The 52627-nt window shown below is 40.1% G+C and overlaps 2 protein-coding genes across 4 annotated transcripts; both read right to left on the reverse strand.

The window, feature by feature from the left end:
• Positions 1-6078: 6078 nt before the first annotated feature.
• On the reverse strand, positions 6079-9606 carry LOC137607395 (endothelin-2-like). The gene is made up of 5 exons (XM_068333122.1): positions 9429-9606; positions 8430-8577; positions 8158-8274; positions 7492-7566; positions 6079-7384 (listed from the first exon to the last, which is right to left on the reverse strand). The coding sequence occupies exons 1-5, from the start codon at positions 9499-9501 to the stop codon at positions 7285-7287; spliced, it is 513 nt and encodes a 170-aa protein (XP_068189223.1). The 5' UTR covers positions 9502-9606; the 3' UTR covers positions 6079-7284.
• A 6905-nt stretch (positions 9607-16511) lies between these two features.
• On the reverse strand, positions 16512-51475 carry hivep3a (HIVEP zinc finger 3a). 3 transcript variants are annotated; one of them, XM_068333415.1, is made up of 8 exons: positions 51418-51475; positions 28036-31200; positions 26972-27915; positions 26012-26187; positions 21772-21941; positions 21618-21683; positions 19713-20275; positions 16512-17817 (listed from the first exon to the last, which is right to left on the reverse strand). In XM_068333415.1, the coding sequence occupies exons 2-8, from the start codon at positions 30830-30832 to the stop codon at positions 17332-17334; spliced, it is 5202 nt and encodes a 1733-aa protein (XP_068189516.1). In that variant the 5' UTR covers positions 30833-31200; positions 51418-51475; the 3' UTR covers positions 16512-17331. The 3 variants fall into 3 exon arrangements, with proteins under 3 accessions (XP_068189516.1, XP_068189514.1, XP_068189515.1); XM_068333413.1 differs by having other exon boundaries at positions 26972-31200; XM_068333414.1 differs by lacking the exon at positions 51418-51475 and adding an exon at positions 36014-36122 and having other exon boundaries at positions 26972-31200.
• Between the last annotated feature and the right edge of the window lie 1152 nt (positions 51476-52627).

Below are 52627 nucleotides of genomic sequence, written 5' to 3' on the forward strand. Positions count from 1 at the left end.
CAGCTGTCACAGCTCAGTGAAAGCTAGCACTTGGTTGAGTCTTAGGAGACTCTACAGAGAAGGTGTGAATACAAAGCAGTTTGCTGACTCGATCCATCAATGATTTCAAAAATTTGGCAATAATTTCAGAGTTGGAAACTGTGATGACAAATATGACATTTTTCTGGGAAATGAAAGTTCATCTCTTCCCGGCTGCAGACAAACACCTCTGTGTTAGATGAGGTGTGACGGGAAACGTGTGAAAGTTTTAGGTTTTCAGATTTCCAGAAATTAAACAAGATCTGTACGACTGTCTCCCAGTTTGGTGGGGTTAATGGACAGATGCATCATTCCATTACATTGATAAGTGTCATGCACGCCCACGTCATATCTCTCTTGGGTATGACGTGGGTTGGTGGCAAGTTGTAGATGACTTTTGGCACTCATAATGACTGAGAATGGTGAGGATGCCTTCAGTAAACAACTCAGTAGGTATTCCATTTGGAGAGGAATGGAAGAAGGAATCCTTATCACATGACTTCCTGCACGTGCAGGAAAGCCCGCAAAAGAGATTATCTGTGTAGATGACATCAACAATGGCATTTCCAGTGTGTGAGTCATTTAATGTCACATTGTTTTTAATTAAAGCAAAGATAACTTTGCTGTTGCAGGGCTTAAAAAGTGAAGAGTTTCTACGCCTGCATTCGCATAGGAGTTTGGTTACTATCAAGCAGGAAGACAATACACCTTGTCAAACCCAATTCACCTTTGGTCTATCTCAAAGTGTGTAAAATGAGCTGTGTAAACAGTCATAGACTTACATAACTACGGAGATTGTTCCTGAAGACATTTTTTCTTTCTCTTTGCAATTTCCTCCGGGATTAATAAAGTATCTATCTATCTATCTATCTATCTATCTATCTATCTATCTATCTATCTATCTATCTATCTATCTATCTATCTATCTATCTATCTATCTATCTATCTATCTATCTATCTATCTATCTATCTATCTATCTATCTATCTATCTATCTATCTATCTATCTATCTATCTATCTATCTATCTATCTATCTATCTATCTATCATTTGCTTTCACAAAACTCACAAACTGCTAGTCACTGGAATTCACCACAGCTTAAAAGTTATATTCTGTTTCCTATGACTGAAACGTGAAAGTTAAAAACTTTGCTTGTTTCCATTGTACAATATATTGTAATATGTTTTTTTCATCAATCAAAACCTCAATAAAAATGTTTGCAATTTCAACATGTGCGTTGGCATTGAACAAATATTTTCTCAATGCCAGTTTATGAAAATATAAAGGTTTGCATCCTCTAATTGTATATATCATCAACTGTTACAATGGTTTTAAGAGCACAAATGTAAACTTTTGACAGCCAAGTTGTATCGTAGGTAATGTATGCATCTGGGTTTGAAAGACAACATCTCTGATTGTGCTGTATCATTTTATGCCCTATTGTAAAGTGTCCATGGTGACTGTGGTCATGATATAGAAGTAAACACATGGAGATGTGGAATAGTCTTTTAATGGTATAAAGTCACACTAGCAAAGTCACACTAGCAGTGAGCAGTATCCCAATAAAAGGACACTAAAAATGTCTGAATGCATTCTTTTCTTTATGAAAGACCTACAAGAAAAAATATGATATGCTACCCTTTTTTTGCACCTGAAAAACTGAAACAGAAAATGTTAGCTGAGTCTAATATGACAATCTAACACTGTCTTAATTTTTTTTGTTTTATGTTGTGCTCCCTCTTGACAATACAAAACTGAATTATAGTGTCATTAACCATTCTTCTTCCCAAAACACACTTATCTATGTACTGGCGTAAGATTCCCGGTAACAAATGAATACAGAAGACTATATATTTTATGACATAATTATACATTATAGAGATAATTATACACAGTGCAACTCTAATATATAATGACAGAAAGAATTTTCTTTTAATATACAGTACACAGAATGTAGCTAGGTTGAAACTGAATCCACATGTGCTTCAGTTGTGGTAAATGCTTAAAAACACTACATCTGTCTGGTCTGAGTGGACGTGCATGCACACCATCTCCCCACCTTCAGTTTGAGTTCATCACATCTTCACCAACTACTGCTTACTTAGACCTGCATGACAGCAGATGATCAACATCAGGTGTCTGAATGGCAAATTTAGATGTCAATCAGTGGCGTCGCACAGACGACAGTAGATGTTTACAGGGATTGTTTACACTGTTGCAATGTAAAATGCACTGTGAGTGGCTATCGCTATATCTGGTGTGTGGGTGCCAGACTGAGAAGATGATAAATCCAGACTATAATGTGAAGAATGCTGTCCAGTACAGGCATGTATGAATAACTCAAGATGACCCTTTAAAGTATGACAAAGGAATGCCTGCTTGTCTGGGACCAGTACTGCATGAAAAATATGGACATATTATTCCCAACGTAAACAGTGACCACATGTACGATTAAATAAACATACTTTTAAACACTTTGGGTGATTAGACGCCTCCTGCTGCTGCTGCTGCTTAATGAGACCAACCTTTGGACCTGGTGAAGAAGCATCTAGGAATGCTTGCTATTCAAAACAGCTCTGTTACTGTTTATTCCCTGTACTTTGGGTGATGTCTTTGAAGACATTTGTCTGAAGTGATTGGAAACTTACCCATTTATACAAGGAACTTCTTTTTCCCCCAGAGTCTGCTTCCTTCCTGCTGGTCCGGGCTGTTTGGTTATGGCTAGACTGCATATCAGCAAGCACTTGTTGAACAGCAGCGCTGCTTGGCCACCCTGTCCCCTGTCTGTAACTGAGCCCTTCTGGTCCCAGAAAACAAAACCAGGAAGAGGAGGAATGTACCAGCATCAGCTTTTACTGTAATCCCAGTCTGTTTGGACAAAACACAAAAACATTTGATGTGTTACAAAGTTTAATAGTGCACAAATAGTGTTATAACAGATCACAATATATTTCTAATCCAAACGATGACTCAAATGTTTTGTATTGTGTTATACTCCAGTGGGTATACATGAGTAGGAGGGGCAGAAGACAGTTCTGTGAAGGCAGAGATGCTTTCACTTTTTAAAACATTGCATTAATTTTATCAGCATAAACTTGCAGGATCGAGTGCAAAAAGGAATAAAATGGTATCAAATCGTGGTCCTAATGCATACTGGGCTGTATAACCTTTGACTCATGCAGCAGACACAATGTCCTCTTTCATTGCATTGGCCTATACAGTGCGCCCTCGTTCTTTGTGGTTAAAGCATTCAAGGAACCACGTGCGATTAATGAATTCTGCGATAGTGCGAGAAACTATTTATCTTATTATTTATGGTAATTTAAATGTTTATGAGCCTCCCCATACTGATATTAAACCACCTTCTATCTGTATTACCTTTTCCCACACTCTTATTGACTGTTAAACGCATTTTTGTGTCTTACCTAAGTCCGAGACTCATGGAACCGAGCGCGCTTCCGGTTCCATGAGTCAGCCAATAGAATGTGCGTACAGTATCACATGACTGCATACCAAAAATCATCCCAAAGATCGTGAAGTCGCGATCTTTGAAGTCGTGATCTTTGTTGTGCAAATGCACGAGGGCGCACTGTATTATGATTCAAGATATTTGAATGTTTGGAGGAGTTGCCATTTTATGACTTAAGGTAAGAGTCCAAATAGAAATAAATAAAATATAAGAGCAGATGAAATTATGATACTACATTCCTTTTTTAATCATAGATTATAAAGTTTACAATATGAAGTGCTCTCTCAAAATGCTGAACAAGGAAGACGTAAAGTCAGGTAAGCCAATGCTGTCAAAATTGATATACTACGTAAATCTGACATAGTACTGTGTTCACAAATTAAAACCAAAAATTGCAAATGAAGAGACATGAATTTTCAGCAAATCTGTGGTTTACAAAAACTTTATACATTACCTTTACACGTTATATATTATGATATCCTAACTCTGAATGAGTTTATATTGAAACAATACATAGGAGCTCAGGGAGATAAACATGTTGTCATGTTTCAATATCAGTCAGCATGATAGGGTGACAATAAATGAGGGAAATGACATCAAATCAGGAAGAAAGCAAAGCAACACAATGCACATATTGTTATGGCAATGGCATAACTGAGGTTGCAATCTCAATCTCCATCCAGTCCATATCAGTTCCCTTAACAAACAACAGACGTGTCCCTGTTTATCCTGTGACTCTATTCCTCCCCTGCTTCTGTCCTGTACTGGAGGAATTTGGAAGGAATGCAGTAAAAGCATCCTGTTTTCATTCTGCAGTCTTAGTCAGCTATTCACACTCTGTGGCGCAGGTCGGGGGGTCTGATAGTCCCCCCCTTACATCATGGTTAAAATCTAGGAAGCCACAGGTGCATGTCATCACTGCATGGTCTAGTTTGCGGTTACTTCCTGCAACACGTTAACATACTTGTACAGAAACTCAAGCCAAGTTCACTACTCATAAAATATAGTATATAAACCTGTGATTGACTTTGACCGATCCAAATGTCTTATTATCTGTCATTCCCTATACACTTGATCTGTAACCATGACATCCTGTAAATAATTGGTGGCCAAAAGGCGCCAACATCCTCTCTAAGAAACACTTTCCAAGCTCACGTCCCTCTTGTGGAACGGCCTATCTAAAGTAAACATCAGCGCATGGAGCAGCAGAGTCAGACACCCACAAAGAGATAGCAGCGCATTACATTACAAACAAAAGAAATTCTGTTTGCAGTAACCAAATACTTCTTCTTAAGTTCTCTGTGTACCTGATCTGTCGTTAGATGTTGAGCGCAACTTTAACTTTGCTCTATTTTTTTTCAATCACAAAGGAGTGAAATTGGCAAAACGGTTTTTACTCGACAGAAAAATGCAGCAATGTATTTCCTGCAGTTGCCTGTATATTTCAAAGTTTCTCTTTTAACTCATTTGTATATTGTGCTGTATTGCAAAAACGTTAGTGAAATTAAAGTCAATTGGTAAAAAACTGCCGCATTATGAACTGTGATTAACATATTTTTGGGCAGATATGAGATGAGTCTGACGTGAAGTTGGTTGTGAAAATTTTAGGAACATTTGCAAAGAGAGAAAGGCTTTGCACTTTGACATCATATACAGCAGTACACTGCAATGCAAGAAGGAGAAAAACATATGGCTGCACCCATAAGTGCTGTTGACATACTGAAAGCAATCAAAGGGCGCATGCACACCTGTATTTGGTTCCTTTGGTCCAGTTCCTTTTCACACTAGTTTATGAACAAAAAGGATGAGTTTGAAGTCACAGCACAATAGTAACTAAAACACATTCAACCTTATCCCATTCCAGCGACAGACACCACGTCATTAGTGATTTTCAAAGCTCTAGCAGTTCAGCAGAAGTGAATATTTGACCACTTAAATATACTGTATGTGTTTATTTGACCAAAACTACTGATGTATCTGATGTAAACTATTTGTAATCTAGCCAGAAATCAATGTGTCCATGTTTAGTTCAGCCATGGACTGTTTAATAAGAAAGTTCAGATCGGCCTGGGTATATTTTACCCAAGATATGTATATGCTCAAACCCACCAACATTTTACAGTGACCAGTTTACCTAACTTACATGTTTTTGGAGGTGGAGGGAAGTAGGAGAACCTGGAAAGAACCCACACAGACACGGGGAGAAAATACAAACTCTGAACAGAAAGGAATTGAACCCAAGACCTTCTTGTTGTGAGGAAACAGTCTCATCATACATCAATTCAAATAAGGAATGTGATTTGGTAATTTGTTGATAAACTTGTGGCTCGATGTTAAAATCCTTTATTAGCTACTGTTTCACAAGTAGCTGAATGTTGTGTGCATTTTCAGTATGTATGCTCTCGGACAAGGTTTAGTAATGTTTCCATAGTTAGTATTGAAAGTGATCATGGAGCAACTTTAAGTAGAATCGTCACAAAAAATTTTTTATGTTAATGTAAAGTATTTTTTATGATTTAGAATTTTTATCCTGAAGATCAGGTGAGTGATGCCACAATTCTACATTAGTAAAGTAACCACCAATCTCAAAATATGTTCTTGCATCGTTTATTTTCTCATATAAACACAGTGTACAATAATACAAATATAAATAAAAATCTGAATAAGTTAGAGAATAAATTAGTTTTTCTGTTTGCCACAATTGCAGCCATCCGTAACTTCTAAGATGCTAAACAGTCCAACATGTTTGAGATATTTGAGGAAGTTACAATGAATGTTTATATTTCCATATATTCACGTGTCCAAAGCAATGAAACAGGGCTGTGAAGAAGAGCAGGCCCATAGTAAGGAACTTTGGAGTGCTTAAAAGAAATTTCAGTAAAACTTTCCCAATTGCTAATAACAGAGAACAAATGAACATTTCTCAGGGGAGGAAATTTTTTGTTGAATGGTTGGCAGGCTGTGCATCATTGAGACCTTCTGGCTTATCTTTGATCACAACATTAAGTAGGAGCTATGCAACAAACACAATAGTCCTTCTGAGTTAATGCTTGCAGAACGTACAATGTTTATGTGTGTAGAAGCTGACAAAGCTAATACTAATCCCAAAGAAATGACCTTCATTTCATGTCTATCTCTATTCAATAAGGCAATATGTGCCAAGAGTGAACAAGCTGCCATTTTCAAGTACAGGCTAATGATTAAAATTTTGTTTTCTAAGATGTCCTAAATATTAGACGGGACAAGAATCCAGCTCTGATACAGAGGAAGTTAAAATCAACAGAAACAGGTTTGTTTCAATGAAATATGAATAAACATCAATCAACACTTCCTATCTAAATACATATCTCTGCATTAAAAGAAATTTCTACCGTCTTTCTCAGTGTGCATGTGCTATGGTTTTGAAATTGTCCATTTAGATGAGTCACATCATTGTTCACAAGCAGGAAAGAACAGAGCAGTGACTGAATTCTCTTTCCTGACTTGATCAAGGCCAGGCATCAGTTTCTTTGTCCGCAGCTTTAACTAATCCTTCCTTGTCATGATTGTTGATTCAAAAATGTTCAGGAAACATTTCTAAACATCTCAACCCCGTATTATTCTTGCTGTTAAGCATCAGCTGCCAGTCCTTTGAACCTCTACGCTTTGCTGATCAAATGTTTGATCCTCTGCCTCTATAGACGTCTTCCTTTCAAACTCAAACATTTGTACTGACACCGAAATAAGCTGGAGGAGTCTCTGGTCCATAGAGGTACAATCGATGGACGATGAATATCTTCCAGACTTCATTCAGTCCACTACCTTCTCTTTCTACTCCTTGGCTTGTTGACTTCACCTTGGTTTGTTTCTGATGGAAGAATCCAATTTGCAATGTCCAAGTTGGATTTGACCACAGATCTGTAGGAAATAATAACATGTGAGATACTTCTCAAGTCTCAGAAATAACCCTTAAACACAGTCCAACATTAACGGAAAGGTTGACCCTGAAATTAGCCATAATTTACCTGAAATATGCCAGCAGTTTGTTGCTGCTTGTGCTCACGGATCCCTCCACAACATCGGTCCTTGAATTTTCTGAGCTGTGTGTAGATAAAATAGAATTAAAAAAAGCACACAACCCTGCCGCTGCCTCAGGGAATTAAAATGCAAACTGAGACTTTCACCTTGTTTTAGTTTTCTACTTGACGCAAGAGCAGATCAAGGTTGATAATGTAACTTCATTAGAACTTGGACTAACAATAATAGGCAGGAATGAAGGACATGCTTTACAAAACACTACCAATGATAACATCCACCAATGATGACTAATATAAGCTGGTGGTTTCCTGTGCAATAACCCAAAGACACAACAAAAGCAGAAATCTAAACTTTCCAGAAATAGCAGCGGTTCTAATAAATGTTTTGGATTTTATTCAAGGTTACCAAAGAAATGCAAAGCATCCTCCTCGCTGTGATAACTACCCCTATGTTGGACTTCTCATTTCAGACTGAAGCCTTTTCCCTTATCCTTTGCATCAACAAGTTGTTCAAGCTTGACTAACATGACACACTGGAGGGACAGACAAAATCTGCTCTGATACTATCCAAAGGAACGTATATGATGTAAGCTCTTGTTTGTTTCCCACTCTAGGGGAATGGGAAAAAATAAAAAAAAGTAGGGTGGTGCTCACCTTTTATGGCAAAAACCAGTACAGCTTTTATCAGCTGGATTGAAGCATTGGCACCGGACAGGTGAACGGCGGCGGCGTCGAGATAGGGGACTTCCAAGGCCATAGGGAAGAAGTTTACTGTAAAAGAAAGAAAATCATATTAAGACATATTGGGGGAAACATGTCAATCTGTGTTTAATTTGGAAATCGTTTATCGTTTAATCGTGATTTGAAGTCCAGGCTACACAATCTAATAAGAAAGCTGCTTTCTAAGTGTATCTCTGAAGCCTCACCTTGGTGTGTTGACCCAGATAATATCCAGGTGGCAGAAGTAGATGCATTCTTTATCTTCCCAGCTGTTACACGAGCAGCGTTTGGTCCTGACATGATGTGGATTGTGAGTTGGCAACGCTTCGTGGTCCGATAAGGGGAGTCCGTAACCTAGGAAAACACAAAGCATCCCGAGATTAAAAAGTGCCAACTAATGATTTCTACTGTGACTGTGCTGTTAGATGTTATCAAATGTAAATAGTAAGATATCCACTAGGAGGGATAACACCCATTACTGCGGTTAAACATTTGTGTTTGAGATCAATACTGGATCATATAAAACAAATCATACATCGAGGAGCCAAGTATATACTTATCAGACGATACAGTGGAGGGTGCACACGCTCATGTTTTCCCTGATGTGAGTGTAAAGGTCATAAACATTGTACTATGCATTATAACTAACTCTTATATTGCTAAAATAATTTGCCCATTGTTGCTATTTTATTTTGCAAAAAGTCAGTCTTCATCCTAAACATTAGCAAACATTAACATCCATTTATTGTCTTAAATGTGCTATTCTCTTGCAGCTGAAGCTGATTCTAGCAACACACCCTAGTTATCACAGGACTGACACCTGCAGACTGACAACTCAACTCAGTCCATTTGGAAATGCCAAGTAAAATAAGTTGCACGTGTCGGAAGTGTGGTAGCACCCCGAGGAATCCCTCAGAGCTCCTGGAGTGCGCACAGGGGCAGGAAGCTCATGCAGACCCCTCACAGAAAAAAATCTGTTCAGCTCAGTCAGCGGGTTCAAACCCACAACCTTCTGTGAAGTGACAGTGTTGACCCCTACTCCATTGCACCCTAACATTTTTAGGGTAAAAGACTTACCCAAACCACTCTTGGAAGAATATATTTTTAATGTTATTTCAATATTTTACCTAATTTGCACCTATGACCCTTAGAATACTCGTCACATATATTTTGGAAATTCCAAGAACCTAAAATAAGCTGCTCACCTTCTTTTAGAGTCGCGCAGATGATGAAGAAAGCCAGAGTTTTGCCTATGAACGAAGCCATCATCAACAACATGTGTCTAATATCCAGATGTGATGAAGTAGCAGCAGTCAGTTGACGCTCCAGAAGACTTGTAGAGGAGTCTTTACACTTGTGTGTGCGAGGCTGGTGAGCACTAACAGGTGCCTTGTGCTCACTGTCTTCCAGTTTAATGACTTATATACTCCCTGTGGGTGTTATCACGGTAACTCCTCCTACCTCTGTGTACTCCCCTGTCTATGCAGAACAACATTGTTACACAAGATACACATACTCCACCTGCACTCCTCGCATTCCAGAAAATGACCTCAACATGCAGCACAATCAGCTCCTCCAACAGGCTGTGAATGGTAGGGCAAGTAAGTGAGGCATCTCACAGTTTCTGTTTGGTATCAATGAGTTAGAAGTCAATCTTTGCTGCTGTTTCTCAATTTGTCTTAGTTGCATCAGAGTTTTGTTTTCCAATACAAAAGGTTTTATTGGGTGTATCGACACAGAACAAAGATAAAGAGCAAAGATAAAAAATTCAATAAAACTGGCTACTAACAACACTTGTTCTGTCTCTGTTCATATACTGTATACAATACAGTATATGAACAGGGATTTGTTCAAACAGTGATTTGTTTGAATTCCAAATATTTTTCCCTTTACAAATAATGTAAATGCTTTTATTCCGTTCCAAGACACTACAAAACTACCTATTTTTGTTCGACTACGAAATTTTGTTCAACTTCTAAGACAAAAAAAAAATTGGTCGAATTTCGATTTGTTCGATCTCTAAAGCGTTTGAAAACCAAGGTTCTGCTGTATACAGTGTACATATCTCCCAACCCATAAATTTGAATAAGCTCACTACCTAGAAGTTGGGGCCGCTAGCCGAGTTAGCTTCGGTACTTACGGAGCCGTTTTGGCTTCGTCAAACATAGCGGTTTATATTTTTTGTTTGTGACGGACCTCACATTGTCGTGTGCGGAACCCGAATGCTTTATTCACCAGGACCAAACTCTAGAAGCCGGCGTCTACCCGGATGGCTAGACCAAGATGCCGAAGCGGCCTTCGTCTTCGCTTTCATCAGTCCCACAAACACGGAGCTGTTACGGCTTCGTCGGACACAGCGGTTTGTTTTCTTGTGACGGCGAAGAACCGCTTGCTGTGGAATTACATGCTTGTGTACTTACTATCAAATTATTATTTATATAAAGGTCATTGATTCCATGGGAAATCAAAAAACCACACCACTTGTAAACCACTTGAGTCATAAAAATGGATGAAGACGGCACAAAGACAATTATGTAACAATAAGAATACAGTCCCAGAAGGTGATTGTAACAAAGAGACAATTATGTGAGCCATGGCATGCCTTATGTTTTTCTTTCCTTTCTCCAGAGGCGTTGGGCTGATCAGTGCAGAGAAAGGACGGGGACTTGCAAGTGCCACATGGCTGATATGAGGATGATGAAGTCAAGGAGAACTGTTGACATCCCTTGCAGGAAGGTGAGATCATGGCACGGTCGTCCCACACACTAACCTGCTGGCACACAAACAGTATTTCAGTGTGTCACATGCCTTTGGAGATGCGCAGCATCCTGACACATCAGCACACACACACACAAACACACACACACACACACACACACACACACACACACACACAGACGCGCTATCTCTCTCTAGTGACGATAGTAGGCATCACGGATTTGACCACAACCCAGCTGCCCACACAGTCTCGAAACAGTTACAGTACATCATGCAAACACAGTCATTCCTTCTGTCAGCTATAGAATGTGTTATATAATTCATATCCACAGGTATGCACAACTGAAAGAAGCCAAGAAAGCATGCACATATGATAAAGTTTGCAGGAAAAAGGGACAGACTGCAATGAACTTTGAACCATAAAAAGAACAAATCAAACAACTCCATAATATTTAACACATAATTTAGGATACACATAATGTTTCATAAAAAACATGCAGTTCAGCATGAACATATGTTTTACATGTTTCCTTTCCTGATTCCCTTTAATTGGTCTATATAGTCTATTTTCGTTTACTCTTTACATTATTAATCAGTGAAAATCTTATTTACAAATCTTTATTCCCAATCTGTTTTCTTTGTCCTTTTAAATATTTCATGCAACAGCTTCCAAGCAGAAACATACTTCTCTCATCTTTACAACATTGTGTTGCATTTAAAAATTAGTTGTTAAAAATGTATTGCCATATATAATTATGCACAGTTCACATCTTCATGTCATTCATTTCGTTCATTCATTCATTCATTCATTCATTCATTCATTCATTCATTCATTCATTCAGTAAAACACTCCCAGAAATCAAAACCTTTTGACTTGGTAAGTTTGTCTAAAGTTTGTCTATTACTGATTTTCCTCTGTAGATGTCACATGAATACAACAAGTTTGAAAACCACAGAACATTTTTTACCATGAAAACTAAATCTTTCAATCCGATTTCTTTGAAAGTCAAGGAGTTTAAGTTGATGTTATTAAGGATTACTGTATTTTTCTTCTGTACTACAGTAGGTGTCACACTCTTTGCCATAAATGGCTCTAAGCCCAACCAAACCAGTAGTAACAACCTTTATGGAAACCTATCCACGCGTGAGGAATTTTTCATTAGAACTTCAGTGGAAATGTACAGAGACACCTACAAAGGGAGACTGACCTGAAACATGCATGCCATTTGTGTGTGTAGTCGGTGTTTATAGGGGTTGTGGGGTAAGGGAAATGCCAGAAAAATGTCACCATTCAGGAAAACTGGCCTTAACCCAACTATTGGTTATAGTGAAGAAAAAGCTACTCATCTAGGGTAAATATTTGTTCAGGAATGGGTTCCATCTGAAGGTAGGTCCCCCCCCTCTATTTCCCCTTCCCATTGTCCATTTCCCCTACTGCTTTCTCCAGACAAGGCGGCAGAGAAACACAGTGACTCTGCAGTTACCTTGTATAAAATGTGACCTTATCTAATCCCCACTTCCGCCTGCTACTGAGGGCGACAGGAATGTGAGGCGGCATGATGACAAACAAATAACATAGCCATGATTACAGAATCACCTGAAATTCCTTAGGGATGAGGTTAAATTTATGGGCTGTGACACAACCTCACAAACAAGCCCTCAAGTTCATAGAAATTAAAAATTCAGAAATGATATCAAACATTTTTTATCTGCATCTCCAGTGAATTAGGAAAAGTAATTTTTATTATTTCTGAGACTAATATGTCATAGCTAGTTTTCTAAATATGATAAAATTGTCCCGCAAACAGCTAATGCCCATCGTCAGGCAAACTTGGCAGTTGGCATGTATTTTGTAAAATATGCTAACTAGCTTCACCAAACATTATGTACATTTCAATAACAGTAGGAAGCTGATCCTTATGCTATTATGTTCTATTTTTCGAGTTCCCCCAGTTGTTTTCATGTAAATCTGATTTTTGAGGTGACAGTATGTTTTTCTTTTGTCCTTGTGGTGGTATATGCCCTCTTGAGATGACTCTAGAGGCTAGACTACGTCAGATTAGGAAGCATGCCCCTTACTTAATCACACAAGAATGTGACACCACATCAGAAAACAATTCCATCATGTCATTCTGATTGGTGGAAATGCGTGTAGAAAACAGGAGACAAATGAAGTTTGAGGTAAGAGAGAGAATGTGATTCATATCAGCGACCTTCATGTATGTGAGATGGAGACTATATGTGACAAACCTCTATGTATGGATGGAATCTTTGATAAAAACATGATTTAAGATTCCACTCCAGCAGCAAATATTAAATGGCAGCATGAAACAGCTCATGCAAACATCTTTAAACACTGTTCATGTGGATACAATTTTTTTATTTACTTTGGGAATCTCAGTATTAAGTAGAATGAAGTAACAGATAATTTGTTTCTCAAGCTTGTGGTCATTTCCCATGGTCTTGTTTAGTTGAAGGGGTTAGTTTACTTATCAGATTATGATTGTCCACGTATGACTACCACAAATTTAGTTGTTTGTGACATATTAATCATTATTATTATTAAAAGTACATTCTTTAACTGAAGGAAAACAAAACTCTGTTGGTTGGAGTAATCCATCCCTGCTTAGTCGTATGGTAAGAACTTCAGATAACATGTTAAAATGGCAAATGGAGACTTAATGTCATTATTGCAAATGAAACTGGAGAGAGTAAGTAGTGAAACGGAACTTTTCATTCTCAAAATGGAATGTGATTAAGATCTGTCTTTGAAATATAATGATCTTGTTGTTGCAGAAATCCTCTCTCAACAATCCAGGCAGGAGAAAGGAAAGATGTATTGTATATTTTATAATAGTTTTTTGTGATTTTTTAAATGTATTATTTGTAATAAAATGTCATCTCTTTATTGATTGAAATTGCTTTTACAGTATTAGCTATTTGAATATATTCTCAAATTTTGAGCAATGCTTTCAGTTTTGAATGAAAGTATTGATCCAACTATTTTGTTCAGCTTCCTCATAATAAAATAATAGACAATTTATTACTTTCTCGTATAAATACACTACGTGGATCTCCTCTTCCACCTTATTAGACCACTTCTCGTTTGGACTCATAATATCCTGTTAATAATTACCTGTGAATATAATATGTGTCAGTGACACAATAACGGGAATTTTATATCTTTTATTATGGTGGTTGCTCTAGAGTCGCTAACATCAATTGGATTTGATTGTCACCAACTTCCTCATGGACAATTGTGTGTAGACTGTGGTTGAAAACAGGAACGAACACATATGTCATATATCAAAATGTAAAACATAAACACATCTATTCTTGATCATGTTTTCTATCATACTCTGTCCCAGGATCAATCACTAAGGATTTCAAAAAGGATTAACCCCACTGTGTGTGTGTGTGAGTGTGTATGCCTGCCTGTACATGTGTCATTTAAGTGATGTATCACAGAACAGTGTTTCTGTATATAGGCCAGTGTCTTCAGCGCATGATGTCATCCCTCTCAGTGCAGAGCTAAGAGAAGGTCCCTACAGCTGCTTTCTACTGCTACCTAGTGGTTAAATGTGACACAGTCAGTGAAGGAAAACAAAGGAACTGCAATAAGCAGCAGCACAGGACAAATGGAAGTCACATGAGAAAATTAAAAGAACAGAAATACACAATCTTCTTTATCAACAAGGCATATTAAAAAGAAAAGGTGGAAAATGTTTGCACTGAAGACTTATTTTATCAAAATCACATGGTGACAACATAGCTATTAGGTGTTATTTTCCTTTATCTACCTTGGATTTGATTCAATTAAAATAAATAAAAAAAACATGAGAAAAATATGGTACAGACATATGATATGTAACTTTAATGTGAGATATATACTGTGCATATTTTATTTTAATATAAAAAACAACAACATTAATCTATTTAGTTTCAGCTCTTTAAAGACTCATTTCAACCAATTCTCAACAAATTGATACTTGCAGCAGCAATCATTTTAATTATCTATTTATTATCCAAAAATCAGTAACTCTATAGATATGGTGGTTATCTTGACAGGCCACCTGTCAAGAAAACAGGTGGCCTGTTTTTTTGACAGGCCACCTGTTACCTTGACCAACTCTTGCTTGTGAAATTGATCTTTAATCTCTTCCATGATTTCCTGGTCAAACAACAATAAAATACAGAGCAAAAAAAAGAAAGAAATCATGACTTTTACCATAGCATAATGTAGTGACTGTATGATATGTGATGCTGTACCAGGCTCCATTTGAGGAGTTTACACAAGCTGAGTGGTCATGCTTTTGGATAACTAGCCTAACAAAGCCAATTAGCTTTATGAACAATAGTTTTATTTATCAATGAATGAGATTGCGCTTCTGAAAGAGACATTTGACTTCATGTGGGCGGTGTTTTCTGAGATACAACAAAAGTCTAAATTTCTGCTGGAAAATTAATTCATTGTGGCAGTAAAATGGAAAAACTCAGCAAAGTTACAAACACAAAACACTATGACATTAATATTAGTAAAAATAGAGACAGAATAAAGAGCACATCAAAACATTGATTCCGCAGTAGCAAGTGACCATGCAGAACAAGATTTGTGATGGTGTTTGAGGACATCCTCTTGCTCTCTTTTAATTTAAGAAAATTGAAGTATAACATGTTTGTGATTTACAATTAACAACTTCACTGGATCAAATATGAACCGTCAGTTGCATTTAGACAAGGAAATAAATGTTTTTGAGAAATGTTGGATTATGAAGCTTGCTTCACATAGCAACCTCTATAAAGTGCTAAAACAGTCCTAACACCTTCAGAATGGTGGTGTCTTGTCTGTTGACAGCTGTATTCATCTTTCAGTCCAATTCTCATAGACACACTGACTGTAGAGCAGATTTCATCAAGTATAAATCAAGAGTGAACGGATTGTGAGAAAAGTTATTGTGAACTCACATGAAGTTTTTTGATAGTGAATTCCTAATTTTGACAAAGGTCCCCACAGTTTCTATTAGGATAAAATGAGGTCAGACATCACTTTCACCCTCAGATTCTGTTGTGACAATTATACAAAACCATAACTCAGGAACAGAAGAGGACGAGGTCAAACTTTACATTTGGTTGAATATTGAATTGGTGAAGCGGAATTGAACAGACTGTCTTTCCAGATTGAAGACATCTGACAAACATCTTTGACTTGACCTGCGTTCTGAAGATGATTTTTTTTTTCTGAAAAAAAGTTTTTTTCTTAGAATTTCCAAGTTTATAATGCTGTTAGAACAACATACTATAGAACCCTTAACCAACATGGTTTATTTTCGGAGACTTTAGTCTTCAAGACATTCATGAATGAAAAAAAGGACTTGAATGGCTGGTAAACATTATGGAAAAGTTTAAATAAATATATATATTTTCATTTTGGTGACTTACTCTGACTACAAGTCCCAGCATGCAACACTTTTGTTTGTTTTGTTTGTTAAACCAAATATGGCTTTCATCCATTAAAGAAAAAAAAAATCAGTGTGGAAAAGAAGACCAAAAAAAAACAAAACCCACACAGACACACGTAACACAGCTTTAATATAAATCTGTAAAAACGAGAAGTTTAATGGTAAACATGAAAATGACAGAATGATTGTATCATTTATAAAAGCAACAACATAAAAATACATGTATCTGTTTATGAAAAAAACTGCACCGTAGCTACGTGAAACAGGTTTCCTCTGGATATCAAATTATTTGTCAGTGCATTGAATTGTCTTGATCCGAAACTTCTTTTCCTAAAGACATTATAAAAGGAGGTGATCGTAACCCTGCTTCTTCGAACACAAACAGAGACAACATCAACAACAACAACCAAACGAAACAAATAATAATCACAGCCTTAAAGAGTGACATCTCAAACCACAATCTTGACAAAAAAAATTGCACTTCAAAATACTGTTCAGGGTGAATAAATATTTGTAGAACCTTTCTATATCATTTTGGTAATACAGTACATGAACACAGCAATATAATATTAGAGCTGTCAAAGGGGTTAATAGGGAAACTGATTAAAACTTTGTCTATTTTCATTCCAGCTGCTTTTGCATATAGTACAGATTTTGCATAATAGCACATAAATAAATAAACACCAATTACATCAAACAAGAGGGTAAAAAAAGATTTACAAAACATACTTCATATCTAACATAGTGTCTATATATATTATTCATATGATTACATCATACCATCAGTAAGAAGCAGTGCTGAAGTGCTCTTGCCTTTTGTCGAAGGTTGTCGACGGACTCTGGTTTTTAGACTTTCAGTCTTTTGCACTGTCCCTTCAGATTTTTCCTCTCCTAACTGCTTTATCTGGGAGGAATGGGTCTTTTTTTGGCCTTAGGTGGTCTCAGGGTTAACACACCTGTCTGTGATGTGTGTATCTGTCGTTACCTCTGGACGCCTCGTCTCCGTCTTCGACGGTTGTTGGAGGCTAAAGCTTCCCTGATTCTTTCTGTGGAACAAAACCTCTGATGTGGTGCTCCCAAACGCCCCAGGGTTCGTTGGACTGGATGGGCTGCTGGCCAACATCTCTTTGAGAGTACTCTGGTGCAGCAGTAAAGAAGACCCCCCCTTTGGAGTGTCACTTAGCCTCCAGGATGCCCCTGCGGCATTCGCCATGGCTGCTGTGGAACTGCTCACCAGGTTGTACAGAGGGAGGAGCGACCTGGGCTGAATCATGTGAATCCCACCAATGGGAATCAGGAGGCTCGGAGCTCTGCTCGGCTGCTGAGAGTGCAGAGGGAGGTGACTCAGGGGGTTGTTGGCTCCACGAGGACGCATGGGCTGGGGGTTGACTGGACTCAGACCAACCTCATCCGCAGACTACAACAAAACAAAGTTAGAAAAAAATTGAAGAGCTGTTTGAGGAACTGAGCCAGTCTGGGGTAAAGCAAAGAATAAAGTAAAGCATGTAAATGAGGCAGATTTAAATGGCTAATCAGTGAGTGATTTCTAAAGTGCTGTGTCAACGGTACCTTTAACTGTTGATGTGGTAAATCAATAGCAAAGACTCAGTGATTGATTGGCCTTGGTGCTAAGAAAACAACTTTTAAATGCATCAAAAGTGGAAAGACATTGAATCTCTGGATGGTAAAAAGCCTTAGAAAAGAAAGCATCATCTTAAAATGATCACGCTAATATGTTTACCTCGGAGTTGTCATACTTGTTGATGCCACAGTTCAGCTAGCCCATGGCTACCTTCATTGTGACTGTTTTTGAATAGCCAAAACTGCACTTATTTCCTGTTATACATGACAAACATTGGCCCCTTAGACCACAGATATATAGCATATAAGAGAAAATGTTAAATTTAATCTTAATTTAATCTCCAATTGATTACCACAAAACAAGTTTCAGGGCTCTGAACTTTCACCTTCCTGCAGTGATGCACGGTATGCACTCAAATACCTTCTGATTTTACTGCTGGGTGTCACTTACAGTGACAACAAAGCAGACAGATGATATTGTTGTGATGACAACATTTTTAAATGTTGATCTCTTAAATCTTGATATGAAGTAGTACTGAATTAGCTTTGTAGTATTAGCTGCTAGAAACCATCATCGTCGACCAAGACTATAAAGCAGTAAATCTGCTGAATGTAGTTCCCATTAATATTGAAAATAATGTGTCCTGTTTCAGCAATATTGTCTTGTCTCTTAATAATCTATGATTCTATGTAGCTATCTATGCAGAGATAGCAAAAGCAGGAAGCGGCATCCTTTTAATATTTTATGACATACATTTTTAAGTTAATGCTCTGATACTGGTTTTTATTAAAACGGACACTGATACAAATACAATAATGAGTATAGCATCTCAATATAATTCAAAACAGCGTCAAACATTTTTGATACATTTGGCTTATTAGAGAAAAGTGATAAAGGTTTGGGAAAAGATTTTACATTGGAAATGAATTTATAAGGGCTAGGGAACAAAATATCTGATAGAATATTCCTCTTTTAGAGACTTATTGATTTTAAAAATAATAGTGAATCATAGTGCTAAGAAAGGCTGATTTGGTACAGATGAAATTATAAATTCAGGTCTACAGAAGCTCATAAATAAACACTGTACATCAAATATTTGGTATATAAAAATGGCAGCTCTTACTAAATAAGGTACAGATGTGACAAACAACCCTGCAAAGAATGTGAATCACATGAGACCTATAATAGTGTGAGGAGGAAGTCATGAAGGTAAACCATTCCATAACCACATGTTTGGAGAAGTCAGGTTTTTTAAAATTTTGTCCTGGTGAACTGAGATATTCATCCAAAGTGTGAACGTTGCCAGAATGTGGTTCAAACTGGTATTTAATGATCGCCTGCCTCTCGTTTTATCAGCGGTTACCCCAAAAAACAAGCTATGCTACATTATTTTAAGGTTCGAAGCTGCAAGAACAGGTTGAGATATATTAAACAAGAGGTTTGGCCTTTCGATCTTTTTCCAATAAATGTGCGACTTTAAAATAACTCCCTATATAACTGTCTATCTATATTTGCTCTGGGTGTTGACTTACTGGGATTTAGCTAAGCCACACAAGTGCCAAAATGTATTTAAAAACTGCAGGGTAAAGTCACAGGTGTATGAGGTTTGAACAAATGCCACTTTCTGACCAGTATTAATTATACACACATGACAAAAAACAGATATCATGACAGAATTTAAAAAACCCCAAAAAACTTAATTATAGAAATTAATGCCACAAAGTACTTACTAGTCTTGCTGTAGATGGTTGGTTTCTCAGGTGAAGACAGGTGTGTTGCTGAGCAGAGGGCTCAGAGGATTCAGATCCATGGGACGGGACTATTATAGGAGAAACACCTTGACTAGGAGAGACTGGTCTCAGAGCGGAGGTGGTGACATCAGAGCTGGATTTGGCAACCGGAGGCTGGCGTGGTCTAGGTGATGAGCAATGAGGTGGAGACTGCCCCGTTGGTGGAATAAAGGATGGAGGACTTGGCCCTGCACCTGAAGACACTGAAGCGTCCAGGCGTCTGCGAGCAAACAGGGCCCTCCTGAGGCTGGCTGAGCTCTTCTGGCCAAGATCCTTAGGGGGAGGTTGGGTGGAGTGGGTGAGCTCAGGCTCCACCAGCTGCTCTCCGGGCAGAGACTTGCTATCATGGGTGGTACTGTTAGCGCTTTCAGGCGCCTTGGATCTGCTGTCTAAGTCACTACCCTCCTTGACCTTTGCATCCCCATCACGCCCACTTTTCCCTTGATCAGAGCACTGATGATCTTTCTCTTTATCTGATTGGATTGAAGGTTCTTTGCAAACTCCTAGGACAGGGAAAAAAACCAACATTTGCTTATTGCTTTCTGTTTATCTAAGAATCCTTTGTTTAGCTGAGACAATTCAGTTGTACAAGGCCAGACAGACAAACAAAGGCTCCATATTTTTCAACACATGGTGGTTTCCCTTAAAAGATTTTGCGTATTATACATTTCCAGCATTGTGGTGATTTTTTCTGCACTGCACTGCTTTTCTGTATCAACATATAATTTTTTTTCCCCACGGGAACGAAACACCACAATTTAAGTTTGACTAGAGGGATGACAGACATACTTCATCCAAGACGGAAGTAATGCAAAATTTGAAAGGATATGCCACATCATCTGGAGTCAGTTTGATACTGAACAGGTCCTTCCTAACAACCTACCCAACCCTAAAAAAGTTTCATGATAATTGTCAAGAAGTTTAAGGGTAATCCTGGTAATTCTTTTTAATCTCACTCCAAATTCCAACAAGATATGCAAGTAAGGATTCTGTTGACCAAACAAAAAGTTCACCTTTCTTTCTTCATCCTTTCTTTATCACTTTATCACAATTTGAGAATTTCTGCTCTGGCACATGCCCCAATCTTCCACCAAGTTTCAAGTCTTTTTTTTTTTTTTAATTTACTGTAAATGTGATGTACAAAAATGTTCCAAAAAGCCTTATCTTGCAATGTTAGGTAGTTTAGCTGGACACAAAGATAGAAAATTCTAGGAGTTCTTTGATCCCATCCTTCCATCAAGTTTTCCACAAAACTGTTCAGTTTTTTTGAGTGAGACTGGGAAATCATATACTGTATGAAGCAACAATGACTTATTATGAACTAATGAAATTATTATGAATTTTTCTAGCCTGTCAAGCGATGTAACTGAGCATTTTAGCATCAGAATAAGGAGCCGTTTCGGCATTAAGGGGCTGTGATGTGGCCAGCTGCTCCCAGCCAGTGCATTTCATCCCTGGGTGTAACGTGGGAGCCTCTCCCTTGTTTCCCCTGGCAAAACTTCTACCGCATATCTTCCATCTTGCACGCCAAAGATCTTGATATACTGAACTGTGAACCTCTGTTTGCATTTCCATTTGAACAAATATGAAACGTCAAACTTTAATCAACAAGATAACGTTTTAATGAGTAGGATAAGTTCATAGTCTAGTGTTTGAACTTATTAATTTAAGGTGTTAAAGGAGGAAAATTCCTGTGGTTCAACTTTCAGCTGTAAGGTTAGAACTTAACCATGGTGACAATGTTTTCACCGTCACTTGCTACAAGCAGCAGCTAGCGTAGTCAATGGCTTTAGGGAAGTATGCATATTTTAAACATTGTTGGTCTGGTAGCTGACTGGAACGTACCATGATCTGTTCCGTGTGGGTAACAGGTTTCTGTTCTTTGTGATCCCAGGTCCTCGGTGAGACTTTCTGTAAAATATAAAAGAAAGAATGAGGGTACTCTGAATGTCTAGAAATCAACAAAACTCCATGCGTATTTTTCATTGTCAGTATTTACCTTTGGCCATGAAAGAAACCGCAAAGCCTTTGCAGTTATGTTCTGGTAATTCTGTAAATCCTTGGATGCATTTTTGCTGTACACTAGTATTCTTGAATTGGAATCCACAATCCTTGCATTGGCTCTTCCCTACACCTTCATTGCTCCTGATCGCAAACTTCTCATTTGATCTGTAGTTGGGAAAAGAGCAAGAGACTTTAGTTTCATCCTAGGAGTGTTTCCCTGTCAGTTGTCTATTGATGCTACTCCTCTAGAGATAATAGTAACATCAATAAAAGTGAAACCGGACCTGCCTGACAGGCTGCAGGCCTTCAGCACCTGTAAGCAGCTCTTTAGTGCCTGTATTTACCCAATGTGAGTGTGCTATCTGTTTGGCCTCTCCTACACAGTGAGCTCATACTGTGGCAGCTGGGCCTGGGTTCCACCCCTCCGTGTATGCTGAAGGTCCCTCAGCGAGGCACCCACTTCACTTGCAACAGAGCAGCTTTCATAAGCCAAAACCAGACCCTCCTCCTCCCCCCATTGACTTATAACCCATTCACAGCTCACGCCACCTCTGATTACAAACATGGGGTAGCCTACAATGTGGTCCTAGGTCTGGGGTTTGCTACAGCCAGTAGAAACAGGCCTGGGAGGGAAGGAAACCCTGGTTCAGCTTTTGCTGCAAATACACATGAAACTTTCCTGATTGGCTGTTTTTCTCCAGCAGGTTTCTTGACTTGATGAATTCTGCAGGTATAACAAATGATAAAGTAAATCTTGAAAAAATGTCCATGTTAATGAACGCTGCCAGGACACTACACCTTTACATCATGCCAGCAGAAAAAAAACAACAGTATTCAGCTGCGCTGATACCTTAGTTTTGCCATTTTGTCCCTCAGACAGACTGAGCAGACAGAGAAGCGAGCAGGCGTGAGGCATGATGACTCACTCTTTTAGGAAAGCTGTGATGAGCGTCAAATTGAGTCACCACAGGGATTTGTTAACAGACACACTCCCAAACCAGAAACAGACACACAGATGGGACCTCTCTGCACTGTCCTGCACCACAGCAGTATTTATTTATTTCTGATGGGTATGAGAAGTACTTAGCTTGTATGACTTAACCTCACTCTAGAAAAACACAAGAAGACATCAGTGCCTCAATGGCTTGCATACTGTAGTTTTTTGTTACATTTATTAAATGGCTGCTTTCTGATAGACAACAGTTTCATCACTTACAATCTGTTGATATAGAAAATAAGAAATAATTAATGTCCTGCAAAATAATTTTTTGGTTAGTGGTGTGCCTTATGCTGCAATCCCAACCTGCACCTGGGGTTAGAGATAAAAGATTTTTAAAAAGTACAATCAGGATATCATTAGAATTCTTAGGTGATCCTAAAGCATGCTAAGCCTGTCATGAGGGTGTAATTCTGTGTAGGAGGGCCCTAGTCATCTATTTTCATTTTATGCAACTAAGATAAAATTCTGTGCTTGTTTTACTTGACATGATAGTGCTACTTGACATTAAGTTTATTTAGTCAGGGTTGTTAAAAATTAAGGCAAATATACATATTTAATTGCAGGTGACCTGCCACCTGTAATGTAATTAACCTATTTCACACATTTTCTTTTCAAGCTGCCCTCCCAGAATTTGGCAGCTTCATAGTATATTGATTTTAACCTGGCTTCTTGCCTCCACAAATTTGTCTAATATTTCACTTGACTTTCAATATACCATCTATTAAATGTGTTTCTAACATTTTTAATCCCTTCCTGGTTCTCCAAATCTAAAGACAAAATATCATACAGTATAAATATCATCAATAGCATCTTGTTACTTTAAAAGTCCTGTTTGAGTTTCCACTGACATATCTATATGTTTGTTTCAGCTAGATAACAATAAGAAGGAAGGGATTTTTAATTTCCACAACTAATTTCATTTGATTTGTCTAATATTTCTATTTCATGAGATTTGGATTATTCTGGAATAGATCTTGTTCAATCCCACTCAGTATGCCAGGATCCCTCTACTGACAATATACAGTATATACATGTACATGTGTATTTTGTAATCATTTGAAGCCCTTATTAGCCAGGCCCCAACATATTGAGGAGCTTATTGTGCCATATTGATGCACTGGAAATCTGCAGTTCCAAAGTGCAGGTTTGCTTATGGTTCCAAAAAAATCTGAGGGGCAGAGCTTTCAGCTATCAAACTCTTTTTACTGTGGAATCAGCTCCATGATTCAGTTCGAGGCAGACACCATGTCCATATTCAAAGGTAAACTGAAGATTTTTTGATAAAGCATATACTGTAGGAAGTCCATCCAATAGCTGTGTTATCATAGATCTATAATGCTGGGGCAACCTCCAATGACGACTGAACTCCTCCCTCTCCATCCTCCTCTCTATATTCACATTCTACAAATACAGTACATGTCCCTAACTACTTCTATTCTCTGTAGTTTTTTGTTCTCTCCTTCTGTTCTCTTTCCATCTGTCTCAGTCTCCAGTTCCTTATGTCCATTGAGTTACAGAACCCGGACCTGTGACCGTCACTTCCTGCTAAACATAATCATCTCAACTGTTATCATCACAGCTAGCATTAGCTTCTGTAGTTTCAGTATTTCCTGTATGGCAGGTCTAATCAGCAGCTTCATCAGTAGCTTCCTCCACATATCACGGACCACTGGATATATTGTAAATGCATAATGTTCTTTCTGCTCTTGTTCTCTCTGACTTTTTTTCTCTCCCTACTCTCCCTCATTTCTCTGTCACTCTCTCACCCTCCCTGTTTTGTCTCTCTGTCTTTTTTCTTGACTGTCTCTCCCTTTGTCATTGTCTCTCAGTCATTCTAATTCTTTTTTTAAGTATACAGTGTGTATTTCATTTTATTTTTTCATTTCTCTCTCTCTCTCTCTCTCTCTCTCTCTCTCTCTCTCTCTCTCTCTCTCTCTCTCTCTCTCTCTCTCTCTCTCTCTCTCTCTCTCTCTCTCTCTCTCTCTCTCTCTGTGTGTCTCGCCAATAAATGGTCAGGATTTGCTCAAGGTTTCTGCCTGTTAAAAGGAAGTCATTTTTTTGTCCTCCATCATCAGAGAGTGTCTTCATGTGGGACAAGCTCAGTTCAGGTCATTCTCTCCTCTACCTGGAAAGTGTCTTGAGATAACTTTTCACAACCAATTCGAATTCCATTGGTGGCAGTGGCAGACAATGACACATGATGTGCTCCATGTGTAAGGCTGAGCTGTTTGGTATAAATTAATCTCTGCTTTCGTAAAATAAGCTAGGTGGTTCCCCAGCTTCAGTGTGTCAACAGATGGGCTTTACTGGTGCACACAGCCAACCCTTGGCCTTTCCAGCATGGCGGACAGACAATATTTTCTACAACATACCACAATATGTGATGCAAGCCCGCAAGTTGGATGTACAGGATTGGTGATATTCCTGCCGGGCATTTCTGCCTGACGCGCCTCCTCCGGCGCCTTTGGGATGCTTGTGCACCCTGAACACCTTGGACCTAACTGGGTCATCAGCTGGGGACCACCGGTCATTGATGTTTCGCTCCTTTAACCCCAGGACATCTCCCGGTGGCGGAGTGATGGCTGGGAATTCTCCCTGCCAACCCCACTGATGCCCTAGGTGTTACTCGGTCCCCAACTCCTATCCTTCCTCCGCAGCCACAGCCAGAAGCTGCCCTTCTTTGCCTCCTCCGCCAGCTCCCTTAACGCTCTCCGGTGACCAGCTCCTGTGCACCCCAGATCTCTGAGCAGGCGAGAGTTGAGGAGCCCACAAAGCCCCTGCACCCCACCTCAACTGGGCAGATTGTGGCATTCCAGCCTGCCTCCCTGCACTCAGCAGCCAGGTCTGAATACTTTGCCCTTTTCCTCTCGTGTGCAGCTTCTAGACCCTCCTCCCATGGGACAGTGAGTTCCACCAAGAGGACTGTTCGCTTCCCGTCTGCATGACTCGGCAACCTCTGCCAGCTTCTTCAGGACAGCGTCGTGCCGCCATCTATAGCGGCCTTGGGACAGCGCCGTCTTGCAGCCTGAGAGGATATGCCACACGCTAGCATTGATGGTGTTACAGAGGGGGCAGATCTCTTCAGTGCCGAACCACAGGTGGAGATTTTGGGGGCAAGGTACCCCATTACTTACAATACTGTAAATAATGGGGTACATCACATTTAATGATGTAAATATAGACGTCAGCAATACATATTCCTATGCATCTTTCACAGTATTGTGATCAAACTCACCTTCTGTCAGAGATCCAAACTTCTGGACAATGCTTATTTATGGAACCCAACTGTTCTTCCTCCGTCATTTTGTCTTCCTCCCTCTCTTTTTCCTGGTTTAATTTGTTGCTGACAGCTGGATGTTGTGCCTTCTTGCTTCCTTCATGGTCTTTGCAGTAAGACGGACTGTTGGAAACCTACACTCAAAAAAGAGATGGGCAAATTCACCAACCCTGCTCCAGCATGCCCAGGGAGACAAAATTGGGAATTCTCATTGAACGATGTGTGTGATAGCATTTCTTTTATGTATAAATATATGTTAAATTAGTTAAATTTAGTACCTTTCCTGCATTTTTCAGGGACTGAAACAATTAAAAGAATTGAGAGATATCTAAATAATTGGAGGGTTGCTTCCAAAAAATGAAGAGCATGTCATTCCCTGGATCAATAATGCCATTTTCATTGCGTGCCTTCACTGCATGGTTCAATTTAACTTGAGTCCGGTCCATTTTGTTTTATTTTCCATTATTGAGAGTATTTGGCAGCTGACACTTTAGTAAAATATACAGTATATGTACATATATAGAGTGCATTTTGTCAGTGGCTAAGAGGTGCAATTTGTGTATTTATTTCCAGACATGTGGCAAAGTGAAGGTTTTGATGCAATGCCTTGATAATTAGATGTTCCCTCTTAAATTGTGAAGGCACTATTTGCTTTAAAAACAAAGTAATGTACTTGGTCTGAAAGTGAGACACATGAAGTCACATTAAGTGGTGCCATGCAGCTGAAAATCTTCTATATCCATTTAAAATATTACTCACACCCTTTATTGTGTGTAATATACCCTATGTCAGACTACTAGATTTTGGTTGGTCTACTAAAGGACATGCCTGGAAATTTCTGTGTGATGATCAATTAAAATACAGTGGAATTCTATAAATTTACAGACACATGTGATCAGTGGTTTGTGTTGCGTTTACCTCAGCAAGGCATGATCTTCTTCTGTCCTCTGGCGCCACTGATTCAGGTATTCTCTCTGTCATGGGGGATATAGTGTAGATGGCGGGACCAAGCCTCTGTTTACATTGCAGCAGAGATAAAGCTGTTTTGCTGGAGAGGCCAGGTGGGTTGGGGTCATAGCCACTCGTAGACCATGCTGAATACACTGAGGGCTTCTGTTCATCTAGAGCAGAAGGGCTTGGTTTAATGTAATTCAAATAGCACCAACTATTAGAGGTGCTGGACAGAAGGCTGGGGAAGGATGATCCAGCGTGCTTGTTGGGAGAGCAATTGCTAGGTAGACATGACTCCCCTTTTACTTCCTGACAGCATGTGACCACAGATGCCTTATCAACACAAGCCCCTTCTCTCTCCTCTCCTTCTTTTACTCTTTTCTGTTGCTGTTGTGACTCAGGGTGAATCTCTATACTGTTTGAAGGAGAAAGCACACGCTTGTTGCCCCCTGAACTAGATATCCTCAAGCCATCACCAGACCATAATTGAAAGTTTGGACTCAAGTCCCCATCGTGTCTGTATTCAGGTATTGGGGCACTTATGCTTTCTGAAACAGAATCAATCTTCTCCTCGGGTGTGGGGGAGGTGACTTGAGATAATGTAGTGTATATCGCGCATCCTAAGGTGAGTGTGTCAGTTTGTAGACGAACTGCTACTGCAGGAGATGTGACGGGCGTTAGTAATTCCTGACTGGAACTGATTTGAGGGACAGAATGGAGGGAGCGATTTACTCTAACTGTTGGATAATCATCATGTATTAAAGGAATCTCTAGTTTCAGTCCTGTAGACACGGGAAGGTATCGTGCTCTGGCTGCCCCTGATGGTCCATGTATAGGATAGGGCTGTGATACCTGAGGAGTGGACTGCCCGGTAGGGATGTGTGAGGTCTCTTCTGTCACGGTTTCTGCAGCTGTGCAGTGAGAAAGAGACAGTTCGGTGCTGCTTGTCAACAGAATATTTTGACTGAGATTCCACTGAGCAAGGATCTCTTTAGATTGTAATTTGACTGGATTGGACAAGAGCGTCTCACCTGACAAAGGAGAAGTAGAGGACTGACTGCAGTACACAGAAGTTGGGCTTCCCCGAGAAGATGTGCTAGGTTTGACATGTTCGGGGCTACGACTTGGTAAGTTACCCTGTTTTTCTTCTTCTTCATCTGGATCTCTGACAGCTGTGTGTCTCATAAGGAGACATTTTCGTCTTTCCTTCCAGCCAGCTGCAGTGCGCTCAGGGGACATGCAACTGTAGTCAAAAGACTTGCTGCGAGTCTCAGTCACTAGGACACTTGGTAGTGGATCATGAGGTGCCTGTTCAGATGCAGATCGTCTCATCTCTCTATGTTGGTGCATGCCAGGCACTGTCAACATGTCAGAGGCTCTTGATTTTCTCAACGGTGTTAATGTTGCTATCTCCATGTCTGGTCTATTTGACTCCTCAAAGGATGTGGAGCGGCTAGATGCGTAAGATGCATTGCTATCCTGACTCGGGCTGTGGGGCAATGACATTGAGTCGAAACTGGATTCCCCTGAAGACTGGGCAGCCTCAGCTAGACGTAAACGCTTCTTTTTTGGAGGAAGCTTTTCAATAGGAAGCTGGGATAAAGAGGGACTTCTCTGTGGCCATTGAAATTCATCAGATTTTTCTGAAAGTTTTGCTTTGGGGTTAGCCTCTATTGAGATCCCTGTGCTGGTGTTTGAGTCCTCTGTGACCAGTATTTCTGGAACCTGCACATTATGCTGGCGGACCAGTTTTCGGTTAGCTAATTTTGTTGACTCTTTGTGTTGTTTCGGAGGCAGGAGTTGATATTCTTCAGGAGAAGCAGAGTTTTTTGTTGCTTCAGGACTTTTATTCTCATTGCACAAGGATTCTTGTTTTTCAAATGAACTAGTATGTTGAATAACCGAACAGGTTTGTGGTGTAGGTCTTCTGGGACTTTCATACACAGCATTGCTGTCATCTTTACAGTGTCCTGAAACAAGGCCAGGAGAGGGTAAGGAAGAAGAAGTGGTGTCATCAAATTCAAAGCTATCCTCTTTCCTTCTCTTGCGCATTGCTGAAACTCTGGCTCTGGCTGATTGGATAATTAACTGTGAGCAGTCCATTTGACTAATTACCATCTCATTTCTGGGTTGATGTATGAAGCACAGACTTTCCTTGTGTCTCTTATAACCTTCCCAATCTTTGCATCCAATCCCACAAGCCTCACATTCATATTGCTTTTGTGGATTTTGCTTGTGGTCAGGCATGGTGGTCAAGATGTCAGGACAAAATGAATGAGAACCCTCATGTTCCTCTTTTCCAATTTCAGAACAAATTGGGATTTCAATAGCTGGCTGCCGTCTTAACATCCCATAACGACGAGATGCTTGTCTTTCGGAAGGCTTTCGTTCATCAAAAGATTGACTGGGGCGGAATTTACTGGTGTCACAACTTGAGATGTCAGATGAACTTACTTGTGCAGTTGGCATCGAGTGACTTCTCACCAGGGTGGCTGATGGTTGGTCAGGTGGCTGCTCCATACTTAAAGATGGATGATGAAACTTTTCACATGGAACTCCCATGGTAATAGAGCCACTGGTTTTATATCCCAGATCTCCAGCTTTAGGGCTTTGAACTAGTTGTTCTTTCGTAGATGAACTCTTCTGAGACTCTGAACTATTCTTTCTGGATAATGAAAATCGTCTTGGTTTTACACTGTCAATCTTACTGGTGTCCACCACTGCCTCGTTGATAGTGATGAGTTTGGTGATATGGTCAATGACCTGCTTCTTGGGGACTGTGAATGGTATGCTTTTGTCCTCCTCACCAGAGGGCTGCTGGTTGTGGTGCCGAGGCATCCGTCGTAGGTGTCCGAGACGGCCATACTTCCCTAGGATGATCTCTGCGTAGCTTTTGGCACTTGTGTTGTTAGGACTGTCCTGTGACTGTTCAGTACTTTCAGAGCGAGAGAAATAACCAGATTCTGTGCTGCCTTTACTCCCTAAAATTAAAGATGAGGCCTTTTCATCTGATGAGTCTTGAGAACCATGTTTTCCTCTGCTAAGACGTAGGGCCAGTCTCTTTTTCACTGCATAGGAGTCACTGTTTCCTCCAGTACAATCTTTGGCCCTGTCTGTTTCACAACTCTTGATTGAAACCACGCTACGTTGTCTTTGTGAATTGGACGATGCTGATGATAAGTGTTTGGTCTCATCTTCTGACTCAGTGACTTGCTCTTCTACAGATCGTGGTTCCCCAAGTGCCAGACCTGCCTTCACCCTGTGTGTATGAGATTTGCGGTGTTTATATAGGTTACTCTTGGTCTTAAAAGAAAAGCCACAGGGGGCACATGGATATGGCCTTTCTCCTGTGTGAGAGCGAATATGTTTTTGTAGGACACTAGGTTTTGCACAAGCACGACCACAATAAGTGCAGACATATTTGCCTGGTCTCTGGGGCTTACGCTCACGTTTCTGTTTTGGAGTGCCCTCGTGTGTTTCTGGTTTGGTCTCAGTAGGGCCACCTGCTGATGAACATGGGACTCCTGGGGACAAACTAGAAGCTGTGGTTTCTTTTCTTGCAGTAGTTGCCTCATGTTTGGTTTCCACAGCAGTATCTGAGTCAATGTTCTGTCGCTGCTGCCTGAGCCGTTTACGTTCAGGATGTTGTCTTTTGGACTGTTTGGCCTGCTGCAAAGTGCCATGGGGCTTCAGGGAACCGGCTTGCTGTTGTTGATGGGGCTGTGAGGGAGACTCAGGCGGTAGGCCTTGGCAATGAGACTCTGGTTGGAAAAGCTCTTGACCTCCAGACTGCTCCCCAGTCGTCAGGCAACTGTGCAAGGCCTCCATAAAATGGAAGAAGACCCTCAGGTAGATGGGAGGGCTTTGTCTGCCTGTGCCAGGCTACAGAGTTCAAGCCAAATCATTAACTGGATAATGGCTTTAATGTGAGGGAAGTCTACCAAGTTACGTCCACTTAAGATGACTGTCAGACCACATAGTTTTTACTTGTCTTCCTTAAACTGTATGACTTAACAAGAGGATGGTGCCATAAAATGTAGAACATGGCAGGTGTGGTATGCCATGCACTGTGGAAGAATTCCCTTTCCATGATGACCTTAAGTATCCCATTGTGAAGCAAAGCTTGCTGCAACACAGATTGATTCTCAGTTGACTTGGTTGAATACAAGATACTGCTTTCTTCTCACCATGGAGATCTGTGAAGACAAACAATTTATGAAGAATGGTGCACACAATTCAGCTCGGAGATGCAGATAATAGCCTGGCCCCCTGCCTGCCAAATGTGGATATTTATGTTTAAACTGTTACATAATCACTGTATGTGTCATACCATACAGCAGATTCTCGTTGCTGTTGAATACTTTCTAAATGAAAGGGTTTATGTAATATCTCTGTATAAAAATATATGCTATAGATATATATATAGATATATAGATATATATATCTATATCTATATCTATATCTATATCTATATATATATATATATATATATATATATATATATATATACACACACATAAATAATTTAAAAAACTGTTAAAATGTTGAATAAATTTAGTTCCACTTCCCAATTGCATCTCACATGTTGTCAACAAGTTTTTGGGGGGCCAATACTTTCGCAAGGCACTGTAATTATATTGCGTTACATTACATATTCCTCTTATGCAGATAAAATTAGTCAAACTTTCTGCTGCAGGACAAATCAAAAGAAATATTGGTGAACATTTTAGTTTTAATTATATTTATTAACCGTTTTACTTGCATACTAAATAATTCTGAAATTAATCGTGAGGCTGTTGCACATGAACTGGGGTGGATGTTTCAACTTGCTTGAAGTAATTGTTTTTTTCATGCAGTATTAAAACATGCTTACTTCAAAACCATGATTATCAGACCGCGCCACAATAAAAACTACTGACACATAAGTGCACATGTAGATGACTACACCTGTTTCATTGCTACATAGCACAGGAAACAGGTAATTCTATCTGACTAGCTTTGATTTTAGATAAAGGATCAAAAGGCCAACCCGAATTAATGTAGTTCATGCATTGACAGGGTGACTCAGTAGAGATACTGTAACAAATTTCACTGTTTTTTGTGCCAGCAAACTGAAACAGTAAACAAGGCTTCCCACGCATTGACCAGCTGGTTTCTACACCCACATTCTGGCGGAAGACGCTAAAGCTGCTGGATTATATCCAAATGAACGATAACAGGTTGATAGCCATCTTTAGTTGAACTTGTGGGAGGAGAATACTTCTCAGTATTTGATGAATATTAAGCCAACATTTCTTGTCTTTACTGAAATAAATAATACCATATCCAGTATGGTCATTATATCGATACGATTCTGAATATTGTTCAGATGTCCTAAATCTCCTGCAGTCAGACTAGTAAGTGGTAAGTGTAGGCCAGACAGGTAGAGTAAATGGAGTCATAGCTTTTGGAAGAGAGTCAGAGACTTGGTCTTACTGAAAATAAGGTCTCAGAGCTCAGACTCATACTCCACACATTGGTGAAAATGACTGGAATGAAATATATTTCCGATGGAGCACTTGGAGTGTTAAAACTGAGAGACAATTTAAAAATCATCAAATGCATCTGCTCATATTCACTTGCATGTGACAAACTTATTTCTGCCTGAACAAAAGACTATTCAATTGTAGCTCTCGTGGTGCAAATGAATCTCACTGGCAGTTTCTTTTTCTTCTACCCTTCTCTCCTCGCAAATCATGTTTCCAACCTGGTCTTGGCTCTAAGCCTTGGTGATTCTCTCTAGGAGAACTGGTCCTAGACTTTGATGTAAAACACACGTCTTTCTTCTGTCTGTTAAAATTAGACAGCTGTTCCTACGCCAAAATACAAACTATTTAGTAAATACAGTATTGGATATTGATGTCTTTGTGGAGAAATTATCCATTACAAATGGATAAACAAACTCCCCTGATTTGAACGACCAAATAACCGCTGCCCTGGAGTAATACCACTCCAACACTCCTGTTAAAGAATTTGAATCAGGCCTGTTGTGGGATCAGGAGGAGGTGCACAAAATCATATTAATAACCTGAGTCAGCACAGGTTGGAAACATTGGGATAATGAATCCTGACTCACGATGTAGAGCAGAGAAGCTAGCTTCCTTTCTGCTTCAGAAGAGTGGTGTGATGCTACATTGTATTGACAGTAACATAGGCTTTGGCAAGATAGAATTAGCTGATTAACATAACAACAGTTCAAATTTTGAACATCTTATGTGAAAATATTATATATATTATATTTTGCATATCTTAAGTGGTAAACACTTTTAACTGCTACTTCAAAATATGTGTTTACCTGAAGAACTTTTAACCATTCTTTTTGTGTCCCAGCAAATTAATCCAGTGGGTCAGGCTGCATAATACATACATTGTTAACAGTAAAAAGAAAAGAAGCCCTTTAGTGCAACATATGAGGTGTCTGACTTCAAGAGGGGAAAACAGAGTTTAGTCCTGCATTTAGTCATTGTGCTGAACTTGTGCTGATGTTTTTGCTTCCTTATCGTGATTCACAACTGATTTTTAAAAAAATGTATGGGGCAGTGGTATGAACTGTTTTCAACTTCTGATGGGCAGCCAAAAGCAAGCAGGGATATCCGCAATGTAAGTATATAATATTCTATATGTAATGCACATCAGCAACAGATTACATAGCATACAATGATACAAATCTTAAGTAATTGCATGACTGTTACAGACTGGTTACAGTGTGCATACTTGTACTCTGGGTGCTCAAAATCTGCAGGTATTGGAAAGTATTTCCATGAGTAAAAAAAAAAACCTCTTATACAAATTTGTGAAATGCTGCATCCATTCACATTACACACAGAAAGAGAATATTGTATAAATGGCTTTTTAAAAATCTTGTCAATTTCCTCTTCTCACACTAATGGGCACCCAGCGGTGGTTCCTATGGTAACGGCCCTAAACCATGTGGTAGCAGATGGAAGGAGAGCTGGAGGGCTAAATTTATCTTCCAGCATCCTCACTGACTACAGAGGGAGGGAGAGAGAGGGAGGCAGGCAAAGGTGCCTCCCTCCTAGAAGCTACGGTTTTTTGAGAGATCGGTACACATCTCAAAAGAAAATCAATGATTTGGGAGTCTTGACTCCATACTACTATGATACTCCTCCATTCTTTCAGGAGGAAATGAGATAAAGAATGCCTACTCTGCTGTGTGTGGTAATAATACGGAAGCCTGGGCCCGTCTCTATCAAAAAATACACCACATTATGATAGTGATTTAACCATATTGACAATTTTAAAAGTGTAACAACTCTCACGTGATCTTGGCCTAAAAGGTTATTTTTGGTGCATACAAAATTAAAAACTACTCATTCATGTAAAATGTTACTACTGCCACAGCAATAGCATTCATTCGAGTGCATGCCTCCTTTAATTCAGTCAAGCTTCATGCATATCAAACTTATAGTCCCGTTTTCATTATTACCACTGCCAAGGAAGTGACGTGCCAGGTTGTTTGTCCATTTGTCAGCAGGATTGCACAAAATCTACTGAAATGATTTTCCATTAGACTTAGTGGACAGATGGATCTTATGCCAAGATAAATCTCAATAAAGTTTGGTGCAGGTCTGGAGAAAGGGCTGGATCAAGGATTATTTTAGATTTTTACTGTCTTTAATATGCAGTGTGTTTTCTTTCATCTCATAGGGACTAATGTATGGATCTTCCCATGTAAAAACTTTCGAAGAGGTATTTATGAGCATTTGCATTGTAGTGCATGTATAGATAATGAAGATATGGATCAAACAGATATAAAAATGTTGGGGCAGGGTTCGGGGGTGAAAGACAGCCTAGTTTCCACAGAGTCCCTGTAAATTGTAATTGATACAGTAGAATTCAATTTCGGATAAGGCTTAATTGAATTAAAAGGGACTGTTTGGGCTTTGGCGGGAGTGCCATTTCTTCCCCTGAGAAATTCAAGAAAATGTTGAAACATGCCCAACACTGCAATGTTGAACTAAGTAAAACAGAAATCCTGGAATTACACAAAATTGAGTGGCTATCCATCTGATCCAAGACATATCCTCCCACTGAGTTTGACGGAAACCAATTCAGTAATTCCTCCTGACAAACCCACAGAAAGAAAGCGTAACCATCTTGGTTACATTTTTCCGTCAACATCCAGATGTTGTGGGGAAAAAAGCATCACCATCATCATCTTGCAGACTCATCTGAACTGAAAGCCAAAAATGCCCTCATGTGTTGTTTTTCCACAACAATGTCAGCATTTGCTCTGCTGTCAAGTCACAGCGAACAATTTCATCAGCAACCTAATAGAGGCGCTCTCCAGGGATAGAGAAGAGACCTCTGGGAGTCAGATCATACTGTATGTAACCATTCTTGTGTGTGTGTGTGTGTGTGTGTGTGTGTGTGTGTGTGTGTGTGTGTGTGTGTGTGTGTGTGTGTGTGTCTGTGTGTGTGTGTGTGTGTGTGTGTGTGTGTGTGTGTGTGTGTGTGTGTGTGTGTGTGTGTGTGTGTGTGTGCGTGCGTGCACACACCTCAGGAGTGCTTCCCAGTCCACAGGAGCACATACCAAGCATAGGAGGTTGGAAGCACAACACAGGGAGCTCATTCACTCCAAGTCTTCTCAGTGAGCTTTAATACATTCACTACCCACTCACTCACCATTCACTATGTGCACCCCTCATTCAAACACATGCACCAGCACAAACATCCTCATTGCAAAACCTGCGCTAAATGCATCCGCTTACAAAACACACCAGCAAAAATCCTGAGCTCATTTCAAATATCCACAAATGCTTCTTGTTTTCCCCACCTCTCACTGGCTCATTGATATAGCAGCCTTTTGCAACAACAAAGACCTGAATGGAGGTCCAGTTCTCACATCGCGTAACATAAATCACCTCGCACACATCAGAATCACTGCAGATGACAAAAACAACATGATATGATCAATGGCTTCTTCTTTTTTGTTTTGTTTTTTTTTACCTGGTAGCAGGTAGTGCTGTCCTCCGATTGTGAATGACTGGAGATGGGAAAAGCAGGGAGAGCTAGAGAGAGGTGACGGAAAGGAGAGAGAGAGAGAGGGAGAGAGAAAGGATGAATGAGAGTGACGGTGAAGAGAGAGGGGTAATCGACTCTGTGCTCTACGTGCACTGGGCTAACAAACAGGTAGCTGAGTATATTACGTCTATGAATGAGGAGGTGGGGACACTCTCTCCCCATCTGTCTCCACCTTTTTCATACACCCCCCTTACTGTCTGTCTTTCAGGTAAAAAGTGAAGCAGTAGCTCCTTATTTGGAAGTTGATGTAAGCTTGTGCTTCTTTTGGCAGTGGTCTCAGGCTGCACAGCTGGAAAAACGGGGAGAAGCATAAAGCCAGGGTGAGTGGTCTGTGTTTTAATTTGACTGCGAGAGGGTGTGGAAAGGGTTACTTCATATTTTTACAAGTTTCCACATTCAGGTCTCATTTTCCAGCAGAGAAAACCCTGGAAAATTTTTGAAAACATGTAAAGACCTGCATGGGAAAAAAAAAAGCAACACAGGGTTCCAATTTTTAAGAACTGCTCTGGAGAATGTCCACACACCGGGGCTGGCTGAAACGAGTCCAGGCAGCTCTGACATCACTCCCTGCTCTTTTATACCACGGGTGTCCCACCCCTCTGCCAAAATATTTTTTTCAACAGAGCTTGACATGTGGAGCACTGAGGGAATACCAGCCGCTGGGATGAAGGCAGGCAGTCAGCTGCTCATCTGGCTGGGTGTAAAAAATGGGGAGCTAAGTGGGGAATAGTAAAAAGCCAAGGGTGTCCATCAAGCAGAAACAGGGGGTCTTTATGATTCAGAAGTAAATTTGAAAATGGTACATTATGTTCAGCTGATGCTGAAATGTATGCTTAAAAATATTTAGACCATAACCTTTAAAAAGGTTCTTTGGAGACTCATTTTACAGGTATCAGCAGTACCTAGGTAACTGGTGAGACAACCGGCATCACCACTGATCAATACTTCTTGATTGCAGATGTTTGTGTTTTTGCATACTGGAAATCTCAAAAACGGGTGAAGAGACAGGCCAATCATTTTAGAAGAGTTGATTACATACTGAAGCAGATCAAGACCTGGAACTGAGAATACTTTTTATTCTGGTAATCTTGATATATTTGTCAATTTTCAAATAATTACAAAGAAATTACAAAAATAATAAATCTTTTTTTTTTAAAAATTTAAGCTATTTTTCCTGCTACTTAAACAGCATATTTACATGTAAAACGTATTAGCATAAACATGTATTACACAGACACACATACCGTGTATATATTTATAATAAAAAAATGAATGCAGCATGGTGACGCAGTGGGTGGCACTGTCACCTCATAGCAAGAAGGTTCTGGGTTTGATTCCTTTCTGTGTAGTTTGCATGTTCTCCCCGTGTCTGCGTGGGTTCTCTCTGGGTTTTCCAGCTTCCTCCCACCTCCAAAAACATGCATCTTAAGTGAATTGGTCACTCCAAAATTGTCCTTTAAACACATGTTCTTTCTTGATCTATTATTTTAGCACCACATGAAAACTAACACTGGCTGAGTAGTTTGGTCTTCCTCCACACGTGACCTTCTGGAACTGACAGAGTTGCCACTGCTGAGCTCATCCACAAGGGAGGCTCGCTTTCATGTAGCTGTGGCTCATCTGATGAAAAACTACTAAACACATGTCCTCAACAGAAGGGCTTTGTGTTGAATAAAGCCAATTAGATTTTTAAGAAAAGCTTGCAGATGTTTGCCTCTCATCAAAGAGTCAACCGTCAAGCTCTTCCTAAAAGTCCAGCTGACGTTATTCAACGCAGAGATACCGTGACCTGAATAACAGAATCTTCACAGACACCCTCACAGAAATATTGCTGCTTGTTGGGAATATAGGCTATAGTAGAGGGATGCAAACAAAAGCATAACTGCCCTCCGTTCACAAAACCCAACAATCATAACTTGCTTTGTACCTCAAGCTATACAATACATTAACATTTAATGGTGGCTGAGTACAACAGAGACAAGTTATTTTTAAAAGTGCAGATGGGGAGGCCTGAATTTGGTTTGCCTCCATTTTCTTTGCAGAATGGTGTTTGTCCATCTTCTTGGACTGCTATACACCTATTCTTTACACGTGCAATAACTCTTCACAACTCTTCATTATTTTCAAATTTCTGTATGATAATGGTAATGTAATGGTCTTTTTATCTGCCAGGGTCACTAACCTTTGTGTGAAAAAGTGTGAAATTGCCACATAACAGAAGTATTTACGGTTGTAAAAATCACCTTTTATGGATGCTTGCACTAAGAACAGGTCGAGCACCATATTTTCCTCTGAACTGATTCACAATAAAGCCTTGAGTTTCCATTTTGGTTTTTTTGTCATCTCACCTACATTTCAACAGACAAAGGACGAGACCAGACCAGACCAGACCAGACCAGACCAGACAACCTTCAGCAGAAAATCTCCAGTCCAGAAGATTACTTATGCCTCTGAATAGATGAAGAAGCACTAAACACATGCAAGCTTATCATTTGTTCTACTAATCATACATGGCCACTATGATAAAGAAGGGAAATCCCTGAATTATGCGCACAAAAAAACAACAACAAAAAATAACGTTACCATGGCACAAAATATTCAACTGAGCTAAAAAAATGTCTGAACAAACAATAAAGAAGAAAAGTTGCCCTTCTGGTCTTCCCACCAACAAACCATGTTGACAGATGTGTAGGGCTTAGTTGTGGTGGGTGGAGTTGGTTCAGCCCCTACTCCCAAATGTTCCAATAACAAACTAATTCCGTGTGTATACAAATGTACATTTATGGACCAAAGAAACCACTGTATATACTTCAAGAGGCTCCTGGTCTTCTATTCACCTGTTCTGGTGAGGCTAGTGCATTCCACTTTAGAAACATAAAGCAACTATCAAATGAAAATGGGTGTGACGTGAGAGGTTGACACATTTTATTGAACTTTTTTCTCCACCAAAAAATTACAGATACTGGATCACAAAAGAAGTCTTAATTACACAATTTGATTTATTTATTATTATTTTATGGCATCATCAATTATGCACAGATGTTTTGCCGCCACATGTTAAAAATCAAATACTAAATAATTGGTATATCTTAACTCTTGATTGTTGTTTAAAAAGACATCAGAGTTATTTTAGACATCTTTGAACTTTGCATCTATTAGATCATTCTAGTGTTAATGACCAACAAGGGTACTAATCTTTTCCTCATAGTTTCATCCAACTCTCATTAAAAAACTGTGTTTTACCGAAGATGAAGAATTCTCTCCTTTGATTATACACATTTAACTGTCAACCAAGTGACTCATGATGTATTAGAATTATGAATAAATACAAGGCATTATCCTTGTCAAAATGTACAGGAAGCAGATGTGCATTGGCAGATGTGTAACGCGGACCACCAAAGCAACCTCTGAGTGGTTTCAATCAATAATGCTCCACATACTGATCTGTCTGGGTGGTCCAGCACCAAAGCCTATTTTGAGGCAGGAAAAACCCTGCTTACAGGCCGCCTGAGGCTTTGTCAGAGACCGGCTGTTGTTTCTGCAGCTCTTGGTCAGCATTTGCTGATAAAAGTCGACATGTCATTGCTTTAAATGATAAAACCAAAACAATACAAAAACAGCAGAAGAAATGAGACTGGTCTTTAAAATAGATGTGGTTTAAAATTATCACGGTGACATAGCCATTATTACACAGTTCTTGTCTTTAAATGCCACTCATCCCTAGAGCTAAACCTGGGGTTATCAATTAATGAATGAAGAAAGAGCTGAATTTACATTATAGACAGAGGCTCACTGACAACTTATTCACTTAGACAAATCAACACAGTTTATACTCAAAACACCAGTAAAGTAAATCAGCGAGAATGAAGGGGATAGCATGAACCATAGAATGAAAGACATTGTGCAAGCAAAGAAGAAACATGTTGAAAATAGAGTAAATTCTTAATATAGAAAAATGACCAGCTACTTGCTATATTTATCAACTTATCCGAGTCTGTGAATGTTTGCTGTTTCAGGGTGTGAGTGTGGAGTTTGAAAAGGCTGCTAGCTGAAACTGTGACACTGCTTGCATAAAGTCATCACCAAGACAAAAGTGTACTGCTAACTGCTGCACCTGAAACCAGCATCACCTTGAGAGTGTGTGAATAAAGATTTTGAGGTTTGAACAAGCATTTCTTTGAGACAGAGCGCTAAGCAAGAAAGAGCATAAGACTGCCTGGTGACTTGAACCTACTTGAACAAATTTTCTCAACTAAACTAATTCATTGTTGAAGTTTTCACTCCGACTTGAGATTCATTCAAAAGCAATGACGTCAGTTCTGGAGCAGGAAATACCAAACCGATGCTCTCTTTAAGTATCTCTTACACTCAGTAGCTCCAGACTTTATAGCAATGACAGTCAAGCTTTTTTTTAAGCTTCTTCGCTTTCTGAATCTTTTCTTATCATCCAAACAATGAACAGTCACTCGCTCCATCAGAATTCACCAACAACTTCTACTATGAATGCATTTTCAAGTAAAAAGTAAAAAAGTTTTCAAATGTGATGTTTGTATTTACAGTATATGTATAGTTAACTTATTCATTCATTAATTTTCCATCACCGCGTCATCTGCTGACACAGGTCATGGGGAGCTGGAGCCTATCCCAGCTGGCTACGGGCGTAAGAAGGGGGAAACTCCGGGCCCAACGCCAGTGCACCGCTGAGCCACACAGAGAGACAGACAAACACACACACACACACGCATGCCTACGGTCAATTTGGAATCGACCAATTAACCTGAAGCGTACGCTTTTGAAGATGGGAGGAAGCCGGGGAACATGGAGAGCACCAAAGCAGACACGGGGAGAACATACAAACTCCGCACAGAGCGGGACGTGAACCCGGAACCGCCTTGTTGTGTGGCAACAGCGCTACCCACTGCGCCACCATGCCGCCCTGTGTAGTAAACTGAATACATACTTTAATGTTTTACCCTTCCGGCTGTCTTCGGAGTGTGAGCTGACAGTGTGAATAATTCTTGGGTTCAGATTTCTTTTCCATTCCCTTCTGTAGAAAGCATAAAAATGTATTGCTAGAAAAATATTTTTTTTATTTGACAATTGTATAAAATTGTGTGACTGTCAGTTGTGTTTTACATACTGATACAGCCACAAATTGGTATAAGGATTCTAAGTTTGATTTCTGTAAAATTACAGATCCTTCTAAACTTAATCTAAATAGCAAGCTTCCATATAAAATGATAAATCAGTTGTTGAACTAAAATAAACCTGTTACAACAATAGATTGGTCCATATAAGGAGAGAAACTCATGTGGCTGAGGTAAGGATGTTTCAAACCAAATCACTACAAACATCAGAGCGATGAGAATGTACAGGGCATCGATGCCAGAGACAGGGAGGAAATCCAGATCATGATGCTAATGGAAACCAGTGAATTGCTGATAACAACCACATGCTAAGTCTTCCCAGGAGCCTGAATGCGAGCAGCGGGCGGTCACGCTGCATGAAGTGATATAACTCAGATGGATCAATACTAACACTGTTGAGGCTAATGCATCTGGCTGTGCTGTGCAGTGGGTTAAGAACAGTACACGGTGCTTTTATTTCAAGCCGAAAAAGTAGTCACTGACCTTTTGTTTTTATACTTGCACTTCATTAAGACACATTTCACATGGCAGTGTGCCAAATTTAAGAGGGAAATGAAACTCTGATTAAAGCGATTCAAATACGATGAGCTTTTCTTTCTTGAGCTGGGCTGTAAATGCTAAAACAACTTGCATAGATCTCTAGGTGATGTAATGCAGGCTGAGAACAGCCCATATGTTCTCTTATTTCAACAACTGTTGATCAACAGACAGGGATGGGCGGCTTGCCAAATCATCGGCTTGTCCAAGAACTTACTGTATATTTTCCACACAGGCAGACAGGGAGTAGCTAATGTTACTGTAGCAGTGGTAAATATTGTGACATTTTACTCACGATGGGATGATGTAATGATTGGGACGTACTGACGGTGATTCTGAGGTCTACCTGTACGTGCCAACTGACTCAGCAGTTGCTTGGTCTGAGACCAGTCTACAACCTGCACTGCAATCCATCACAGGAACCTCAGAGACAATAGTCCTATAGATAAAATCAGGAAACCTATTTAACTGCCATTACATAACACAAAAACCCAAAGTGGAGTACCAGATAGTCCTACCAGCTAAAACACAACAGTGATCAATAACAACATGCAACTGAAAAAAAGAGGACACTCTGACTCTAACATTTTAACCAGTCTTACATCTGGGAGCAAAACATCTGTACAATCAAGGGGATCCCAGGTATGTGCAGGATCTGGTAAAAATGTGAAATATCAGTTTTGCACATTTAGATTTTTCTAATGAACAACAATGGAAATAGGCTCAGTGGTTTTAAATAAATGAGGAAAATATTAAGATGGGTAGAAAAAAATCCTGGATCCATCCCATTATTGGGATGTTCACCAAAACTGAATGGGCTCTGTTCCATAACCCATCTGTCCAGCAACTTTTGTCCAGCAACAAACCACCGAATGAACAACATGCACTCATGAGAGACAGTCAAGACCCAACAGGCCCCTTTGAGTTATAAAAAACACTGAAATCCATCAGAGTCCTCATTAACTCAGCTACACATTTATTACAATTGCATGATTCTGGCCCAGTTGGTACCACAAAGCCACTGGGAAAAGACGACCCCATATGAAAGCATACTTAAATCTGGTGTATTTAGCATTTCATCTAGATTCACACATACATAGTTACCAATTTCCTTCAAACTAAATTAATGTGGAAAAATTCCTGGACATGACACTTTTTCCAGAGTCCCACCTCAGCTTCATGTGATCCACTCTCATTTTCAGACTAATGCTTTCAAGGAGATCTTTTTGGGTAATCTTGAAGACGAATCAATAGCCACAGGTAAAAATGTTGACTCCCTGGTGGGGGTGAAAGAGTTACTGAACACCTATAACATTACCAACAAAAGCAATTGTTACTTAAATATTAAATATATACAGTCTGTCTAATGACAACATACTCACTTTGGACTAATGACACACAAATAGCATTAAAAGATAAACAATTCTTAACACTGTGTGACATTGACTCCGTGCGTGTGTGCATGTGCGTGCGTGCTTGCATGTGTGTATGTGTGTTTGTCCATTATTTGTGAATGGGTAGTGCAGCTGACAGACCTTCTGCCTGACAGCCTGCTCTCTCAACAGGGGTCTTAGGAATCAGAAGCCCTTCCACCTCACAGAGCAACCTGAGCTGCGTCCATACGCTCACCTCCAGGTTCACTGACAGCATCCAGCCTCTTCTAGCAAGGGTGGCACCTCAGCCAAGAGCTTAACAACTTGCAGTGAGAGCACATGCTTTCATTCCAATGCACTGCACACAAATGCATGTAAACACGAGTTAACACCCGAGCATACGGTGTTCACCAAACACCCGTGTGAGCCTTTTTACAAACATGCCTTCCTCTTAGAAGGAGAAGACAAGGGTGCAAACAATCAAAGAAAAACACAAGCATGTGTGTCCTCCTGTTACCAAGGAGAAGAGTCAGTTTCCCCTTCTGCTGTCTTGGTCCAGCAGCCAACAGAAGGGATCCTCTCAGTTATGGTGGTTTTGACATGTGAGTTTGCATCTGTTTGGCTGGGGCAAATCCTACAGATTGATGATTGGGGGCTACCCTAGGGTCCCCTGCTGCATGAATAGTAAAATGTTATCACCCACATATATGTTCGTTTGTATGAACTACATGTCCTTAATCGTATGTGAGTGGCGGTGATGTGACTGATCTTAAATCATAAACATGAGCTTTTGCACATCTGTGATTTATCACTGCTGTATTCGCTTACTGCTAGGAAATGTTTTTTTTCCCCATGTTTAAAGGAAAGAATAAGGAATTTAATGATGTATTACTTTGGGCAGATATTTGTTCCAGTTAGAGTAATGCAAATTCAGCACAAACTACTGTAGGAAAGACGAGTGTCATATCCTTTTTCCTTTTTTCCAGTGTAGAGGATGGTAAGAATGGATGTTGTGATGTCATAGCCTGGCTTCAAAAGACCAAGATGAGTCAGATGAATTTGAACATGAAACTGCTGAGCTTCAGTAATTATATGGTCCCTCCGGAAAAAATAACCCGTGACTAATTTATTTACTGATTTACAATCTTATTAATTCAGATTGCCAGATGAAATTCATAGTTTCCGATTCAAATGTGAACATCTTGTATGGCAGTGCACTGACTAAATCCATTAGTTTTTGGACCACTGGCTTGAACAGAAATGTTTGTGAAGTCACCATCAAAATATAAAATCACAAATGTCCACGGTTGCTATATTCCTAGATCCTGATTGTCGCCAAAGTGTAGTCATTTCTTCGATATACTGTTGTATGTCTTTCAATAAAATTTCATGCATATTCATCAATAAGTTTTTATGTAATCCTGTCAACAAATAGACCAAGAAACTGAATCGATCACATAACCTTCTGAATAGAGGTAATAAAGTCCCCAGGCTCTCACACCATAGTTGGATTTCATTGACGAAAAACTGATAGCAAAAAGTTATTTAAGTTGATCCTGTTATTTACTGTATGTGTTAATAAAATGTATGAAAACCATCGATTTTTCAAATGAAAAACAAAAGAATCATGACAGACAAACTACGTTTTTTTTCTTATACCCCTCTTCTCACCACGTTCACGATGCCAATAATTAATGGTCTTACTTCCTCTCTTTGGTACGTGATCAATGGTGTGGTGGGATAATGATAATCAACATGTTCATAATTATGAATTAATGTCTGACACAGAGCCCAGAATGCTCTCAAGTGGAGTCCATTAATTTGTGATTACGGTCACTTCATTAGGCATTAACCCTCGGTTATCTGAAGGATCAGAGTTCAGGCTGGCATAGTTCTTAAGAAATATTGCCCATCTTTTTCTGTGTAAATAATATGTTGACCGGCCTATACAATGAGCCAATGTCAGCCTAATTTTCCCAATTAGGCAAAAAGTGCTGAGGCAATGTAATCTTTTTAAACAGATCATAATGCTCCCTCTGCCTTGGAATCCTGATGGAAGTTGTTCAGGGAGGACTGTCTGCTAAGACCGCTGACCCTGCGACCCAAACCAGGATACGACAAAGATGCAGATCCGAATACTAACAAACACATTGGGAGCAAATTTACATACAGAAATATATTCCGTATTTATTATGTAAATCCATCCATTCATCCATCCATCCATCCATCTTCCACCGCTTATCCGTAGTTGGGTCGCGGGGGCAGCAGCTTCAACAGGGAGCCCCAAACTTCCCTTTCCCCGGCCACATCCACCAGCTCTGACTGGGGGATCCCAAGGCGTTCCCAGGCCAGTGTTGAGATATAATCCCTCCACCTGGTCCTGGGTCTGCCCCAAGGTCTCCTCCCAGCTGGACGTGCCAGAAACACCTCCCTAGGGAGGCGTCCCGGAGGCACCCGCACCAGATGCCCAAACCACCTCAACTGACTCCTTTCCACGCGAAGCCCTTCCACTCTGAGCCCTTCGCGAACAGCAGTGTTTCTCACCTTATCTCTAAGAGAGACACCAGCTATCCGTCTGAGAAAGCCCATTTCAGCCGCTTGTATCCGCGATCTCGTTCTTTCGGTCATGACCCATCGCTCATGACCATAAATGAGGATAGGAACAAAGATTGAATGGTAGATGGAGAGCTTTGCCTCTCAGTTTAGCTCCCTCTTTGTGACAACAGTGCGGTAAAGCAACTGCAATACCGCTCCTGCTGCCCCAATTCTCCGTCCAATCTCACGCTCCATTGTTTCCTCACTCGTGAACAGGACCCCAAGATACTTAAACTCCTTCACTTGTGGAAGGACCTCATTCCCCACTCGGAGAAGGCAGTCCACCGGTTTCCTGCTGAGGACCATGGCCTCAGAATTGGAGGTGCTAATCCTCATCCCCGCCCCTTCACACTCGGCTGCAAACCGGACCAGTGAGCGCTGCAGGTCACAGGCTGATGACGCAAACAGGACCACATCATCTGCAAAAAGCAGCGATGCAATCCTCAGGCCACCAAACTGTAACCCCTCCTCACCACGACTACGCCTCGATATCCTGTCCATGAAAATCACAAACAGAATTGGTGATAAACGGTCGATGTTCAAAGCTTCAGCAATGGAAGCTTTGAACATCGACCATTCAGGTTCAATGCCCCCAGCTTCCACAGGGACACACGAGAAGCTCCTTCAGAGGTGTGAATTGAAGGTCTCACGGACTGAGTCCTCCTCCAGACTTTCCCAGTTCACCCGCACTACTCGTTTGGGCTTACCAGGTCTATCCAAAGGTTTCCTCCACCAACAGACCCAACTCACCACCAGGTGGTGATCAGTTGACAGCTCTGCCCCTCTCTTCACCCGAGTGTCCAAAACACACGGTCGAACGTCAGATGATACGATCACAAGATCAATCATTGACCTCCGACCCAGGGTGCTCTGGTACCAGGTACACTTGTGAGCATCCTTGTGTTCGAACATGGTGTTAGTTATGAACAATCCGTGACTAGCACAGAAGTCCAACAACATAATACCGCTCGGGTTCAGATCAGGGAGGCCATTCCTACCAATCACACCCCTCCAAGTGTCTCCATCATTGCCGACGTGTGCATTGAAGTCCCCCAGGAGAACAATGGAGTCCCCTGCAGGGATCCCTTCAAGGACCCCATTTAGGGACCCCAAGAAGGCCGAATACTCTGAACTGATATTTGGTACATATGCACAAATGACCCCCTGTTGTCACTGCCACCCATATGGCAGCACACCCAACCCCATCGGTCTGCCCTGCGGGTGGTGGGTCCACAGGGGTGGGAAGAATCCACGTTGCCTTTTCGGGCTGAGCCCAGCCGGGCCCCATGGCAAACCCGGCCACCAGGCGCTCGCTGAAGGGCCCTCCGTCCAGGCCTGGCTCCACACGTGGGCCCCGGGCTTCCTCCGGGCAGGGTCACATTTTTCCCTTTCCGATTTGTCATGGGATCTTTATTTATTATGTAAATACAGTATATAATTGAGAAAATATTGGATATGATCAATATCCAATATTGCAAAAGTATTTGCACTCCCTTACAAGTACAAACTGTATGTCTGCTGGACATTTTCTTTCCAGGAAGAGTTATATGGATGACAGCGAGTGTCCCCGTGTTTCACCTGCTACCAATGACACTGTAATGACTGACATTTGAAGGATGAAGCACCACTGGTGACTTCATGAGAAGGAACTACATGAATATCAATGCTGTCCTCTCCCATCAATGCTGCCCTTGGCTCCACAGAGACCTTTGACAGGGGATATAGAAAAAATTCCTATAATTTCATAAAGCCACAAAGCATCACGGGACTCCACCACAATGTTACCCACATCATACAAACATTCAAAGATGATGTAAGCTATTTGGATCCAGAGGTACTACAATAAGGCCATTATGATCCCATGACATGTATCTACTGTCAGAGAAAACTCTGACGTATCAATAACTACCTTATTGAGCATAATGGTGATGGATTTACTAATGTTCAACAGATTGGAAGACCCTCTGACAGCTATGTAAGTTGCTCTGGATGAAAGCCAAATGCATCACAGCAGGCAATGTTGACTCATTTATTCAAAGGAAATGACAAAGTATTCAACCTGTATCTAGTTCACTTTACGACTGTTAATCATCTTATGTCTGCTATTCTGCAGGCGTTTTATTGTGAAGGGAAAAGTGTAGTTGTGATCATCAACATGGATGAACAGAACAGAAACCCAAACATCTTCCATGCAAAATTAAAGGAAGAAAACCCTTGGTTGGTGTACCATCACTGGAATACGCTCTAAAACTTCTGGTAGATGCTGACATTCAAATGCTTGTTATCAAATCAACCAATCTTGTACTAAATGGAGCAAGATGCATTACTTGTCACCTTAGCAACCAGGTAAATGAATAAGCTTGTTGTCACTAGGTCTGTCCACCCTGAGCTTTATCAGATAGCAATTATAGACATAATACCTCTTTGGTGGGAGAAAACTGTCTTGAACCAGAATATTTCTGGCTTGTGTTGTATTTTAAATCACTCCACATGTTATAAGATTATTGTTCTGTAGTGGTGTTCACTGGCTTAGGAGTAGCACCCCTTATAGTGAGCTGATCTTCATGATTTATGACATACAGAGCATGTGTTATGACAAGATACATGAGGTCAATGTTTGCCTGATCGGCAATGCAACATCATCTAACGGTAGGAGCTTCTGCCTGGTCATAACCCAGATGAGTGATTGATGCAGGAAAGCAGCATCAAAACTGAGTGCTGGAACATGCACTCATGAATTATGTGATTGTGCATCCCTGTAGAGTTGAAGGACAACTCTGAGGGAACAAACATTATAATAAACAAGCACGGACTCAACCACTGGCACTCAGTGACACGGGTACTGCTAGACAAGAGAAAGCCAAAATCCCACAATGCAGTGAGACAGCAGGACACACCCACCTCAGGTTACAGCTGAAGTTAAGAGACTGTACAATCCTTTTCACATCACAAAAACATGTGTTTTGTGTTATCAGGACAGACTTGTGGATACTTATGTAGGGTTGCTACAGTTGTTGGGATTATCATTCAGATGACTGCCATCAACAATTTGTCTTCCTTTCTTTGTGTTATTCCACCAAATTAAGGTCTAACAATGTAAAAACTTGAAAAAAGAAGGACATCTATAAGTGATGTGATATTTATATTTAAATTCATGTTAAAGCTTTAGAGAGAGGCTATTAGTTAATAGCAGTGGGGGTGACGTGAGCTGTCGGTATGATGGGTGAATCCATGAATGCTTTTTTTTAACCATCTCTAAAGAGAGTTGGTGTAACACATGTGATGATCTATGTTTGTTTGTTTGCTTGTTGTTGAATGATGTCTCACAATGTTGACTATGATGAGCTCTTTTGAAGGGATCAATGTTGGTTGAATAAAAAGTCTATCCAGTTTAGATCTTTGTGGTGTTGTTCCTTCAAGTGATCTACGGTGTTTCTGGCATTAGATGCTCAATGAAAAGTTGGCTGAAATAATCACTATCAGGTGATTATGTATATATAACATAATGTACAGTGATACATTTAACATATGACTTTTTCTTCACATCACAAAGTATTTCATAAAATCAACAAATTACACTTTCGTTGATTTTTGTCATCCCTGCATGCTAACTTGGTATGTTGTGAAAGAAAATATTTCTTGAAATACAAATACAGTAGGACAATTCCTTTAGCAGAATCAATAATATTTACCATACTAGTGATGAAAAGCAATATCAAACGGACTGCTACGTGGTTCTGTATTTTGCTCGTCCTTTCTGATTTATGTCATTACCTGGGTTTTAGATTGTTGCCCATAAAAAAAAAACAAGCAGAAATGAAGGCATCATCACGTTAATTAATTTTATTTTTTTAATCTATAGATTCCTAAAATAATGATGATTATTTGTAGCAATATTCCCAACAAATTTTCTTTCCCTCAAAAAAACTAGCATCCATTCATCCATCCAAACCAGCAGCACAGCAGAAAGACTTTTGAAAATAAAATATTCCATACCCTAAATGACAGACTGCCATGGACTTCGGAGAATTAGCTCCTCCTTAATCTGATGATAAACCGTGGTATTAACATAGAAGAAAATAAGTGTTGCAGATAATCCAGTGCTTCTGCAGCAGAGCTATATTGCTGTCCTCGGATGCCCTCCAGTCCAGCAGGAATCATTGCAATGGGGACTTCTTTGGGGAGGTGCAGTGTTGATCTGTGCATCTTTCTTTCCTACTTCGTGGGGATATTCTCATGCCTGCTTGTTTTCAAATTAGACAGAAATTGAAAAAATCCTGGGGGTTCAAGAAATCCTCTGTGACATGGGACGTTACGGCTTATCCACTTGACCACCACACTTACATCCAAATCAACCCAACAATTTAAGCTCGGTTGTGATTATGTAATATTATCGGAGATTTGATCCCGCGCTCACAAAAAAAAAAAAAAAAAAATCCGCCTACTGTTTCTCACGCATGATGTCATGTTGCATTCTTTGCAAGCAGGTTATGCAGAAATACTCGAGCTGCAGGTAAACAGAAAAGGTTTCGTTTTCTGTTGCATGTATGAAAACCAGGATGAATCACACATTTTGGTGTCGATACTTCCAAGCAGTATGCATGGAATGATTAAGAACATTATACTATTTTGTGATGTGTTTATATACATTTATGACAGGAAATGTGTTCTACTGAAATAGAAGTGTACAGTGATAAATGTGCGATAAAATGGAAAATAGAAGACAAAGCATTTGCAAAAAACAAACAAAAAATATGACATAGTATGCTGTAATCGAGCATGCGCACTTCCAGACAAATTATTAAAATATATTTTTGAATGGAAGTTGGTCTGGGCGCAATAGCGGTGATGTAGTCCAGCACACGGCTGCAGAATGAAATCAACAAGACAATATATACAGACCTGTGCGATACATTTATTTGGTGATTTTTAACTGATGTAACCAGGTAGCGCACGGGAGGCTATGATGTGAGTCACACCTGATTTTTTAAGCAACAACTGGAGCCATATCGATTATCAAAATATCGAGGCAGACAACTCCAGCTCCCCTCGTGCCTCAGATCGAACCATGCAGTTCTGCTACAACTTGAGGCGTCAAGCTAACCGGAACACATACAACGCGTTTTCAAAATAATATTACACCGAGACACCAATCAGTTCTACGTAAGCTATTGTGCCAATAATAACTACATTATTTCTTAACCACCATTGTTTCAAATTTATATCATCAACCACACAAGCTAAATGATATTCCGCGCATGTTTTAGCAAATAACGCACATTCAAAGCTATTATTTTGAAAATCTAGTCTCCAAACATCCTGTCTCGGTACGTCCACTCCTTGCTGACTTGCCGCAGCTCACCTCCTCCTTCTCCTCCTTATACAGACAATGAATGAAGCCAGTTTGAGGAATGGGCTTGTCCGGGACCACCACAAGTAGATGAACACCCTTCTAAAATATTCGCAAAAAACATACTAGAAACCGGACACCACTGTGTCTTTGCTTTGGTTCGTTATCCATCTTCACGATAGCTACCTTTACCTTCCGATCAAAAAGCGACAAGAAAAACAGCCAGAAAAAAAAATAGCCGTCCAGCCACGTAATGTGAAAAAAATACCACAAAATAAGGTGACAAATTATAGGCAGCCACTGACACCACGTATGGGCTTACATTACCTGCAGGATGCTCAACTTCACTTCTCTGCGGTGCGGCCACGGCTCCACCAGCTGCGTCAAGTCAGCTGACGGTAAGTCAGGACAAGCAGGAACTTTGCAGATGCGATTTTCACAACAAAAGCAGGAAACTACAAACCATGGTGCAATGACCATAGACGAGCTCAAGTATTGACAATACCTATCTTTAAGCCCTGTTCCAAAAGAAATACGCGTATCTTTTAGTTCGGCCCACGTTAATCTGATTTTGACCACAGCTTAATTGATCCGTAAGTTACATTTTGGACCGCAACCACTTGTTTTGTGTAAGAAAACATGACAATCAGTAACATCTCACAGTACCTCCGTTAACAGTGATTAAGCAAATTAACATGAGATCTCCAGCTACTGAGATCTACCACCCTAACCTGTCAACAGAGAGCTCATATCAAACTGTTACCCAGCGGTGGTAATTTTTACCTGTTGATAGCGTCTCTGATCCTGATGCTCTGGGAGTTTCAGGAGATTTTGATTAAAAGTGAGATGAAGTTCATACGGCCGTTAGATCAAGACCACTGGGGCTGACCCTCATGAACCTTTACGACCACATTTAGCAAAGTATTCTATGTGGTTTTCCCGTGGAGCCCTCCAACCAGGAGTGTAGTTTTTGTTGATCATGATGATAATGATGATAGTCCGTCAGGGTAGGACCCAGAATAATACCTAAACTACAGCTGACAAAGGAGCGCGGTGACCCCTCCAATGAGAACACAGTCCTGTGACTGGTTTGTGCAACTGATCAAAGCTTCATAATGCATTATATAACAGCGTTAAGTCATCCTGCTGCTCACAGCTGGGCTGGTGACCAACCATGTCACAGTGACATGAGACAAAGCAGGTCAAATCACAACTACAGGCAAACACCAAGTGTTAACAGTCGGTGTAAGGGACAGCAGTGGGGTCAACGACCCTTCATGTGATGTGATTATCAGCTAAATGAGTGAAAAAAGCCTGAGTCTGTTGGACGAGAGATATATCTGACCAGTCTTTGGGCTAAAGTAGCCTGCATTATGATTAATGTGTCAAAAACTGCCAGCTAGGGGGAAACACTGGCTCTGTGATGTCCATGCTTCTCCTTTCATCTCTACAATATTAAGACAACGGTTCAGATTATACTGAAAGAGGGGAATCATATTTATTGGCATTGTGTTATGCAATGAACTGCAATTATGTG

Source organism: Antennarius striatus, chromosome 14 (genome assembly GCF_040054535.1).
Source record: "Antennarius striatus isolate MH-2024 chromosome 14, ASM4005453v1, whole genome shotgun sequence".
Classification (NCBI taxonomy): Eukaryota; Metazoa; Chordata; class Actinopteri; order Lophiiformes; family Antennariidae; genus Antennarius; species Antennarius striatus.

Excerpts from the sequence above, each read along its gene's own strand:
- hivep3a (XM_068333413.1), bottom strand. The coding sequence starts at position 30,832 with ATGGAGGCCTTGCACAGTTGCCTGACGACTGGGGAGCAGTCTGGAGGT. Across the intron at positions 26,188-26,971 it reads GAAGATCATGCCTTGCTGAG|GTTTCCAACAGTCCGTCTTA; the intron begins GTAAACGCAACA and ends TTTTGAGTGTAG. Across the intron at positions 17,818-19,712 it reads AACCATCTACAGCAAGACTA|TCTGCGGATGAGGTTGGTCT; the intron begins GTAAGTACTTTG and ends GTTTTGTTGTAG.
- LOC137607395 (XM_068333122.1), bottom strand. The coding sequence starts at position 9,501 with ATGTTGTTGATGATGGCTTCGTTCATAGGCAAAACTCTGGCTTTCTTC. Across the intron at positions 8,275-8,429 it reads ATCTGGGTCAACACACCAAG|TAAACTTCTTCCCTATGGCC; the intron begins GTGAGGCTTCAG and ends TTTCTTTTACAG. Across the intron at positions 7,385-7,491 it reads AAACTGCTGGCATATTTCAG|ATCTGTGGTCAAATCCAACT; the intron begins GTAAATTATGGC and ends TATTTCCTACAG.